The sequence below is a fragment of the Ambystoma mexicanum genome, chromosome 9, assembly GCF_040938575.1.
Source record: "Ambystoma mexicanum isolate Mex_15411 chromosome 9, UKY_AmexF1_1, whole genome shotgun sequence".
Taxonomy (NCBI): Eukaryota; Metazoa; Chordata; class Amphibia; order Caudata; family Ambystomatidae; genus Ambystoma; species Ambystoma mexicanum.
Window position 1 is genome coordinate 1,495,046,298 of NC_090931.1, and position 72,089 is coordinate 1,495,118,386.

Consider the following 72,089-nt stretch of genomic DNA (forward strand, 5'->3'; position numbering starts at 1 on the left):
TTCGAGAGACACTGACTGGCTGGTTGCAGAGTTGTGCATAGAGGAGAGACTTGACACAGACAGAGCTGGAGAGGGGAGAGAGGCACATACAAATGGAAGTATGGTTTATGGCCTAAACTGATTGATTAGAACAGACACTCATACGAAGAGCTTTGCATTTGGGAAAGGGGAAATCAGACAAGGATTGTCTTGGATAGAGAGAGTGAAGTATGGTGTGGATTGGAGAGGATTGGTGGATGCTGACGCTTGCATTAGACTGCATTAGAATCACAGGCTTGCATTAGAAACCTGTAAGGCTTATAGTTATTGCATGGTAGATTTGCACCAGAAGCATAAAAAGTACAAAGTTGAGATTTGCATAGTTTTGGTAGTGCTTGCATCATGCCTTGTTATGCATAAATAAATGTATTCTATTGTTATAATTGAATTGATTCATGTGTTTTCTTTGTGTCTTATGTTATTGTGTCCATAGGAGTATGATAGGGGTATGTTGTTAGAAGTAATCTAGGAGTAACACAGTGCATATAGGCCCTGAGATACAAAAGCCGGGGGGTGTAGTGATCCACACCCCCCTGGAAGATTGTCTAGGGTTGGCTAGAGTTGTCTAAGACCGGTGCATGGTTGCCCAAGGGGGGGCAAGATCATGGTAGGATTTGTTTTAGGACTAACAAAATGGGCCAGGGCAGTGCACATCAAATTAAAAGAAGTAGCTCTATTGCCATGAGTAAAGCAGGACCCCCTTTCTCGGGAAGCAGATGAGGAGATGTATGAGACACTGCACGCCTTATGGCAGCAAGGCATAATACAGGAGAGCACATCACCTTGCAACACGGCTATCTATCGATCAAAAAAGCAAAAGGAGGGGTGTGGCATTTTATACAGGATTTATGCCCTCTTAACAATATTATTGAACAGACTATCCATTGGTCCCAAATCCTGCATCCATATTTTGGAGCATTCCAGCGGAGGCACACTTTTCTACTGTGGTAGATTTGAAGAAAGCATTTTTCTCCATTGCACTACATCCAGACTCCGGGTATCTCACCATTTTTGCTTATCGCGAGACCAGATTCAAACACTGTAAAATGCCACAAGGGTACTTTGAGGGACCTAGCCTTTTTTAACAGAGTTATACAAATGGATTGGGCAACTTGCAGGTTGTGAGCACAGTTATACAGTACGTTGATGACTTATTGGTGTGCAGCTTGACAGAAGAGGAGTGCATAAAGGACTCAGCGACACTGCTGATTCTGCTAGCTGACAAAGGATACAAAGTGGACAAAGAGAAATTGCAGAACTGTCAAGAGGAAGTAGTGTACCGGTGGCAGATTGTGTTCGCGGATGGGAGAAACATAATTCCAGAAAGAGTAGAGGCCATACATAGAACCCCACGACCAAAAACAGTGAAAGAAATGCTGCAGTTCTGGGGCCTTTGCAACTACTGCAGGGCATTGGTCTTTGATTGCTTCACTTACACCAGACAGTTGCTACATGCATTAAATGAAGCTCAGGAAAAACGAAACAAACATAAAATGCACAGTTGAAACGGGTGAGATCGTTGATGAATTAAAACATAAGTTGGCAAATGCACCAGTACTGTCCACATTCAATGACAAAGAGATGTTTCATCTATTTTACCATTCAGATGGAAAAGTAATGACAGCTGTGCTCAAACAGAACAAAGGACAGGGACACACACCACTTGCATATTACAGTGTATCCCTAGATGCACTGATGCACGGACATGTCCAATGTGAGCATGCACTTACTGCTGCTGCATTTCCAATTGAGAAGGCTTCTACCATAACCATGGTGTGCCACGTAATTTTATATGTGGAGCAAGCATTATTTGCAATACTGGAAAAAACAAAGTCAACATTGACAACTCAGAGGTCTTCAGGTTATGAGGTAATACTGACTAACCCAGCAAAATAAGTGGTGAGATGTAGGGCTATAAATCCAGCAGAGTTCATTGCAGAAAAAATTGAGGAGGGGGATTATATACATGGCTGCATAGTAACCCCCCTAGTTAAGGAAGAGGTCATTGAAGGGGTACCTGATTTTCATGAATGGAAGCTCCAGTATTGATCAGATGACAGGACAGCAGCATTCAGGTTCCTCCAGTGGTGGGGCACAGACATGGAGTACACACAGGAGAAGAGTTGACAGTGTACTTGCAGATGCAACTATTGGACCACTACTCTGCACAGAAAGCAGAACTGGTGGCCTTGATTGAGGCACTGAATCTGTCAGAGGACCAGGTAGCTAAACATTTTTCTGATTCGGCCTTTGATACTTCCTCGGCGCACTCAGGACTAGCAAGATGGGGAAGGAGAGGATTCAAAAGAAGTGATAGTACACCTGTTCAGCATGCCGGATTACTCAGTAAATTATTGGAAATGTTACCACTCCCAGTGGAACAAGATTTAATAAAAAATGCAAAGCCCACACAGGAGGGCAAGATTTGATATCATTAGGAAACTAAAGAGCAGACAGAGCAGCAAAAGAAGCCACATATCTACCAGAAGGAACACGTGTCCTGTTCTCTGGTGAAAAGGAAAGAGTACCCCTAATGGCAATGCTAAAAGTAAGCAAAGAAAAGGATGCACTACCAGAAAACTTTAATGCAACCCCAATCATGCAGATAATAGAGTTGCAGGGAGAAGCATCAGAGAAAGATTTATGAAAGAGGAGAGGATGGTCTTTACTCCCAACTGATTTGGGATGGTGACAGGAGCACAGGAAAAGAGGTTATGCCAAAGAAATTATTGCGGGTGGCATTGGACAGCTTCACTACCCTGCCCATGTGTCGCAAGAGCATGTGGCTGCATGGATAAGTGAAGACTGATTTGTGCCAAATTTGCATGTGAATGTTGTGGAGTTTGTAAATAACTGCATGATATGCCAAAGTATCTGCTGCCAGGTCACACATTGAGAGTTGTGCAGGGAGTATTGCCGCGACTGGAAAGCCCCTTCCGGCACTTGCATATAAATATGCTGATATGCATAGCTACCTGCTTGTAGTGGTGTGTCCATTCTCACGTTGGCTTGAGGCCGGTCCCTATGCCCATAATAACTCCCTCTCTGTGGCTAGATTCCTTGTGAGGGAGGCGTTCCCAAGGTGGGGGATTCAGATGAAAACCGTTTTGACAATGGTCAGCACTTTGCTAATGATTTAATAAAAGAAATAACAACACTCCTGGGGAGGAAGCATAAACTATGCACAGTTTACCATCCACAAGCCAATGGTTTGGTAGAAAAGATTAATCGACTGCTCAAAATCTGATTGGCAAAGCTTATGCAAACGCTTGGAAAATCCTGGGTACACTGCTTTCCTCTTGCTTTATTTGCTCTGTGCAATACGCCTGGAGGAAATCACCACTTGACACCTCATGAGATTGTTACAGGGCAAAGAATGCATGTGCCAATTCCGCCATTGCATACAATCTCAGATGTAAATTTTTCTTCTTGCATTTCTGGGGGAATTTCATACGGATCACAAAGAACTTACAAAATCCCTTCACAACATATCCTTGCAGACAAGGGCAAAAAGTCAAACTGGACAATCAGAAAAGTTTTCTCAAGCAGCACCTCTTTACCCAGTGGAGAAGATATTTGTCTAGAAACACATCTGTAAATGAAAGGATGAGCACTTCACCGGCCCACATACCGTGATCTATTCAACACCCTCAGCCGGGAAGATCGACGGGGGGAGAGGATGGATCCACATCACCGACGTACGCAAAGACAAGACCTCAGTCTCCCCGAGCAGAACATGATGGGAAGCATATGGGAGATTTCAAAACTTTTTCTCTGCTTTCAGACTTTATCGAAAACTAGCAAAAGAAAATTCTGAAAATGTGTTTAAAAAAGTTTTCAATGAAAAGGAAACTGAGGTTTTCAATGTTTTGGAGAGTGATGGCATTAATATGTCTTAGTGTATGATTAATGCTTTTGATATATCTGATTTTAAGAGAAAAAAGAAAACACAATTGAATGAGAAAATAAATATGGAAAAAGGGGTTGAATGAATTGGGAGGGGTTCCATCATGGCACTGCAGGAGAGCCAAATTCATCAACTGGAAATGTTTTGTACGACGAGATGATGCGTGTGGGGAGAGAAAGAACAAATGGCACTTGCTACATCTGCTCTCTCATCCCATACATAATAGGAGCACCAAAGCTTTTTCTGCAACAAGCTGTGTCCTATGAGGAAGCAGCATGCCTAATGCACCTGTCACTCTGCAAAACTAGAGGTTTATTCAGTTTTATGAGGATAGAATGGTTAACTGTATCGAAGGCAGAGGAGAGAACGAGTAGATGAGGATGAGGACAGCTGGAGAGTTAGAGTCTAGAGATGTGAGCAGTTCTTCACGGGTGTTCAGAAGAGCAGTTTCCGTGCCTCTGGATGCTCGGAATCCACATTGATGGTCATGGAGACCACCAACAAGTTTATTGTGTGAGGTGAGTTGTGGGAAGGTCAGTTTCTCTGCTTCTCTAACTTGGTGGGAGTTGATTATGTTCCCGAAGGAGCATGTTCATATTTCAGAGCCACATATTTTTGAGAGGGTAAAAGAAATTAGAGAGAGCAGTGAATTTGGGATACATTTTAACAGGAAACATGCCATTATTTCTATCCCTGGCAAAATACAGCCATATCTGGTTTTCAGCAATTCTCCTGCCGATAGATGGCTGATAACTAGGGCCAGGTTTGATGTGTTGAATTTAAAGGGAAGTATTGGTAAATACACTCCCCTTCGGAAGACACTAGTTGTCCAGCCTGTCCAATGCAGAGGGAAGATTTACTCCATTTTATTGTATTTTGTCCTGCCCATAATGCAATCCGTAGGCAAACACTTATACCTGTGTTAAGGCATTTTGTGTTTACGCATTGCCACCCTGCATTGTACTTCTTGCTAAAGGCAGACTCGCATTTTATTGCTGGGGCGTTGTTATCTTTTCTTAAGCAAGAATGTCTCCCTTCCCCTGGCCTTTCTCAGGCTTTCTCAGCAGGCAGTTCACAGTGTCAGGGGGAATGACTCCCTTCCCCGGGCCTTTTCAGACTCTCCTATGCGGTTTACAGCATTAGGGGGCATGTCTTGCTTCCCCTGGCCTTTTTCAGGCTTTCCTACGCAGTTCACAGTGCCGGGGGAATGTTTCCCTTCCCCTGGCCTTTTTCAGGCTTTTGTACGCGGTTCATAGTGCCGTGGGAATGTCTACCTTCCCCTGGCATTTTTCAGGCTTTCTCAGGGAGTTGACAGCATCAGGGTGAATGTCTCCTTTTCTCTGGCCTTTCTCAGGATTAATGCAGTTTGCAGTCCCAGGGGGAATTTCTCCCTTCCCCTGGCCTTTTCTCAGATTTAGGAAGTTCTCAATGCCAGGGGGACTGTTTCCCTTCCCCTGACCTTTTCCTAGATTAAATCAGTTTGCAGTGCCGGGGGAATTTCGCCCTTCCCCCAGCCTTTTCTCAAATGACTAATTAGACAATTAGTAATGCCAGGTGTAATGTCCCCTGTGCCCTGGCCTTTTGCAGGATTAGGAAGTTCGCAATGCCAGGTGGAATGATTCCCTTCTCCTGGTCTTTTCTCAGATTTAGGCAGTTTGCAATGCCAGGGGTAATGTCTCCCTTCCCCTGGCCTTTTCACAGATTTAGGTAGTTTGCAATTCCATGGGTCATGTCTCCCTTCCCCTGGCCTTTTCTCAGATGTAGGCAGTTTGCAATGCCAGGGGTAATGTCTCCCTTCCCCAGGCCTTTTCACAGATTTAGGCAGTTTGCAATGCCATGGGTCATGTCTCCCTTCCCCTGGCCTTTTCTCAGATGTAGGCAATTTGCAATGCCAGGGGTAATGTCTCCCTTCCCCTGGCCTTTTCTCAGATGTAGGCAGTTTGCAATGCCCAGGGTAATGGGTCCCTTCCCCTGGCCTTTTCTCAGATTTAGGCAGTTCGCAGGGTGCGTGGCCTGCAGCCATACAGTGAAGACACTGAACTCACAGTCTCCTACTTGTCACGACCAACGATATGGCTGTTAATGCATGAATCAAATACTGAAGACCTTTTGCCAAGGCTTTGTGCACCAGAATAGTGAGTGCACAAGATCATTGAAGAACCGCTGCATATAATCCCTGCCCGGAGCTGGTAATGCCCGCTTTGCAAAGTTAGCTGAGGAGCACAAGATGGCGGCCGTCATACGGAGACCAGCTGTGTGAAGCTTCGGAGTGGCCCGTGGGTGAGAGGACATATGGCCCCCGGAGGCTGCCAGGTCAGGCTGCCCCAAACTTGATTTCCCTGCCTCTGGCACATCTGATGCAATGGCACCCGGGACAGCTCTTGCCCCCGGTGAGGGCGATGCTTGGTGTGGCTGTGAACGCAGTGAGATATTGAGAATCGGGGTACAAGGGAACCGGAAAAATTATTTTTTTAAATCATTTACAGTGAAGTGAGTGTGTCCAGTGGGAATATTTCAATGGATGGTAGCAGGATTGGCACAACTTTAAACTCAGACTAAACAATATTATTCAAAGGGCACTAATCCTGTACCATCCTCCAACTAGATCCCTTTGCTTTCCTTACAGGGTATATGTCTTTGTTGCACAGGGACACTGATATTTGTATTATACCTTGCGGCTACAATGCCACAATTGTATCATGCATCCATTCATCCACCACCCTTGACATGGGGTAATGTCACACTCGGGGCAGTGTCGCATGTGGTTTTAACTTTATCTGTAGTGCCCCTGTGCTCTTTAATAACCCCACATCAAGGTATGATATGATAGTTTATTTATATAGCACGTATACACAATGTGTTTTAAAGCACCTCAAGGCAAGGGAGTGAACAAGGGAAAATACAATGACATTCTTACAGGCCATGAACAGTAAGGATGTGAAATTAACTATCGTACTCGGCTTGACGACATTTCAGATAGTGCAACAGCTAAGACATAGATAAGGAAGGGAAGGGGAGAGTGGGAAGGAAATGGAAACAGACAGGCGACTACCGTACTAGGCCTGACGACATTTCTGGTGGAGCCAGAGAAAAACAAAACGTGAGGGAGATGGGTACAGAAAGTGAGGGGAGGAACAAAACAAGCGACTATCGTACTAGGCCTGACAGCATTTCAGATAGTGCTGGAGGGGCGGGGAGGAAAATAAACAATTAAGGGGAGGGGGAGGAGACAGACAAGGTTGCTATCATACTAGATCCAGGGACAATTCCGATAGAGTAAATGCATAGAAGAAAGTAAGGGGAGGAGGAGATAGGAAAAGGCATAAAGGGAGAGGAGGAGAGAACAGAGAGTAAGCAGTCAAAAAGAGTAGAGAAGAACGAGGGGTGAGCGAATACAATTGCAGAAGTCAGTAGTAACACAGAATGTTGCAAGCCAGGATACAAGATGAAGATGGGAACAGCATGATTCAGGGCCACCATGAGTACAAGATGCAGGGAAAGTCCAGCATGAGAGTTGAGAGAGGTTGATGCACCATGAATCAATGAAGTCCATAAAAGTCAAATCCAGCATTGGCCACAAGACGGTGATGGTGAAACCAGAATGCATCAGGACAGACTCCTGCAGAAGTAGGCTGGAAGGGGGAGGGTGAGCAGGGTAGAGGAATTAAACAAAACAGACAACACCTGTATGCGTGAATGGTGGGAGGCACAAGGGAACATCACGGGGGGACCATAGGGAGTGTGGATGGCCTGTGGGTTCAGAGGGAGTAAACACATGTTGGTGCATGCTTACCTGCTGTCTGAGCATCGGGTCGGGCCGTGGGTCCTCCTAGTCCAAACAGGTCCTAACAGGAATTGCCCTTTTCTTTGTCTGCCCTTCGCTTCAGACGCCCGGCCGAGAAACTCCCTTGATCTAAGAGTTAAGAGCAGGAAGGAAGAGGCAGGGCTAAGAAGGTGGGCGGGGCATAGGCCAGGTGACCTAGATCTACTTGCACCTGCTCCCCATCTGCAAAGGAAAAGATGCTGGATGGCTCCTTAGGTACGGAATCGAGGCTCCCACATATACAAGAGCATTCGCAAGGTTCTCAAAAAAGTTTGCCCTTGCACCATGCTGAATACGCAATTTTGCAGGAAACATAAGGGCATATTGAACATTTCTAGCCCTCGGGAAACTCTTTACCGGATCGTAAGATCTCCTCATGATCTGTATCCCAGCTGCGAAATCAGGATAAATATGAATATTATTGGCTTCAAAGCGAAGGGTCCCACACTCCCTGGACAGCTTCAGGACATGATCCTTGTCTCTATAATTAAGCATATAATAGTGCGCGGAGGGGCTCCCGGACTGGGAATCAGAGCTAAATTATGGTGAGCACGCCCAACCAGAAAATGTACGGAGATGTGTTCTGCGCCGAATAAAGTTTTTAGGAGTTCTTCAAGGAATGGTTCCATTGGCCCTTTGCATGCCACTTCAGGAACACCAACTATGCGCAAGTTATTTCGCATTGATCATGATTCGAGGTCATCGCAGTTCCGTTGGGTCTTGGAAAGCTCCACCTTCATTGTCGCAATGTCACGATCATGCCGGCTCACATTGTCCTCTACTTCACTAATCCTGGTCTCTGCCTCATGAATGTGGCCGCTCTCCTTCTCTAGTTTGGATTTTAGAAACACAATGGTTGCAACAATGTCATCCAGCTTTGCGTTGACTACCATGAAGTCACTCTGCATTGCTACCAGCAGTTGGTATCTCGGGCTGCATTAGTTGTGGCATTCCGTGTTCCCCCTTGTTCTGGGCTTGCCGTCCAAGCAGTCAAGGCCTGATTGCTGGTGAAAGAGTCCATGGGGCCCCGCTTCTTTCCGGCTCCTTTAGTCATATTTCTCCCCTGACCACTACCCCTTAATGACCAGTGGGGCTGTGGGATGTTTCGTTATTCACCAGGGGCTCCCACTATGTCCGCCTACACCAATGAAGTTTTCATATATTGCAGGGCTTGGGCACACAGTGTTATGTACTTAAATAAATAGCGATATCAGGGAGGTGTTGTATGATGGGTCTCTGCTTCCCCCAACGGATATCAGTCTTCTTATATCCAGCCACTGTGCCTCAGATGGTGTCGCTTATTCAGCCTCCTCGGTGCTCAGGACCATCTAGTCTTGTTCAGACCACTAATTGCCTCCAGTGCCAGGCACCGCCACTGTGATGTGAGCAGGTTGCATCAGACCCATGCCAGTTGCCCAGTCCACAAGCAGGCCGGCCAGTACCAAGGGGCGCAAAGCAGTGCCGCTTAATTTGGTTTCTCCCCATTTGGGACTGTTTGTCCACCCGCAGCACTTTATTCCCAGAGTCCTAATTCAGAATGGAAGCCCAACTGGGTCAGGCCAGTTGGCTGGTTGCCAGCACACACCCGCTCTGTGATTTATACCAGCAAGTGTGGGGTGCCAGCTCATGTTGGGGGCCTCCGATGTCAGGTCTTCTAGCCTCAGTTAAGGGAGCAAGTCTCCCAACGCAAGGACCAGAAATCTCTACCGGTGCCTCCTCGGTCTGCTCCCGGCAGCACCATCACGATACAAATCTTTGGTCGGGTCCGCTCACCCAGCAGGCCCCTCCCCCTGCGGGCCGCAAGAGCACCAGAGCACAGCAGATGTTACGCTGCACCTTGCTGGATCCGGCAGCCAGCGCCCTCTCCGGTCTGCTCCATTCCTTCCTCAATTCGCTCGTTGTTTCAATCCCAGGAGGTCACTATCCATGGGCCGCTAGTGCCATGCAGTATAGTTCCAAAAATGCAGCACCAGTCCTCGGGGAGCGCGATTAATCATTGGGTCCACTCATTAAGCAGGCTCCTCCCCCAGTGGGGCGCAAGATCATCGGAGCATAGTAGGTGGTTCACTGTGCATCGCTGGAGCCGGCAAACAGCGCTTTCTTTCACTCCACCCTGCTACTACCTAACCTTGCCAGATCTCACTGCCCCTTCCTCGTAGAGCCTCAGTCTTTGGACCGTCAGTGCCCCAGAGCTTCCAACACCTTAATATTCAGTAATGTTCCAGAACGCAGGCACGGAACAGGATTTACGGTAAGCAGGATTATGTCGGGCCAGAGTTCACTCTCAGGCGGCTATTCTTCGCTGCTCGGCAGCGCCCCCTATAGCCCTTCCTCTTTGGACCCCCCTCACATTATCAGGAAATATCCCCCCTGTGGGGCTAACCCTTCTGGTGGTATGGGTACTCTCTGTGGTGCAAATATTCCCTGTGGTGCAAACCCTCCCTGTGGTGCAAACCACCCTGCTGGACAAAACCTTGTAGTGCAAAGACTCTTTGTGGCATGAGTCTCCCTTGTAGCAAGGCAGTAAGGACAGCTCCTTCCATGCTTATTTTAGCCAATGTCTTCTGTACTAATATCGCCTCTTCCTTTCCTTTCCTCATCTATCTTCTTTCTGTCCTTGTCCTGTTTTGCTTCACAGTGATGTGCTATGTTGGTCTGTAGCTCTGACCATCCCTTACCTTCTGCTCCTACTACCTTCCCTAGCTCTGTATGAACCTCCACTGGGATGCCCCTCAATAGGATGTGTTTAAAAACAGGTATGTTATGGCTCCAACCGCCACTTTTATTTAATCTCTTGAATGTAGTGTGCCGCGTCCTCATCTGGACCCATTGTGCAACCGAGGATTGGCTGCATGTCTTTCGAATATGTGTACATTTCCCTTAGTGCCTTCCATACATTTGTCCTGCAATTATTGAATGGCACGCCATGATGGGCATCGCTATTTATTGTTACGCCATCATACCCCACCTTCTGCCGTAAGTCATTATCAATAGGGTGGCTGGCAAACTCTTCATGTCGCCTATTGCTAATGTTATCCATACTGTTTCCTTTTCTAGGGCATTAATCCATTTACCTGCACCCGCAGTGAAGGCTGGTAGGCAATTCATGAAATTTTCCTTGTCCGTATATGGCCAAGGCACATACTGCTTAACCCCACAGCCTTTCTATTATAGGGGGACCTGTGTCCTTATTTCTCTAATCTTTCCCTGCTCCCCGCCCCCTGTGGGCGTTGCCAACACTATACGGGTCGGTCTTCTCCTGTGTCTCTCCGCCCATAGCTTATCGTCCCGTTTCTCCCCATCTTCAGGTGATCATATCTCCCTCATCTGATCCTCCTCCATGACTCCGCAATCGGAATAATTTTTAATTTCCCATGGGGTTGCAAATTGATGTCTGCAACAGACTGCTGTCCAATTTAAACATTATCTATCCTGACCACCATTGCTGCAGGGGTGAGTTCTCACATCACCGCCCCTCCTCTTGCTCCCTTGCTGCGTCCTCCTCTGCCTCTTTCAACACTTTGTCTATCTGTCTCTGCACACTCCTCACTATTACTGTAACAAGGCTAGTACAACCTGAGACCCTTGATGTACTTCTGCCATGCATGGTAGTATTTTTTACTATATCTCTTTGTCTGTTGGAAGCATATCGGTGGTTTGTATGCATTGCCACATCTGCTGTGCTTGTTGTGGTAGCAGGGGCATCCTCGGCCTGGCTGCTCACAACCCCTTCATAATCTCCCCCTTGTTCATGGGCTTCCCCTCCTCTTCAGAAAACTTCCATAATTCTATAACGCCCTGTATTTTCTTCACCTTCTGGCCCTTATATTTCGCTGTGAGATAGGCATACATGTGCCCATGATAGCTTGCTCGTGGGTGCCCTCTCCGGGTCAGGGTGTAAATAGATGCCTTGCTGTGTTCCTCACCCACTCAAAGTGCTACTTCACTATCTTGTCTCTATGCTGTGGCAATGTTTCAAGTGTCAGTGGAGTAACCATGGTGCTGACACGTCTCTATCTCCCTGAACCCTTTTTAACTTTGTGCCAGCAGAGCCCAATACCTCTTCCTTTCATGAGTTTTTCCTTCCTCCCCCTTGTGGCAATGTCTCAAGTGTCAGTGGAGTAACCATGGTGCTGACACGTCTCTATCTCCCTGAACCCTTTTTTAAATTTGTGCCAACAGTGCGCAATACCTCTTCCCTTCATGAGTTTTTCCTTCCTCCCCCTTGTCAATATGAATATAATAACATACAAAAATACTTTTTCAACCCCAAAAGCCAATGAAACGTTCCCCAAGTCCACAATACAAATTGTCAATCGGTTATTCTTCTGAGCTTTTTAACTCACTCCACACCTATCACTTTTCACAACACATACGATTACACCTTACACACACACACACACACACCCCTCCCTCAAATCTGCCGTAACACAAAAAAAGTCTATCCTCTAAACTCACCAATTTTCAAAACCCCTAATCACAACAATAAACTGTTAAATAAAACACCCCTAAATACCACAATTACTACTTTCTTCCACACTTCGCTTCTCGTAGACCTGCACTCCCTGTCCCCACTTTTTCTCTCGCATTTCTTGTTACTGCACTTCCACAATCTGAATGTCACAAGGCGTAGTAGGACTGTTATTGTTATCTTTCTCTCTTGTCCCCCCAAGCCCCTTTTTGTCTTGTGGTGCCTTGAAACACCATTTGTTGTATAGGCGCCTTACAAATAACCAATAAATAAAAAGGGCTTCACTTCAATTGGGCCATATTACCTCAGATGATTGGGGCTGCAACGTCTCACAGAACCTGGACAATAGGCATCAAAGCAAAATGACACACACCTCCTCTATTCATTCCTTGTTCCCACCATCTGCTTCTACTCCCATGTAGCTCCCTGTCCTGTTGCATGTTGCCATCCCTGATACACTGCCTTCCAGTACCCTTCCTGCAATGCATGGACTTCTAGAAAAAGCGTGACTGGTCCACTGCTGATCACTGCTCCTGGACCATAATTTCTGCTATTTTCTCCATATTATTCAACACATTTCTCATTGTGGCTGCTTGGAAATGCTCACTCTGTCTGGCCTTCACAAACTCTGTATATTCTTTTCCCAATCTTATGATCCAGTATTTGATGCCTGGGACCAGGCATTCATCCCTTGAGAAAAGCGTCCCTTGCAATAAAGAGCTGGCCATTACCCCACACCCAGTGTTCCAGATAAGATTTTGAAGTGACCAATACTCTCACCTACTCTCAGTGCGTTTGTTAAATAGAGCCAAAGCCAGCGGCTCCAGCTTCGAAGTACTAGCCCCAAAAGCTTGGAACGGCCTTCCACTCATACTAAGAAAGGAAAACTCTCTCATGGCATTCAGAAAGGCACTAAAAACCAAGTTATTCAACTAGACTGTACTTGAATGATGTTCCCCTTGGAACATTCCTACCATATTACTGTTGAACCCCTCAATATTGTTCTGTCTAATCTGTTTTAAGATGCATATAAGTGAATGTACTGTAACGCTTTATAAATCTAAATAAATAAATAAATAGGCCTCCCCTCACAGCAGCCCATGCCAACAGCACACACCCTCTCCAGTGCAGCCATCACCTACACTCAGCATGCAGCTGCAGAGGATAGGGGACATGGAGCAGAGACAGAGGGAGGTGGAGGCCATTGGGCATACACACTCAGGACATCTGCAGGCCATACGCGACAGTATACCTGGGGACACACGCAGGATTGCGTGGGACAACGCAAGGTCCTGCAGAGCAACAGATGGCAGTACGGCAGCACTGACAGCATTTGGCCAGAGGGTCAGGGAAATTACGGAAGGTGTCTCAGCACTTGCAGAGGACATCCGTCAAAGCAATGAGTTGGTACGCCAACACCTCCTGGGGCCTGGCTCCATCCCTTCAAGTTCCACAACACCAACAGGGGATTCTCAGTAGAGCACATTGAGGTGTCAGTCCCTGCGCTATCTCACTCAAGATCACTGGGTGTTGTGAGTGGGGGGAAGAGGCCATAGACATAGTGAATGACGTGACACAAATTGCCCTGAGTGGTAGGAGGGGGGTTTTATTGGGCACAATCATTCGTTAAAAATGTTTAACTTCATAAATGCGAGGACATTACTGATTGTGTTCATCTGCAATTTATTTACAGTGTTGGAAGTGGCTTGTGACAAGGTAGTGCTCTAGAAGAAATTGTCTATTAGTTCCTGCTGTGCAAGTCTCCCTTCCCTGGTCTGGCACCTGCCTCATGCAGTTCGTCTGCATTTTTCCTCCAGGGTGTGGCATGTCCGCGTCTGGGGGTAGTGCCACATTCCTCCTCAAGCAAATATTATGAAGCACTGCGCACACGAGCACAATTCTCCCCACCTTGTTCGGGGCGTACATTAGGGCTCCACCTAGCATGATCTAGGCACTGGAATCATGTCTTGAGGAGTCTGAAGGTGCGCGAAATGCAGACCATGGAGACCATGGAGTCATGGTTGGAACGTGGGTAGCGTGCACAGCAGTGGGTTATGATAAGGTCAGGGTCGCAGGTCACCTGCACGTTCAGAGAGTGGTTGTGCTTCCTGTTTCTGTATACGGCCTAATGGGCATGGGGTGCCACCAACGCCACATGGGTGCAGTCAATGGTTGCAATGGCATTGGGCAGTTGGGCGGTGGAATAAAACCTTGCCTTCATGTCATTGAGCTGGGCTGGAGTGGTGGGCAGGGCAATATGGTTGTTGACATGCCGCAGGAGGGCATCCAGCATCTGGGCCAGGACTGCACAGAATGTGGGCTGTGCTCAAGTTCCAGTCCCAGCATGATCAGTTCCTCAAGGTTCCAAGGATGATTCCTCATGGCTGCACACCTCTTCCTCATCACAGTAGTGGATAGTCCTGATGTCACCAATTTAACCCTACTCTTACTCGTCCCAGTACTTATTGCAGGATGAGTCATGCAATATCACATATGAGAGGGAAATAGGGTTGGGGAATGTGGGTGTGAAGGAGATGTATGACAAAAACATATAAGAACATCAGGGATGCTACTGAAGAGTGTTGGTGCGGAAGGTAGGTTAGGGTAAGGTGGGCTATAGGGATACCGTGTTCTCCCCAGGTCATCATTTATCCCATAGGGGGCTTCCTTCCCCATGAGATCCACCTGCTGAGTACCTCCCCTTGGAGACTATCGGGCAGCGGCCTCACCTCCCTGGCCTCATGGGAAGAGCTCCCCCTGGGGGAGAAGTGACGACATCTGGGGATTTGTCACATGTTATACAATTATTTAAACTATTAAAAATAAAGGTAGATCAAAGTGGATTTTGCTTGTCGTCATTTGATTCAGTGGGAAGAATGAATTATGTTATTGTTTAAAGGAGGATCTATATTATGCCCTTTAATTGTGGTGAGCTATGTACATTTACCAAATATGCAAATTATTTTGAAAGGGTATAAGGGGGAGGCGATAGAATGCACAAGTGACCCTCAAGCTCACTATGAAAAGTTGGTATCTATGTATTTGTGTGATGGAGAGGAAGGGGGAGACAGAATTGTAACTTACGATCCGCGCCTCCTCTTTGCAAAAGAAATAATGAAAATGAGATGTATTGTAAATTAAATGCACAAAAGTCTAACACATGACTTTTGCGCTTTACATAATTTTTTATTATTATTATTTTTTATTTATTGTATATGGTTCAAAGCATACATCGTTAGAACCTTTACAATTCTTACTCTTACAAAACAATTACATTTATGTAACACCTTCCGCAGGGGACGCAAGGCGCAAGTAAATTTTGCCTTCTCCACCTTCTTCCTGCCCACCCCCACCCACGCCTGGCCACTGCATTCGCACGGTGTCTTGACCTCACTGTGTTCCACAGTTGTGGTAACTAGGGTTTTTCTCTCCTCGCAGGATTCTCAAACTTAAGTGGCCTCTCCACTGTGTCCCTAAAACACAATACTGTTGTTGTTCTGAAATGTGGTAACCTGTCTTGCCGTTCCTTCCTGTCTGTGGGCTCTCGCATCATCTGTCTCCCCCCCCCTCCCACTCCATGGTGCTCTCTATCTCGCCTATCTTCTCTAACTGCTTCTCTATTGACTATCCTGCTCTCCTCACTAAATCTGGTAGGAAAAAGTTTAAAAAGGACATCCTGGTCTCCAATCCAGGCCTCCCTATCGCTGACACCTACACTAGTGCCTGCTATAAGGAAACTCTCACTGACATCCTCTTTTTCGTGCCTTCACCTGACCTATGGACCCTTCATATGGTCTCTGTGCTCTCTCCTTTTTCCTCTTCTCCCATTAATGGTGGCACCCGTTGGGATGTCCTCTTGGCCCCCTTCCGCTCCTCTAAGGCCATCATTAATGTCTACGCTAATGGGACCGTCTTGGTCCAAGGCCCTCAGGCCAACCTTCACCTCTTTGATAGACGCTTCCCTCGCCTCGTCAACTTACTTTCATCCCCTGCTGTCCCCCCCCTGTCTTCGGCTACCTTGCCTCTACCCTCCCTCCCTGCCCCCTCTCGCACTCCCTCTTCACCTCCTTCTTCTACACCTCCGCAGGGCGTACCTCTGATCTGTACCCCTCCCCGGAAGTCCTTCAAGGATGGCAACCTTCTCCACTTTGCCATTCTTAACTCTCGCTCTGCCATCAAGCATTCCTCCGATATCTGTCGTCTTCTTGAGGAACTGGACCTTGACGTCCTCGGTCTCACTGAGGCATGGTTCACAGCCAGCTCTGTCACGATCTTTGACACACTCCTACCTGAAGGTTACAAGATCCTCTCTGTGCCCAGGCCCAACCGTGCAGGGGGGGTGTTGCCCTTATCTTCCCTGAGTGGATTCCTGCCACTGTCACTCCTACGCAGACCTACTCCTCTTTTGAATGTCTTGTCTGCCGACTCTCTCTCTCTCCTAGCCATTCCCTTACCGTGTCTACTATCTATCGGCCACCTGGTCAAATTTCCTCCTTCCTCTCTGAGTGGGCTGACCTCTCCTCCTCACTCCTGTCCTCTACCACTCAACTCCTCTTTCTTGGTGACTTCAACATCCACCTAGATGCCTCCTGTCCCCCCACTGGACTCTTTCGTGACCTCTGCGACTCTCTCTCACTCTCTATTCTCCCGTCTGGGCCTACTCATTCTGCAGGGCACACTCTTGATGCTCTGATCTCTTCTGACCTTCCCCTCTCTGTCCCTCTCTCCACTCCTCTCTCCTGGAGTGATCACTTTCTCCTATCCTCCCACCTCACCCTCCCTACCACACAGGCAAAGCCACCCTCATCATTGCCACCCACCTTCTCGGTCATCCGACCCATGAAGCGCGTGTCATTTGCGGCTTTCGCTGCCACCTTCTCGCCCCCCTCTTCCCCTTCGGCTGACTCCCACCCTGACACAGCCCTCTCCTTGCTCCACTCTGCTATATCTGATACTCTTGATATCCTTGCCCCTGTCATGAAAATCCGCCTGAAGCCCAAAGCCAAATGTAACTCCTGGTATGATTCGGATCTCGTCACCCTAAAACGCAAGTGCAGGGTGGCAGAGAGGAAATGGCGTGCTTCATGTTCATCCTCTGACAAACTGGCCTGCAGCCTGCTCCAAAGGCAATACCGTCTCTCTGTTCTCACCAAGAAGAGAGCCCTTATCCAAGCCCGCATCTCTGCGGCATCTAACAACTCGGCTGAACTCTTTAAAATCTGCAAGGAGCTTGCCAACCCTGCTGCAGTCTCTACCTCTCCTGTCCCCTCCCAGGCCCTCTGCACTGCACTGGCCTCCCACTTCATCTCTAAAACTCAGGACATCCTGTCCTCACTCTCCTCCTATGACCTCCCCCCCTCTCTTCCCTGCTCTTCCTCTGGCCCTTCTGCAGCCACCCCTCCTCCCTCCTTCTCTGCCTTTCCCCTTTTTTCTGCTGACGAGGTTTCCAGACAAGTCTGATCTATGAAAGTCTTGTTTAAACAGATTCACCCCTGTTCCTCCAAAATTATCAAGGACCACATGGACTCCCTGGCTCCTGCCCTGGCTGACTTTTGCAACAACTCCTTCGCATCTGGAGTCTTCCCATCCCCCCTCAAGCACTCCCTTGTGCACCCTCTCCTTAAGAAACCCTCTGCCGACCCCTCCTGTCCGGCTAACTATCGCCCAATCTCCATCACTCCCTTCCTGGGCAAGCTCCTGGAGAAACTGGCCATCTCCCAGCTTAACCTCCATGCTGAAGCTGTTGATAGTCTCCATGACCATCAATCTGGCTTCAGAGCAGCCAGAAGCACGGAAACTGCTCTCCTGAACATCCGTGAGGACCTGCTCTTGAACCTCGACTCCAACACTCCGTGTGTTTTCATTCTGCTCGATCTCTCTTCTGCCTTTGACACTGTCAACCATGCCATCCTGCTCAACCGTCTCCGTGATAACCTGGGTATCACTGGTCAGGCTCTGGCGTGGCTGACCTCTTTCCTTTCCAATCGACCCTCCCAGGTCCAACTTGGGTCCTTCCTCTCTGACACCTTTTCTCCACCTATGGCGTTCCCCAGGGATCTAATCTCTCTCCCTGGCTGTTCAACTAGTATCTGGCACTCCTTGCCCACCGCATCGCCGCCCTCTGCCCCAACTTTCAGTGCTATGCGGACGATACCCAGCTCATTTTCAGGCTACCCTCGGCCTCCTCCTCTCCCTCCCTCATCTCTGACTGTCTGTCTGCTATCCAGGAATGGTGTGCTGCCAATGACCTCTGCCTTAATGCTAGTAAGACTGAGATCCTACTCATCTGCACACCCACTCCCTCCTTCCCTGGAGCTCTTTGGCCGGCCTCTCTTGGCCCTCTTCCTGCTCCTACCTGCAAGGCAAAAAACCTTGGGGTCATCTTTGACTCCACACTCTCCTTCTCTCCTCATATATCTGACGTCTCTAAGAAGTCACATTACCAGCTGCACCTCCTCAGAGGTATTCTTCCCTTCCTCTCCTTCCCCCAGAAACTCACTGTCTCCCGAGCCCTGGTTCTCTCGAAGCTGGACTACTGTAACAGCCTCTATCTTAATCTGCCTTCCTCCACTCTCCGCCCGCTGCAACTCATCCAGAACAGAACTGCGAGACTTGTCCTTGGCCTCAAGCCCAGGGACCGTATCTCTCCAGGACTGAAATCTCTACACTGGCTCCCAGTGGCTGCGAGGATTAAGTTCAAAACCCTCTGCATTGTCCACAAGGCCTTCTGGGGCCTGGGGCCTAAATACCTTCAACTCTCTCTTCCTAAATATCTTCCTTCCCGAGCCCTACGCTCATCCGTCTCCAACTCCCTCAGGGTCAGCCGCTTCTCGAAGCAACGAGCTGGGGGTAGATCTCTCTCCGCGGCAGGGGCCTCCCTCTGGAACAGCCTTCCTGCCTCCCTGAAACTTGAGGAGAACCATCTCCGGTTCCGGAAGCACCTCAAAACCTTCCTCTTCACTTCTGCTTTCTCTCTCCCTCTCCCCTGCTAAATTCTTCACCAAAACTGCACTGATTCTGCAACTGGGCCACTCTCACCGACCTCGGTCATGGGCCCAGTCACTCTTCACTTGCACTGCCTCCCTGGCAACAGCTGCACTGCGGGACTGTCTCTGTATCACTACAGCCCCCCCCCCCAGCACTTGTCTGCACTTACCTTGCACTTGCCACCAGCTGGCCCTATTTATTTATTATTTTATTTCTATTCTACTTATTTGTACTGCACTCCCCCGCCCCTCCCCCTTCCCCTTGCACTTTTTCCCTTCCCCCTACCCCTGCACTTGCGCGGTCTGAATGACACCTGGCCTAGTAGGATCGTTGTCTGTCTTCCCCTTGTTCCCCCCTCCCTGCCTCGTCGCGCCTTGAAACACTTGTGTATAGGCGTGTTACAAATGCCATGCCATATCATAACTTTTGGAAAATGAGATCCATAGTATTTAAGGAGAGAAAGCAAACAACAATACCCAATGTGAGCCGACCAACGACTGGCCTGTAAAAGGTCCCTTAAATCACTGTACATGGCTTTAAAAGAATGTCCTCGTACGTCAGGGTGTTCATAATATAAAAGGGCATCACGTGACGTGTGCCAGTTAGAGCATGAGCAGATGCTGATACTGAAACACATCGGTTTCCAGTGTCTTTTTTGACCCCTTATATTATTGCGCAGAGACATGTGCCTGGGGCTGTGAACCACAGACCCCCATGTTTATGCAACATTGGCGATGAGGGGGAAGACTTCTGTCACCTGCTGAGGTACTGAGGCCGGGTGACACACACACACGACGAGCCCAAAGCCCAGCGGTGTCTGATTCAGACATAGCTCTCAACCTTTTATGTCGCAAAGGCGGGTGAAAACACCCGATTTTATTTTTGGCGGGTGAGAGGCCCATTGAAACGAATGGCCGTGAAGTTGGCTTGGCGGGTGAGTCAGCTGTTTACAAGGCGGGTGACACCCGCCAAAAGCGTGTGAGTTGAGAGCTATGGATTCAGATCTGGAGGCATGCCATTACAGCCTTGCATCCTAGATGCTTTGTACAATAAGACTCCTTGTACTGCGCTCAGACAGGGCAGATCTCTGTGACTGCTCTGAGGTTGTGGCTCCTCAAGGGAGTGCTTGTGTGCCTTGCAGGGGTTGTATGAAAGGAAAAAGGAAAGAAAAACTCAGGATACCCGAGCAATTCCTAAAGGAGAGCCTCGCTGGTCACACACCACAAACTCGTTAGTCTCCGGGTCATTACCCTTAATTGGTTAACGCCCACTGTGTGTCTACGAAGAATGTGGCGATCGTGCAGCACTACAAGAGCATAGTGTGTCGAGATGGATGACGATGAAGGGGGTGCTGCTGGCAAAGCTATGGTACCCAGATAACAGCGCTCTTTGGCCCCTTTGATGGAGTTTGACATTCTGGGTGCACCACCCAGGCAAGGGCCAAAATGGGCTGTATGGGTTGAGCGCCGAGTGATGTATTTTTATGCCACGGAAGAGATGAATGATAGTGGTAAGAATCACCCCCCCTTTCGTATTCAGCATGTCCTGCTGTGCACTGGATCTTCAAGACATTTGAACCCACAACAACTCATATCAAGCTGCGAAAGTGGGCCTGAGTAACTAATTCAGTCTAATGGTTAATGTGGACTATGAATGTTTTCTCTTGTGAGATGCCAAGCAGGAAGAAGAAGAGATGTTGGATGTGTTCTATGCACACTTGAGACAACTTGTGTTCCTCAGGAAGAAGAGGATGAAATATGTGCGCAAGTAATTCAAGGCTACTTCTCAGTAAAATGACGCCTACAAATCTTACGTGAACCAGGAATCAGTCTAATAAGAATACTTGAGATTGGCAGAACCCAAGAATTGGGAGGTTAATTCCAGGACTGTTCCCTGATGTTCCAGCTCATTAAAGATGGCATTTAAGAAGAGATGGTAGACACTAGACACATGTGCCCAGTATGAGGTGACCAATAGCCAGCTTCTAAAAGCGGCATTTAACTGATATCTGGCCAATGAGATTACTCTCACTCTTTCTCAAAGTGGTTCCTGAGAGGACAAAGGGGCGTGGAGGGCTCTAGAAACCAATTAACACGCACTTGCTGGAGGTACACTAGTGGGCATCTCTGCGTATGCTCAGGAGAGTAGTGTCTCTTGTTCTTGGTGATTAGTATCTCCAGTTCTGCGCAGCCTCAGTGCAGTCCTGGGACCTTACACATCACCCAGCCATCGAGGACCTTCCTCTCTTCCTTAGTGGGTTCATTCAGGATCTCGAAGCAGAAATCCATCCAAGATCAGTGGAGAGGAGACCATCCCAGATCACTGGAGAGAAATGGCTGGGCAAGAGCCAGATGAGGTGAGGTGCCTCCTGGGTTATTTATTTGGGACAGGAGTCATTGCTGCCAACTGGACCCATGTCATGGGGCTCATCTTCAGCCATCCCTGGCATTTTAGCTAACAATGTATTGTATTATGGGAGTTTTAGTTTCACGTGTCCCGTTAAATATGGCCCTTTAAGTGTTAGAATTCTCAGTATGCAGCGTGCTATTGTCTAGATACAATGCACTGGCTAAAGGGGTCCTTTTTCCAGGTGTGCAGCACGTATAATTGTATTTATTGGAGAGGAAGCTGAGTGATTCTATCAGAAACACTGTGCATAAGTTATAAGGTTGCTGAGTGGACCAATGGCCTAACAGGGAACTTTACAAGGGCAGAGAATAGTGAGCAGGACATGATGAGGGCGGCAGACGTGGAAAATACAAGTGGAAAACCTGGGGGCAAAGGGCATTATAGATACGTACTTAAAATCCCCAGTAAAGAAAGGTGAAGTTAGGGATTAATAGGGAGGGATGATAGCACCATAGTCTCCTGCAACTCAGGCGAGTCTCCAGGAAAAAAAGGCTGTCTCCCAGCCTCTGCTATTGCCTTTAATAATGGCTTGAATAATGACAATGCATGCACTGTCTGACAACCACTCCCTCAGGCATTCTGCAGAGCAGCACCAAGGCGATGGGTGGGGTGTTTTGCAGAGCACTGCACATGCCACGCTTCTCTGCTGGCTACACTGTGACCCTCATATGTGTCGCTCCTTGATCCCTCTTGTACTTGGTACTTGCCTAGGGTTCTACTAAAGTAAGTTTAACATTACCAATAATACCAGAACATGAGCGTCTATTGTCTAGCAGTATTGTAACGCATTCACTGTTTGTGTATTCTCTATCATTTTAAGTGTATCATTCTCTGAGGGTTTCTGTGCATGTACAGATCCACAAATTGCACACACATCAATAGCCTGAGACCCGGCCTATCCTCTTCTAAAATTCTGTGGGTCTCCCAAACATAGCAAGGCCCTCTTTACATGGGGGAAGAAACATGAGGAGAAGGATGACTACCCCAACAGAGTAGCAGATGTTACTTGCAACTGTCATCAAAGCCAAACTCTGAGGCTGTCTGAATGAGAGTATATGGCTCAGGGCTACAAACTCCTACATGTATAGGTAATCCTTGTGAAAAATGAAATGTGCATTAAGTCCATTTTGGCTTATGTATTTGTATATATTTCTTCTATAAGCACAACACGCCCATAGGGCTCAGTGTGCTGACAAAACATACAATAACACATAACATAAAATACACCGAACAACCAAAGGTTAAAACCCACAAAGAAGGGCCATGATTCCTACAAATGAAACAGGATATCAGTTCAGAATAATTCTGTGCTTGGTATGGGTTGACATGTTACACAGGTGTTAACATCGGCTCTAAATCAATGATACGTTACTTTGACCGCATCCTATAACAATACAATCTGTAGTGCCCATATAACCCCAATTATTAATGTGCACCCTACGGAGGACTCTCGTGTCCTATGTTCTGATACAACTTTCTCCCCCTCTTTGATGAAGCCAAGCCAGGAATTTATTTCTGAGCACCTCCCTTGTCTCGAGGTCCCTAGGCTTATCAACGTTGGCAAGTATAATGTTCCTCAGGTCCATAATACACCCCCTTAGGGTCGGCTCGGAAATCTTCTGCATTTGGGACTTTCTGATGTGAATATTCTTTGATATTGAAGCGTAAGGTATAATGTTAGAGCTAGCCACAGACTCAGCAATCTTTAAAGATGATGATATAACACCATGGGACGGTCTACCACTGTTCAGAGGACGGGACAGGCTTGTACTGCCCGATGGACCACGGTTTCAACAGTTTCCCTGATAAGTGTTTCCAGGTCACAGGTTTAATTTAGATCTGGTTGGCAATGTTGGTTAACCTTGTCATAACTCTGGTCTGTTTGACAGGACTTTTCCGCCCTCAGGATATGTACCCGAGGGAAACTTGTATCCAGTGAGTCTCCCCAGGAGCCAGATTCTGTAACATGCATTGAGATTCCTTAATACGCTGCCATCTCCCTGTATTCGCTAATTCATCGTCCAGCCACCTCTTAACCAAGGAGGACTGCACCAAAGCTTCCGATATCACGTCGTCCATCATTTTCATAGGAGACTGCCTTGCCAATGTCAAAGAGGACACTGAACTATCCGAACTGCCAGCTCCATTTCCCGTTGACGTTTCCCCAGTGTGACACAGATGGGCAGCCTGATTAGTCGTTGCCTGCTTCACCAGCTCTGTACCATAGCGGCAATACCCCAATTTGAACCTGGGTCAGCATCATCATCATCTTCATTATCGGAAATTCGACTCATCTTGCCCTGAAGTCGTTGTCTCCTCCGGGCACTCAGTGCTATGACTTCGGCAGCCGACTTCTACTCACACAAGGGCTGGGGACTCCAAAGGAGTACCAGGCCTCATAGAAACGTGTACCCCTTTCTTACCCCATAACTGGGGGAATTAGGCTGTGGTGATATCTCAAAAGCAGGTTTGGACAACTTATTGAGAGCATGCACTCTAGTAAAAGGCATTTTTTATAGTCACAAATCCACACAGGTCTGAATACTTTGGTCCGAAACTGGACTCCCCACCAGGGCCCACCAATGCCCACACAGTGATGGGGGATGAAATAGGGGCCTGCCCAAGGCAAAAAAAACAATGGCCCCCCTGCCTCCTTGCCCCCTACAAGGCAATGTATCAATGTGTCAGCTTATCACCTCGCTACACCCCACCATAATTTACCTCCCTCCCAGCAGCGTCCATGAGCTCTGAGCACAGAGCTCTGACCCCGTTGATCTGTAGCCTGTCACAGTCCAAAATTGAGGTCGTAGGAAAGGAGCAGGAGAAAAAACAGGGACCAGCTGCAGAGAGCCAATAAGCAACCACCACCAACCAGCAGGGAACCACGAGAGCCCGGCAGGCCTTGGTTAGCCCCGGGGAGAAGCAGCAACAGTGCTGTAGAAAAGAGATGAACACCAACGCGGCTGCCAAGCCGACAAAGCTGAAAACGGTTGTGCTCGAAGAAGGGACCCTACAGGCATCACACCTCTGGCGTCAAGCTGCATTGCCAGTAGACGGCCGCTTCTGACACATGGCGGTACAGCATGTAGTTAGTGGCTCAAGCATACAACCCTTATATCACAGATATACTTGTCAAAGCTAAACCTCTGTAGTCATTCATATGTTCTCGAAATGCTATTTATTTTTTATGTAAAATGGCGAGGATCCCTCAGTGCTATTTGCCCCATTACCCATTCTAAGATGGGTATTTACAGTACAATGGGAGTGTGCAGGACGGTGCATCTTAGAGTGAAATTCTCATATCAGAAAATATTTTTGTGTTTGTTTTGGTTTTCATCAAACCTCACACAGATTACAAAAAGAAAAATGGCAACATATATACACAATTAATTGCAATCCATCAAAGCATATATATTTATAATTGATTTAGGAAGAGAAATCATCTATATATTATTAAAATACACCAGGTAGCTATCATCATAATTAACAAGAATCATCAGAATATATTTCAAACATCTAATATCAGAAAATAATAGATCTGGTTATTCTAGATTTTAATAATGCTACTATATTTACTGGAATTGAGCATAATTAATTAATATTTTGAACTGCTTCTTTTTTATATTTATTAATGGCAACTCAATAAAATGATTTAATTATGTTTTAGTATCACCTTTTACGAAACATACACACCATTTTGTCTTTCAAAATGTACTTACTTCCGGGAATGGGATGTGATGTAAGGCAATGCTTAATTTTGCGTGTGGGACACTGGTTGCCAGTGCGGATAAAATATCACATTTATTACAGTATGCAAAGACACTAATAATTAACAAATAATGGGTCATACAGGCACATTTAGCGAGCCTATAGCCAGGTGCTCTGTCGACTTACAAGGTCTCTTATAACCCCAGCACTTCCCAAGCGGGTGGAGCCTATCCGCGTCCCCTTCATATCCTCCATACGGACAATGCATCTTCCGTGTAATGCTAGCTTTCCTGCAGGGCAACCACAATCACCATGTATGCCTTCAAATACTAGGCTGCTCCCCTCCTATGGGGGTGCTGCTGTTCTCATATTACCATTAACCACACAAAATCTCCCCTGTAGCGTCCTGACATCCGGTGGGGCGCCTAGGGCAGGATGCGAAATGCCAAAGAAAGACACGTCCACACATGTCTGTGTTCACAGGTAACTAACTTTATTGGCGTGCTGAATGGGTCTACATTGGCACAGGTCAGCTGACTCTTGTGTGCATCACTGTGTCTACCATGTGACTGCCGGTGATGCTACAACCCTCAATCCTCCAAGACAGTGTTCTCTGGCTGTCGTCCTGTCAGCAGCAATGGGGGTGAATCTAGCAAATATGCACCTAACAACGCAAATATCTCGCACAGAGTGACAGAGCCGTTCTGCATGAACACAGTCGTTAGCAGAGCCACCCTGCATGAAGGTGGTGGGTAGCAGAGCCATCCTGCATGAAGGCTGTGAGTAGCGGAACCATCCTGCATGAAGGTTGTGGGTAGCAGTAGGAAAGGAACATGCAGGGTTTTAATAGTGCAAGTCCAAAGTTTGGTATCCTGTTGAGTGGCAACATAGTAGTAAGAAAGGCCTAGAGGAAGGCTAAATCAGTCATCAAATGTCATGAGAACAAGAGTGGGAATTATGGTTTTATTAGAGTGATAGGTCAGGTGGGTTCGGATTTGGCATCTGTTCAGTGGGATGCTCCTGGCGGCCGCCACTGTAGAGGTAATGCATTATTAAAGCTTTGGCTCATTCTCAAAGAGGACCCCAAACTTGTGAGCCTTGGGGCCTGTGGTGAGGAGTTTGGAGAGAAAAGATATTGGGGTTGTGGGGGGCTGCAAGCTGTGAGACACCTTTTGGTTTTATATCTCTTGAGCATTCGGTACTGGAGTGCCACCCAGTGACAGTTTTATATATAGGGATGCATCGCTCAGAGGTGAATAATGCGAAAGGGTGAAAGGTCTGGGTGTTGGTGAGTAGGATACCTGGTTTGAGAAGTGAAAAGAAGAGATTGGTTTGTGGAGGGAGGAGGTGTACAGTGTGAAGAGAAGTGAGCTAATACCAGGTTCCTGTGTCACACACCCACTGAGAGAGGGATGGCGTGGAAGGACCAGTCATTTAGGTCTGAATAGATCCACTGCTGGGCAGTGAGCGGATGACCATGTTAGAGAGGGTGTGTGTAGGAGGGTACGATGGCAGATAGTGTCAAAGGCACCACAGAGATCACGGGATTAGAATCAAGGAGACCTTGGAAAAGTGAACAGTTGTGAGCAATATGGAGATGTAAGTGGCAGCTGGTTCCATGGATGGAGATGTAAGTGGGAGCTGGTCCCATGGATGGAGATGGAAGTGGGAGCTGGTCCCATGGATGGAGATGTAAGTGGGAGCTGGCCTTATAAATGGAGATGTAAGTGGGTGCTGGTCCTGTAGATGGAGATGTAGGTGGGAGGTGGTTACATGGATGGAGATGTAGGTGGGAGCTGTGCCCATGGATGGAGATGTACGTGGGAGCGGGTCCCATGGATAGAGATGTAAGCGGGAGCTGGTCCCATGCATGTAGATGTAAGTGGGTGCTGGTCCTGTGGATGGAGATGTAGGTGGGAGCTGGTTACATGGATGGAGATGTAGGTGGGAGCTGGTCCCATGGATGGAGATGTAAGTGGGAGCTGTGCCCATGGATGGAGATGTACATGGGAGCGGGTCCCATGGATGGAGATGTAAGCGGGAGCTGGTCCCATGCATGTAGATGTAAGTGGGTGCTGGTCCTGTGGATGGAGATGGAAGTGGGAGCTGGTCCTATGGATGGGATGTTAGTGGGAGCTTGGCCTGTGGATGGAGATTTAAGTGGGAGCTGGCTCGATGGATGGAGATGTAAGTGGCAGCTGGTTCCATGGTGGAGTTGTAGGTGGGTACTGGTACCATGGATGTATATGCAAGTGGGAGCTGGTCCTCATGGATGTAGATGTAAGTGGGAACTGGTTCCATGGATGGAGATGTAAGTGGGAGCTGGTCCTGTGGATGGAGATGTAGGTGGGAGCTGGTTACATGGATGTAGATGTAAGTGGGAGCTATTCCCATGGATGGAGATGTACGTGGGAGCGGGTCCCATGGATGGAGATGTAAACAGGAGCTGATCCCATGCATGTAGATGTAAGTGGGTGCTGGTCCTGTGGATGGAGATGTAGGTGGGAGCTGGTCCCGTGGATGGAGATGTAAGTGGGAGCTGTCTCCATGGATGCAGATGTAAATGGGAGCTTGTTCCATGGATGGACATGTAAGTCGGCGCTTGCTCCATGGATAGAGATGTAAGTGGGAACTGGTCCCATGGATGCAGATGTAAGTGGGAGCTGGTCCCATGGATGGAGATGTAAGTGGGAGCTGGTCCCATGGATGGACATTTAAGTGGGAGCTGGACCCATGGATGGAGATGTAACTGGGAGCTGGTCCCATGGATGGAGATGTAAGTGGGAGCTGGTCCCATGGATGGAGATGTAAGTGGGAGCTGGTCCCATGATGGAGATGTAAGTGGGAGCTGGTCCCATGGATGGAGATGTAAGTGGGAGTTGGTCCCATGGATGGAGATGTAAGTGGGAGCTGGTCCCATGGATGGAGATTTAAGTGGGAGCTGGTCCTACGGATGGAGGTGAACATTTGTGAATCATTGATGTGTCATATTGAGTTCTTTAGTTGCATAACATATATGGAAATGAAGGGTAATACTTCATGAAAAAGTGTTCTTTTGTATCATTCCTGTGACACATGGAGAGTATCCATTAAATGATTTGCCCTAAGAAATGCTTGCTAGGATCTCAAAACGCAGCAGGGATCCCCCACATACCAAATAAAGAGACCACCGTCCATTATATTCTATGAGGCTCCTATATCACATCTGGCTATGACACTTCATCCATACACCTTATTGAATCTATGGATTTATCTGTTCTTATTCAATATGCCACAAGTCATTACTTGTATATATAAAGATCGCTGCAGTATGGCAGCCCACATATCATTATGCATTCTTTTTTTGATAAACATTGACCACATAGGAAGCTATTTTTCATATACACCATTTGGAGTGTACAGCCTCCAGTGTATTTAAAATGTACTATATTTTCTTTGAACAAAAATAACACTTGCAGATGTAAACGCCGAAAGGTTGCTGCATTTTGGCAGCCCACATATTTGTCAGTTTTCTCATTATCTTCCTGAATACCACTCAGGAGGCCATTCTGCATGGACATCAGAAGGTGTGTTATCATCCTATATCTTCCTTTTAAAACACTTGTTTTGCGAACATCGCATGGTGCGCATGCGCATCATGATGTCACAGTGTTTACACTGTGACGTCTAAGCGCATCATCACGTGCTAATGCGGATCCACTTTTAAAATAAAAACACTTGCTTTCGTAACACCGCATGGTGCGCATGCACATAATGAGGTCACAGTGCTTACACTGTGACGTCCAAGCGCATCATCACACGCTAACGCTGATACTTATCAACGTAATGATGTTACCCAACAGTACTTAAGGCGGTGCATTCCTGTTGACCTCATCCAGGAAGCGGCTCGGAGTACGGACGGGGACTAAGGCGCGTACGCTCTTGCTAAAACCAAGTACGTTTCTTGAGAGACTACCATTCTACCTTGCCCTTGATATTTATCTCGGTTAAACTTGACACTAGTCATTTGTATTTGATATAGGTGACTCTTGACGTTGCGGTCCCTTATGAATTCTTCTGCTTTTTTGAGTACTATAACGGACTAGAAGCATCCTCGACTTCTTGGGCATCCTTACATTTCTTGGACATCTTAACGGCAGATAGCTACTCTTCTGAGAGCTTATATCTGCATTTTACCTTTGGGTAATTGATGATCTTCATGGCATCTGGATTCTTTGATTTATCCTGAACTTTTTCATCCATCCATTTAGGGATATTTAATCCTTGCACCTGCCTGAACTTAATGAGCCATAACTATGGGAAATCATCTCCAGTAGCTTCACTTTTGGAAAACCCCTTGGGGAACCTGGGTAAGCAGATATTGTGTCATTAAATTTAGAAATACCTAAAATAATTGTTGAGCTGTCAGGATGTATTGCACAATGTAGAGAACTAGGGTCTATTAAGAATGTTCTTTTTGAAACTGCAAATTATGAAGCTGTCAGGTAATAGACTGGCATTTGTGATATATTTGTCATTTTTTAGATAACAAGATGACGGTGTGTACAACAATGTAAAAACATAGGACCATTTGGCCATAAATTTTGTTGTTGACTAGAAAAAGATATTTTATTCAGCATATACTTCATGTTGCTTTTTGAAATATTGTATGAGTCAATACAATTGCATTCTAATGGGTATATATATATTTTTTTGAAAAATTCTCCTTGCAGATATGAATAAGAATAATAAATTGTAATTTGGCCCTGAAGAAGTGAATTCTCACGAAACACGTTGGGCCAACAATAAATGAATCAAGACTGATGCAACTATTTGTGTAATCTAAGTTCTTTGGATATGCATTACAACTTGTATGTGTATGTTCATATTTAACATTGCTTATTCAAAAGAAATGTCAAAATCCCTTTCTTTGTCAAAAAGAAAGTAAAAAACTATCTACCACACATTTCTTAAATGACTATGACTCTTATATGAGCCTTTAATAGAGTGCAGAGGACGGGAGTTCCCAAACACGGGAACTTTATTTTTCTGTCAAATAGTGGGGTGATGGCATAGGGGAAATTCTAGGTGTTGCAGGAGCATGGCCATGCTAGTGTGAGGAAGGTGCCTGGGCGTTTGGCCAGTACTACGTTAGTGTAAATGTAGCAAGGTAAGTAATAGGGATTAGGCTTACATACAATATGCTAGTGTAAAAAGAGAGGGTGCTTCTACGGAGTCACAAAGTCCTTGACCTCTCTTGAGGTTGGCTTCGCCTTCCAGTCCAGACGGAGAACGCAGAGCACATTACTCAAGATTTTCAGGGCCCTTCCAACAAATTTGGATCCTGCAACAGTGTGAGGACAGAGTGAAGCACGTTGTGTGCAGTTTTGGTCATGGGCTGGGCTCGTCCTGTCTCGGACAGGCTCAGCCAGGAGCCTTGGTAACGGAGCCTTGGGTGGGAGGGGCTGGCCTTCTGCCTGCTGGTGAACCTGATTGGTGTTAGTAGGCAGCAGCAGCCAATTGGAAGGCTTTGGTAGCTCTATGCTCCTTCAGATGCATTGTTGTGGCCATGTCAGCCATTTGTAAAGTGCCGTTACTCGGCTGGAATCCTTGGATGGGCACCGTCGGGTGGAACAAAGGCAGCAGGTGGGGGCACCAACTGAAGTCAGGGAGCTGCACAGTGCTGGAGTGCGGCTCTTCACTTGCCGGGAAGTGCTGGATTGCATCCAGGTCGATTTCCGAATGTATTAATTAGTTCCTGTTTCTCATGGAAACATGTGAGGCCCTCCGGGCTAGATTTGCTGAAGGTGGTGGTGTTCACGCTGCTCCAGCAGTGGGCGCTGGTGATGGGGGACGGGGCTCCTGCACCCACGAGGCTGGAGGATGTTATGTTTCAGTCTCAGACAGGAGCCTTGGTAACAGGGCCTTGGGTGCGAGGGGCCGGCCTTCTGCCTGCCTGTGAACCAGATTGCTGTAAGTAGGCAGCAGCAGCCAATCAGAAGGCTTTGGTAGCTATATGCTCCTTTGGATGCTTCTTGCGGCTGTGTCGGCCACTTGTAAAGTGCCTTTACTCCGCCGGAATCCTTGGATGTGCACCGTCCTGTGGAACAAATACAGCAGGTGGGGGTACCAACTCAAGTCAGGGAGCTGCACAATGCTGGAGTGCGGCTCCTCACTTGCCGGGAAGTGCCGGATTGCATCCAGGTCAATTTCCAATTATTTCCTTTTTTTTCACAGAAGTGAGTGAGGCCCTCCGGCCTAGATTTGCTGAAGCTGGTGGTGATCGCGCTGCTCCTGCAGCAGGTGCTGGTGATGGGGGGGGCTCCTGCACCCACGAGGCTAGAGGATGTTAAGATTCAATGAGCAGGAGCTAAAATTAGCTCCTGGGTGTCGGGCATAACCCAGTAGCAGGAGCTACTGCTGCGAAGTCAGGGGCGAGTACCCAGTGCACCACAAATCTCACTTCCACATGAGATGCACACTTTAACCATCCTGTATGATTCATTATGTTTAAATGTGGACTAGATGTGCCCCAATTCCTCTTTAACTTTCAGTATTTTAGAATTCTTATAATGTCATATATGTATGTTTCTAAGGCACCAACTGGCCTGGGGAGCCAAAAGTAGCTATTGGAAGCTGTTTGCAGTGTTATAAGTGGCCTAAAAACTTGAGCCAGGGCTATTAAGGGGTGTGGCCTAGCAGGGGGTCGCTGCCTCAAGTAGGAGGCAACACTTACCTCACCTAAATGCTGCCTGTTAGGCCATGCCCCATAAGAGCACCAGCCCCAATGTGCAAAAGGGCAGTGACCGTGGCCTAACAGGCACCAATCAGGTCAGGTAAGTGTTGCCTTGTCTTTTAATTGCAGTGCTAACCCCCTGCCAGGCTCCCCTTTCACTGGAGATGTGGGAATCATCACACTCTCACTAAAGTGATGATCCCTGCATCTCTAAAGAAAGGGTTACCTGGCAGGTGGTCGGAGAAGCAATGAAAAGCTTGCCTTTTTTTGTGTCTAAAGCCTGACATTCTCGCTTGCATGGAACATCTTCAGGCTTTACAAAAAAAAACCTTGCCTTTTGATTGTGTCGCTGACCCCCCACCACACACCCCTTTCATTAAAGATGCAGCGAGGTCGGCGACACAATGACAAGGCAAGGCTTTTTTCTAAAGCCTGAAGCTCTCGCTTACACGCGAGAGCTTCAGACTTTACAAAACAAGCATTGCCTATTACCAGCCTGGTGGGCTGGAGTTAGCAGGAGAACCAGCACTTGTGTAAAATCTACTTGTGGTTTAATGAATGTATCAGGATGTACACAGTTTAACATGAGTGGTAGCAGAGGGGAGAGAACACACATTCAGCACACCATCTGCCCAAGACATAATTATTATAACAGTGTTTTGCATAGCAATGGCAATTTCTCCCTTTCTCAGTGCCTTATCGTCCTGCTGTAATATCACAGCAGAGGATTATGGAATTCATTATTAATAGCTGTGATGTCACGGGCAAGGCTTCCAGCATTTTCTCTACCTCCCTCGTGTCCTATAAGAACTGAGGGAAGCAGGAAAAGCCTAGCACCCCGGCTACATACAATAGCTTCCCTGACAGTGCAGGAGCCATGATTCTGGCTGTTTGAGAAAGCGTTGGCTTTGGTGCTGCCACCGGCCACACTGCATTTGACCGCACAGGAGCTATGATTCTGGCTGTTTGTGAAAGCGTTGGCTTTGGTGCTGCCACAGGCCACACTGCATTTGACCACACAGGAGCTGTGATTCTGGCTGTTTATGAAGTCTTTGGCTCTGGTGCTGCCCAGGCCACACTGAATTTGACCACACAGGAGCTGTGATTCTGGCTGTTTGTGAAAGCTTTGGCTTTGGTGCTGCCCCACAGACCACACTGCATGTGACCACACCGGAGCTGTGATTCTGGCTGCTTGTGCAAGCTTTGGCTTTGGCTCTGGTGCTGCCACAGCCACACTGCATTTGACCGCACATGAGCTGTGATCCTGACTGTTTGTGAAAGCTTTGGCGCTGGCGCTGCCACAGGCCACGCTGTATTTGACAGTGCAGGAGCTGTGATCCTGGCTGTTTGTGAAAGCTTTGGCTCTGGTGCTGCCACGGCCACACTGCATTTGACTGCACAGGAGCTGTGATTCTGGCTGTTTGTGAAAGCTTTGCCTCTGGTGCTGCCACAACCACACTGCATTTGACTGCACAGGAGCTGTGGTCCTGGCTGTTTGTGAAAGCTTTGGTTCTGGTGCTGCCACAGGCCACACTGCATTTGACCGCACAGGAGCTGGGATTCTGGCTGTTTATGAAAGCTTTGGCTCTGGTGCTGCCCCACAGACCACACTGCATGTGACCACACAGGAGCTGTGATTCTGGCTGTTTGTGAAAGCTGTGGCTCTGGTGCTGCCACAGACTACACTGCATTTGACCACACAGGAGCTGTGATTCTGGCTGTTTGTGAAAGCTTTGGCTCTGGTGCTGCCACAAACCACACTGCATTTGACTGCACAGGAGCCATGATTCTGTTAGGGAATTCTTATGGCGATGGTCAGGGGGTATTGGTTGGTGGTGCACTTGTTTCCCCTTGGGGTGTGGTTAACTCTCTTTTTTTGCTGTAGTATATATTTCCGTTATGCCTTCCCCTGCTGCCCCCCCACTTTGCACTGCTGGTGCTGGGGGCAGCTCATGGAGTGTGAGAAAGACATGGGGACCATAGACACAGTGGCGTATTTACACTAAGGCCGACTAGGCCTTGGCCAAAGCAGCAAATTATTAGAAGGCTGCAATATTTTTATGTGCATTCAGTATTTAATTTTGGTGGCTACAAAAAGTAAAATCAATTTTGAATGCACAATTAATGCTTCACATTTTAAAATCGGATTTTTTAAAACACAATGGACATGGATTTCGGGCTGCTTACCCAAACGAGAATGCAGCCACATGACATCCTGTGACGTCACAGCGCATGACACATGTCAAGCACGCGGCAAGTCGCTTTAGAAACACACCCGTCATGATGCACCGACTGTCCCGTGCCCCGGACCGAGGTAAGTAGCTGTTATCACCCCATATATGATGCTAGCACTTAACCCACTGAGCTATCGAACCCTGCCTATACTTTCTCACTCTTGCACATGTCCCCTAGTGACAGTTTTGCTGCCAACAACGCTCCGTCACAGCAAGCCCTCAGGATTTCCATGCGCTCCACACACCTCCAAAACTAGTCACCAGACCGGATTTGAGGTCGCCAGCATCTTTCCAGTGACCCCTTAAAATTGAAATGGAATTGTTCACTATGGGCAGAGCGTAAGGGAATCAGGTTTCAGCACCTTGTTGTTACTGCATCAAGGGAGGTTCCCTGGCACTTGTCTGGCTTGAGAGACCCTCTCTGCTGGCTGCTCCGAGAAGCTCACTTGAGGGACCCTCACTGCTCTGGAGTTGACGTGCCTGAATTTAACGGTCACTGAGGATGTGCAAAGGAATCATTACACTCACTGTTAAAGGCATGATCCGGTAAAAAATGTTATTGTCCCTACGGGTCGGCCATGTTTTTTTAAGCCTAATTAGCTCGATTTTAGAAAAATTTCCTATGGACCTTACCCGAGTTTTCGTCCATTAAACGCACGCGAAAACAGGCACCTGGGCGCTGCCATTTTTTGATAATCCTATCATTTCCCCCATTGCCCTGGCTGACCTGCTTTTGCGGCACTAAATCAAATCCCCCGCCCCTGAGCCTGTCATCAGCAGACGCGTACCGGCCATTTCCCAACGCCAAAGCATGTCTCGTGTCAACAATCGCTGCGCCTCACCTAATGACGTGTCGCCATGGAAATGGCAGGAGGCCTCTTTCCTCAATAAGTATAAACAGACCGTTTCACAACATACAGCAGCAGATTTTCGATTCCATTCCTCTCTCTGTGTTACTTTGAGTATTTTGTGACCCGTTTCTGTGCTCTGGTCAGCTACCTTCGCCGCTTGTAGCCCGTGTGAACACCTGTACCATCTCTATAAATTATTGTACTTTGTTTACCACACAATGGCTACAATAATGCCCTACATGTACGAGCCTGAGTATACCGAGGAGGAACTACTGGAAAGGGAAGCACGCAAAAACGATGGGGATTCGGACAACAGTTGGGAGGACGATTCAACAGATGAAGCTTCTGGGCCTAGTCGCATGGACGGCTTCTCCACCTGGTGCACATGCAATCGGTGCGAGCTAATGCCAACCGAGGACGAGAACTGCTGCTGCCGAGAAAACTTGGGATGCCTGGCCTACATTTCGGAAGGCGAGCCACGACCGCAATGCATCACCGAGCTGCCAGACTTCAGGGCAGCCTGCCTCACACAGGCCGTTTTGAGAATAATGATGGTGCTTATGCACGAACTTCGCGCAACTGTTCGTCCTCGTAATCCGAGTAACGAGTAAGTATACTCTGCTTGTCATGCCACTCCTATTTCATGGTCTTCTACTATATCCAAAATTATATATTCATCTCATAGTAATGCATGAAAGTCGTTCAATAGTGTGCATTGTCTAGATAGCATTTGTCCGTGCTGAATGCCATTAGTTACAAGAATTGTCATTGACAACAAACACTTATTAACCTTTTAAGTGCCAAGGACGAGATATCTCGTCCTTGGGATTACCTCCACAGTGCCAAGGACGAGATAGCTCGTCCTTGGCACGGAAGGGGTTAATTAAGGAGAAAATGTTAGAAAGTATTGAGTGTTGCAATACCGAAATCACCAAAAAGGGCTTGGCACTGGGGGGGGGAAAAACTTATCTTGGTCATTTAAAAACAGTTTGTTTCATTCCTTTTCACAGGTGGTACAGGCTGGTGGCCTATCGTTCCTTTACATGGTGGCTCCACGGGAGGCTTGGACACCGCGTTCGAAGAGTGATACCCGCCTGTGCCGTTCGTGCCATAAGAGAAACGTTCCCGAGTGACAGCGGTCAGTACAGGGGATTTTCTCTCGCTGTGCTGCAACCTGACCTGTATAATCTTTAAAGTCTTGTATTTTTGTGTCATGAAAATAAGTTACAAAATAAAACACCACATATATTTTAACAACGGTTGTTCCAATTTTTTAAATGAATCAAGTGGGTCTCCATTCAAGGATGGACGTCAGACATCTGTGCGCCGAATTGGTGAAGGTTATGGTCGCTGTGAAGCATGGTGGTCACTATCTATCTAAGCTAAAATAAAATATTCTCGATAATGCATGCACTAAATAACACTTGTTCAAAGTCTTTCAGTAGGTTATGTCTCTATAAAAGCCACACATATATCTATAATATCAATTAACATTGGATTATACAGGCCTTAGGTCAAGGGTCTTGACCACTATAATACACTGGTTGAAGTGTGGGTCTGTGCTCACAAGAATCTCCGGTATGTGGCATTTGTTATTGATAGGCAACGATATACTGCAGTAGAGGGCAAGGGTTCTCCATTCAGCAGTCTTCCTGTGCCTTATCTGCACACCCCAGGCCCCTCCATCCCACCCACACTCTATCAAAGGAGGTGCGCGCCAGTGGATGCGCGCTGTCAGGGGCGCGAAAGGCAAAGGTGCTAAACTACATGTACACTTGAAAAGGTATCCCACGCCAAGGGGCCATCGGTCACATGGCCTCCTCAGACACTGTGTCTCCATGCAGGCCTCCCCTTGATGCAGGCTGCCCCCCTGCAATCCACATAAGTGTGTCACCATTCGGCAGTCTTCCTGTGCCTTATCTGCACGCCCCAGGCCCCTCGATCCCACCCACCCTCTATCAAAGGAGGTGCGCACCAGTGGATGCGCGCTGTCAGGGGCCTGAAAGGCAAAGGTGCTAAACTACATGTACACTTGAAAAGGTATCCCACGGCAAGGGCCATCGGTCACATGGCCTCCTCAGACACCGTGTCTCCATGCAGGCCTCCCCTTGATGCAGGCCGCCCCCCTGCAATCCACATAAGTGTGTCACATTCGGCAGTCTTCCTGTGCCTTATCTGCACGCCCCAGGCCCCTCCATCGCACCCACCCTCTATCAAAGGAGGTGCGTGCCAGTGGATGCACGCTGTGAGGGGCGCAAAAGGCAAAGGTGCTAAACTACATGTACACTTGAAAAGGTATCCCACGCCAAGGGGCCATCGGTCACATGGCCTCCTCAGACACCGTGTCTCCATGCAGGCCTCCCCTTGATGCAGGCCGCCCCCCTGCAATCCACATAAGTGTGTCACCATTCGGCAGTCTTCCTGTGCCTTATCTGCACGCCCCAGGCCCCTCGATCCCACCCACCCTCTATCAAAGGAGGTGCGCGCCAGTGGATGCGCGCTGTCAGGGGCGCGAAAGGCAAAGGTGCTAAACTACATGTACACTTGAAAAGGTATCCCACGCCAAGGGGCCATCGGTCACATGGCCTCCTCAGAAACCGTGTCTCCATGCAGGCCTCCCCTTGATGCAGGCTGCCCCCCTGCAATCCACATAAGTGTGTCACCATTCGGCAGTCTTCCTGTGCCTTATCTGCACGCCCCAGGCCCCTCGATCCCACCCACCCTCTATCAAAGGAGGTGCGCACCAGTGGATGCGCGCTGTCAGGGGCCTGAAAGGCAAAGGTGCTAAACTACATGTACACTTGAAAAGGTATCCCACGGCAAGGGCCATCGGTCACATGGCCTCCTCAGACACCGTGTCTCCATGCAGGCCTCCCCTTGATGCAGGCCGCCCCCCTGCAATCCACATAAGTGTGTCACATTCGGCAGTCTTCCTGTGCCTTATCTGCACGCCCCAGGCCCCTCCATCCCACCCACCCTCTATCAAAGGAGGTGCGTGCCAGTGGATGCACGCTGTGAGGGGCGCAAAAGGCAAAGGTGCTAAACTACATGTACACTTGAAAAGGTATCCCACGCCAAGGGGCCATCGGTCACATGGCCTCCTCAGACACCGTGTCTCCATGCAGGCCTCCCCTTGATGCAGGCCGCCCCCCTGCAATCCACATAAGTGTGTCACCATTCGGCAGTCTTCCTGTGCCTTATCTGCACGCCCCAGGCCCCTCGATCCCACCCACCCTCTATCAAAGGAGGTGCGCGCCAGTGGATGCGCGCTGTCAGGGGCGCGAAAGGCAAAGGTGCTAAACTACATGTACACTTGAAAAGGTATCCCACGCCAAGGGGCCATCGGTCACATGGCCTCCTCAGAAACCGTGTCTCCATGCAGGCCTCCCCTTGATGCAGGCTGCCCCCTGCAATCCACATAAGTGTGTCACCATTCGGCAGTCTTCCTGTGCCTTATCTGCACGCCCCAGGCCCCTCCATCCTACCCACCCTCTATCAAAGGAGGTGCGCGCCAGTGGATGCGCGCTGTCAGGGGCGTGAAAGGCAAAGGTGCTAAACTACATGTACACTTGAAAAGGTATCCCATGCCAAGGGGCCATCGGTCACATGGCCTCCTCAGACACTGTGTCTCCATGCAGGCCTCCCCTTGATGCAGGCCGCCCCCCTGCAATCCACATAAGTGTGTCACCATTCGGCAGTCTTCCTGTGCCTTATCTGCATGCCCCAGGCCCCTCCATCCCACCCACCCTCTATCGAAGGAGGTGCGTGCCAGTGGATGCACGCTGTCAGGGGCGCGAAAGGCAAAGGTGCTAAACTACATGTACACTTGAAAAGGTATCCCACGCCAAGGGGCCATCGGTCACATGGCCTCCTCAGACACCGTGTCTCCATGCAGGCCTCCCCTTCAAGCAGGACGCCCCCTAATACCACGACATACATACGTCATTCATTCACAAACACACCCCAGTTTCTAATACTTTAAAAACCACTCGATATGTCTCATGAGAACATCTTTGTGCTTTGCAAGTGAACTCCTGAACGTGCTACCTGGGAACCACTGAGATCTATGCTAATCTGCTTGTCGACGTGCTATCCGTGAACTTCTGTGACCGCTTCGAGCATACACATCAGTGCGCTACCTGTGGCCATCCACCTATTCTCCCGCAACATACTGCTCTGCTTGCTGAATCCAACTGCTTGTTGGTCAAGGTAAGGCCATGTATCCTGGTCATATTTCGCAGATTTTTAAATTTCTATCTATTTGCGAGTAGAGTACCCAATAGTGCTATGTTCATTGGTCTCATTGCTATTGACTTGAATTTCCATTGCTATGCTATCAATAGATCTATTTATTTTCATCTTTGTCAATTGTCATCGAATTGCATCCTTCGGGGGTCCAGTCTATAATGTAAGCATGTTTCCTTCTCGTGCAAGACAGAACATCCAAGGGACGAGTCACATGTTCAGAGTTTAGTATAGAGCTGTCATGATCTCTGCTTCCAAAAGGTCAGGGTTTTCCCAACTCCCTTGGAAGCAGATCCATAACCCAGGTTCCGAGTGCCAACCAGTCCCAATTGGGACCTTTTGGACCCAGTCCTGGCGCCAGTGGCACCAGGCTCATAAATATGCCCAGTCCCAGCGCTGGAAGCGCCGGGCTCATAATGCTTGGGTGGACTTACCTGCAGCAGACCATGCTGCTTACTTGCCTGCCAGTTGAGCCTCTGATCCTCTTCTGTTTGGAACTACTTTTCCTGTTGGGTGGGGCAGGAGCCACTCCCTAGATTCAGAACACTGGAACTCTTCTGGAAAGCAGGAACTCTCTTCTTACATAGGCGTGGCTGTGGAAGGAGACACCTAAGCACTACAGGAGGCTATTTAAACCACACCCGATGGATGAATCTTGCTTTGCGTTATTCTGCATCCTCTGCAGCAGAACGCTCATCGTGTCTTCTGCATCTGATCCTGGGCCTAAGGAAAAAGGCTTACCATCCTGAATCCAGTCTTCAGCAACACCTATAAAGACAAGAAAGAACAGGTTAGCATTACGGTCTTCAGTGACAGCTCTTCACTTACCTGGTCCATCGGCTGTCACCAACGCCTCGCGCTGCATTCCGGCATCTGAAAGACAAAGGCTTACCTACTCTTCGTGCGCTCCGGAGGTCTTCACACTGCATTCTGGCATCTGAAAGACAAAAGCTTACCAAGTCTTTGCACGCTCCGGAGGCCTTCGGCGCTGCATCCCGCATCTGAAAGACAAAACAAGGTGCGTTTAAAGACATTGGGGAACTTTAATACTCACGTGCCATTACTCCTTTCCACATCTAACCCAGTGGGTATTCCGGCACCCTGCAGCCGCTCCGAACTTGTACCTGCAAAATAAAAAGACAGTTAGAGCGCATCGTGAAGCAGGCAACAAGCGCTTACTTACGTGCTTCCAGGCGCTTCTATTCATCACACGGGCTCCATCTTCAACTCACTTCAGCCCGTCATCCGCCATCGCCGGAACCCTGCAAAACAAGAAACATCATTACTAAAGACTTTAAAAACATTAGAATTACTCGAAACTTACCGTTCGTGCAGTAAACGACGGACAGCAGTCCTCTGAAGTCAAGAGGCCTGCTCCCCTTATCCAGTGAAGAAACTGGTTACAGCACCCTGCCCCGAGGCAGATGGAGAGCACGGCGTTCACTTACCTAAGGTGAGAGCGTTAACCTTTGGGGTTCTACAGGAGAAGAGAAAGGGAAGAAGAGAGAGACATTCAATAACCCAGTTCCTTAATCCCATATTTTCTATCTGCAGACATCTTACCCTTCGAGTCAGACATACAGTGCACAGAGGTCCAGCCCAAAGAGCCAGCCGTGTGTTACACATCACCTTTGAAGATACGGTATACGCCCAGTCAAGACCGGCACCTCTACGGGAATCAGGTGAGCGTTACAAGAGCTTTGCATCAAATCTTTATTCATGAATATTGTATAATAATGTCAATATTTACTTTTCAGATTTGTCAACAATGCCTGCCTGTTCGATTAGCGGTTGCCCTTCGAAGACCCATGCGAAATCTGAAGGCACTACAATGCATGTGTTCCCGAAAACTGTTGATCGAATCAGAGAATGGGTCAGACATTGCGGATATCCACTGGATGAGCTTGAAAGTAGAGATCAACAATTCTTACAGGACAAGAGGGGTGATCGATACTGCATCTGCAGCCTGCACTTTTCCTCTGACATGTACGCCACATCTTGGGTAACAAAGAAGAATAAACAGCGAACGACACGGAAATTGCTCGCCAATGATATTCCCACTCTATTCGTCCACATTCTGCCTCTGGTGAGACAAGTGTCCGGATTTAGCTTTAGGCCTTGCGGCAGTGTGTAGGTAGCCTAATGGATTCATTGATATTTTAGGTGTTGTATCCCTTGTAATACTTTCGATATTGATATGAGTGTATAGCTTTTTGAATAATGACATTTTTCAATAAATTCTTTTTCGATTTCATAACCCACAAACGAAATGTATATATATGGAACAGGGAACTGCGCTATATTGCGCATTTTTCAAGTATTCTGTCGCCTTACATGGCTATTTTTAATATTGGCATTTCATTATCAATCAATAATTTACCTTTACAACTTCTTGACTCTCTCTTCAATCTGAAGCAAGAACATTCTACATCCTTGACGTGCTCGCAGTTATCAACCACTTCTAGCGCGTATCAGGTAATCTTGCTACACTACTCCGCTACATACTTGTTTTATGCGTGTCAAGTAATAGTTTTATTCTATCGTGTAACTATTTTTTCGAATGTTTGGTTAGTGCTTTCCAATTGATATTCACCTTAGTTACCGTCCACTGGTGTTTGTTTTCAGTTATAATTAGTGTTATCCATACTAATGCAAGTACTGTCTTTCAGGGAGATGCTGAAGCGTCTGCCACATCTACAACATTTCTAGATGTTCCTCACCAGCAGGAGGTATGGATACTGACAGCTCCATCGAGCGTCATCATCAGAGCTGTAATACTTGTTGTTTGATTGTTCTACGCAATGTTTCATTCGTGGTTAGCCATTGATATGTACCAGTGCTGTCGACCCCAAGTGTGTGTTATGTTTTCAATATTGTAATCCTTACTAATGCGAGTACTATGTTTCAGGCAGTTGATGGAGCGTCAACCCCTGCACTTGATGCAGAGCCTAACATTCAAGTAATTCTAGGGGAAGTGGAAGCGGGACCTTGTGTATACGAATCGGCGCAACAGCTTTCGGAAGTGCGCACTACATTTGCAACATCCATAGATATTCTTCAGCAGCACGATGTATGGATACTGACAGCTCCATCATGCGTGATCATATAACGTTAATACATTTGCTAGACTTTCTTCCCTATTAACGCAAGTGCTGTGTTTCAGGGAGACGACGGAGCTTCCACTACAATCACAACATCCCATTTAGATGCAGATGTAAAGGAATCGGTGAAATCAGTCGTTGAAATCTGCATATTTTGAGTTTTCTTTATTGTTTTTGACAATGCATCATTTGTGGTTATCTCTTTATATGTACCTGTGCCGTCGACGCCAAGTGTGTGTTATGTTGCAAATATTGAAAACCATACTAATGCAAGTACTGTGTTTCTGGGAGATGCTGATGCCTCCGCTCCAATATAACCATTCATGGCAGTCCATGCGGAGCCAGAGGTATGGATACTGACAGTTCCATCAAACTACATCAATACTGATCGAATACTTGTCGTTTGATTGTTCCAAACAATGTTTAAATCGTGTTTGGCTATTGAGATGTACCTGTGTGTTCGTCCTCACGTGTGTTTTATGCTAACAATATTTTGATACATAGTAATGAAAGTACTATGTTTCAGGGAGTCGATGGAGCCTCATTCCGTGCTGTCTATGCGGATACAGAAAATATAGTCGTTGCAGCGCAAGAGGAAGGGAGGACATACGGAAACGAATCGGAGCTACAGCGTGCAGATGTTGAAGGTCGAGTCAAAAAAGTAGCAAAGAAAAGAAACCAAAAAAAGGTTAGTTACAAACAGTTCATAACTTTAAAAAAAATGTTTGTGCTGCGGACTATTATATGTTTTTTTCCAGTCAATTGGACTACACTTTATCTTGTGTTTAAACTGAACATCCCTTTTCCAATCTGTCCTCTAGTTACCCGTGGGTGTCAGAACTATACACACACAGACAGTGAAGCGAATGAGAGATGTGGCTTGCCAGACCGTGTACACTATGGAGGAACTATTAATTGAGGCGAGGCGTGTTCAGGCCGCGAGCTGAAAATCAAAGCAGCTGTCCTTCGCATTCTTTATTTGCAACATCCCGTAGTAAAGGAATCTGTGAGAACTTGAAGTTTCGAATCCAAATGTAGTGCGCCTCAATGTGAAAATGCGAACGACACGGAATTTGCTCAAAAACGCTATTCCCACTCTATTCGTCCACATTCCGCCACCAGTGAGTCAAGTGTCCGGATTTAGCTTTAGGCCTTGCGGTAGTGTGTAGGTATCCGAACGGATTAATTGATATTGTAGGTGTTCTATCCCTTGTAATAATTTCGATATTGATATGATTGTATAGTTTTTTGAATAATGACATTTACCAATATATTCTTTGTCGATTTCATAACCCACAAACGCAATGTATATATATGGGAACAGGGAACTGTGCTGTATTGAGCATTTTACAAGTATTCTGTCGCCTTACATGGTTATTTTTAACATTGGCATTTCATTATCAATCATTAATTTACCTTTACAACTTCTTGACTATCCCTTGAATCTGAAGCAAGAACATTCTACACCCTTGACGTGGTCGCAGTTATCAACCACTTCTAGCGCGTATCAGGTAATCTTACTTGGCTATTCCGCTACAGACTTGTTTTATGCATGTCAAGTAATAATTTTTATGTATCGTGTGATTATTTTACCAATTGTTTGGTTAGTGCTTTCCAATTGATATACACCTTAGTTGTCGTCCCCTGGTGTTTGTTTTCAATTATAATTAGTGTTATCCATACTAATGCAAGTACTGTCTTTCAGGGAGATGCTGAAGCGTCCACCACATTGACAACAGCCCTAGATGTTCTTCAGCAGCACGAGGTATGGATACTGACAGCTCCATCGACCGTGATCATCAGGACTGGAACACTTGCTGTTTGTTCTACACCATGTTTCATTCGTGGTTAGCCATTGATATGTACCTGTGTGGTCGACCCCAAGTGTGTGTGTTATGTTTTCAATATTGTAATCCTTACTAATGCAAATACTACGTTTCAGGCAGTTGTTGAAGCGTCAACCCCCGCACTTGATGCGGAGCCTGACATTCAAGTAATTTCAGGGGAAGTGGAAGCGGGACCATGCGGATACGAATTGGCGCAACAGCTTTCGGAAGTGCTCACTACATTTACAACATCCCTAGATATTCTTCAGCAGCACGAGGTATGGATACTGACAGCTCCATCGAGCGTGATCATATAACGTGATTCCATTTGCTATACTTTCTTCCCTATTAACGCAAGTACTGTGTTTCAGGGAGACGATGGAGCTTCCACTACAATCACAACATCCCATTTAGATGATGCAGATGTAAAGAAATTGGAGAAATAAATCGATTAAATCTGACAAAGCATCATTTGTGGTTATCTCTTTATATGTACCTGTGCCGTCGACCCCAAGTGTGTGTATGTTTACAATATTGAAAACCATACTAACGCAAGTACTGTGTTTCAGGGAGTTGCTGATGCATCCTCTGCAATACAATCATTCATGGCAGTCCATGCAGAGCCAGAGGTATGGATACTGACAGTTCCATCGAACTAGGTCATCAGAACTCGAATACTTGTCGTTTGATGGTTCTACACAATGTTTAAATCGTGTTTAGCTATTGAGATGTACCTGTGTGTTCGTCCTCACGTGTGTTTTATGCTAACAATATTGTGATACATAGTAATGAAAGTACTGTGTTTCAGGGAGTCAATGGAGCCTCATTCCGTGCTGTCTATGCGGATACAGAAAATATAGTTGTTGCAGCGCAACAGGAAGGGAAGAGATGTGGAAACGAATCGGAGCTACAGCGTGCAGATGTTGAAGGTCGAGTCAAAAAAGTTGCAAAGAAAAGAAACAAAAATAAGATTAGTTACAAACAGTTCATAACTTTAGAAATTTTTTGTGCTGGGGACTATTTTATGTTTTTTTTCCAGTCAATTGTACTATACTTTATCTTGTGTTTAAACTAAACATCCCTTTTCCAATCTGTCCTCTAGTTACCCGTGGGTGTACGAACTATACATACACAGACAGTGAAGCGAATGAGAGATGTTGCTTGCCAGACCATATACACTATGGAGGAACTATTCATTGAGGCGCAGCGTGTTCAGGCTCGAGATGCTCCTGTCCAATGGCCAGAAACTGAATTTGCTGAGTTTGGAGAATACAGCAAAGTTGCATTGGACCATTGCTACAGTGAGACTGCACCACCGCATATTGAAGATCAATTCACACAATCTACACCCGCCCAAAAATTGCCACCCAAAAACCTGCCGACAATGTTGTGTTCTCCCATTCATGCTGAAGTAACAGATGTTGAAATGACTGAGAATGAACCAGCAGCATCCATCGACGCATCAGAACTTGATATCAGCGATATTGCTTTCCAATGTGTTGAAATCTCCACAACGTCACAGGCCGAAACAACGTTGACGCCGGATGACAATCTAATGAAAGAGAGCAAATACATTGTATTCGACAGTTGTTTGATGGATATTATAAGTATGCTGAAATGTGGGCATTCCGTTAGAGGGAAATTATGTGGGAAGCCATTGAATAATGTGACTCGTCAAATAAAAGGCAGTAGCTTCAAAATAAAGGCCGCCTGTAGATTAAATCATATGTTCTCATAGTCTGCACAACCGATGCTGGTCAAAATGCCAGCAGGCAATCTACTGTGTGCAGCTGCATCACTTTTTAGTGGCTCCAGTTTTAGAAAGTTAGAGGCTTTCTTTCAGTTTGTGGGACTCCATTTCATTTCTAAAACGCAGTACTACAAATACCAACATGATTATCTGTTTCCGGCCATTAGTGATGCTTGGAAAATTGAACAATTGTCTCTAGCAAGTACATTCGAAGGGAAACGATTCAGGCTAGCCGGCATTGGACAGTGCGACAGCCCTGGATTTTCTGCCAAGTACTGCACCTACCACTTTCAGGACATGGATAGTAAGAAAATTGTGAGTTCGTTGGTCGTGCAGGTGTCACAATGTACATCCTCAGTGGCCATGGAGAAACTAGGATTTATAAAATCAGTGCACGATCTACAATCAAGGGGAATGGACATCGAACTCATAGCCACGGACAGACACGTTTCAATTGCCAAGACAATGAGAGAGCAGTTCCCAAATATTAATCATCAATTTGACGTATGGCATCTTGCTAAATCAATCAGTAAGAAAATCTCGGCTGCAGGAAAAAAGAAAGGTTTTGAAAGTATTTTGCAGTGGTCCCAGTCTATCACAAACCATCTTTGTGGAACTTGTGAAGGGTCAGTGGAAATACTACTTGAAAAATGGCGGTCACTGATGCACCACTGTACCAACGTTCACCGCTGGTCAGAAAACCAACATTTCAACCAATGTGAACATGGGCCATTGTCCCCAGAGGAGGCACGGAAGAAGAAGTGGTTGATTCCATCTTCACCGACACACAAAGCCATTGAGAAGATTGTTTTCGACAAAACTCTATCAAACGATTTGAGAGGACTGACAGAATTCTGTCACACAGGAGGTTTGGAGGGGTTCCACAATATGTGCCTCAAGTACAGACCAAAGCGCTTGCATTTTAGCTATCGGGGCATGAAACATCGCACTCTAGCGGTCTTGGCCCATAACAGCAATGTCGGACGTGAACAATCTAGGACTAGGGGTAAAGTAAGGATGCCTCGCTACAATAAGCGCTTTTCAAAACGAACGAAGCAATGGGTGATCCAACCAGTCTATGATGAAATGCAGTTCGACTTTGTGAAAGACCTTATTGTTGCTGTGTTAGAGAAGCACAGATATGGAATTTTGGACTTTTCTGTGCAGAGCAGTGATGCGTTGCCACCGAACATTGCAACTGCGCCATGTCCACCCAAAGGGGAGCTGGTTGTGAGGTACAAATCCCTGTTTAAATAATCTCAAATGTTACTGTACAGTGTACCTGGAACCCTAACCCCTACCTTCACCATCATGGGTGGCGAACAAGCTGACCATTGTCTGAATATTGCTGACCATGTCTATATGTCTATAATTGCAATACGATTGTCTTTTTGTAAATAAATGTTATTGTACAGTGTACCTGGAACCCTAACCCCTACCTTCACCATCATGGGTGGCGAACAAGCTGACCATTGTCTGAATATTGCTGACCATGTCTATATGTCTATAATTGCAATACGATTGTCTTTTTGTAAATAAATGTTATTGTACAGTGTACCTGGAACCCTAACCCCTACCTTCACCATCATGGGTGGCGAACAAGCTGGGTGTCATCTTTGAATTCTCTATATTCACCTCATATATGTGTATGTATATATTTTTCTCATGTCTCATCTCATGTAAATGCTGAGCACTGTTGCGCACCGTTATTGGAGGGGAGGCTTGTGTATTGCAAACAATAAAACAAACAAACAATAAATCTCACTTTTAACTGAACTCCTCTGGTACTTTATACTTTCTCTGACCTTCATCCAAAAATTAAATGTCTCCATAGTTATGATTCTTTGGGGCTGCAAAGCTCCCAGACAACGGGGACAAAATTGGGGGCCTTAGAACGCGCCAAGCGGGCCGTGGCATTTGGGAGAGAAGCCAGTTCGCATTTTCACATTGAGGCGCACTACATTTGGATTCGAAACTTCAAGTTCTCACAGATTCCTTTACTACGGGATGTTGCAAATAAAGAATGCGAAGGACAGCTGCTTTGATTTTCAGCTCGCGGCCAGAAGAGGCCCGCAAGTCGCACTGGAAGTATAAGGTTGTATTGTTTTTTGACCTTGAGACAGGGACCATGCCGAAAGAACTTCATTTGAAGGTGGTGTGCAATAACGTAAGAGACAATAAGGCAGAACATTCTGAAACTAGACCGAGTTTCATGTTAGTTCAGTATACGAAAAATCGTTGTCAAGAGCACAGTCGGATTTACACATTGCATTACGCAGAGACAAAATGGAAATTTCAAATATAATGTGAGTAAATCTTTAGACGCTTTTATACCGGAATGAAGAATTAATGAATGGATGCATGAATAAATGAATGAATGAAGAGCTAGGAAAAGAAAGGGAAACGTGTTCGTAGTGGGCACATGGGCATGCAGGTCCACAGGTCTCAACTATCTCGTTCCTTGGCCCAGCCACTCTTCGCTGCACTGCCTACCTGCACTGCGGGACTGTCTCTGTATCCTTCAGCCCCTTCTCCCGGCACTTAACTTGCACTTGCCACCAGCTGGCCCTATTATTTATCTTGTATTCTACTAACCATGTACAGCACTTTTGCCCCCCTCTCCCCTTCCCCTTGCGCGATCTGAATGACACCTGGCCTAGTAGTATCATTGTCTGTCTCCCCTTGTTCCCCCCCTGCCTCGTCGCGCCTTGAAACACTTGTGTATAGGCGCGTTACACATACCATATCATATATCATATCATTACACAGGCATGTAGACAAACAGTTGTTTCTCATTGTGTGTTGGCCTCGATTTATCTCGTTACTTTTCGCATTGATTTTAGAGACGAACATACTCCATTGAACTATTCTTGCAAGCAAATAGTTTCTGAACGGCCGTAATAAATAAAATGAGTAATATTAATGAAGTTCGGCTAGCGAGACTAATTATAATTTTTTTGTTTTCATAACAGGTATTTGATCCCATTCTGCCACTACCATCTGTTTGAGACACCGGCGGATGGATTCTTCAGCAGACACCTGCAGCTTTGTGTCAACAACTGGAGCACGATCACCATATTATGGGACGATCGCCAAGGGCCCACATGCCGTTACGCTGTACTCGTGGCTAGAAGCAACATATCAACCTTTACGCTGGACTAGTGCCTAGTTGATGGAACAGCCTTGTGGGTCACCGTGCTTCCAAAGTGATTCTTTTTACGAAAATGAACACCCTGTGTACCATAAAGGAACAGCGCGTGACTCAAGATGAAACAGAACAGTTATTGCGGATACAGATAAAAGAAAATAAATGGCTTTGGGAGTTCGTATGGCAATTGCTGAATATTCTCTAAACATTTAATGTCAAATAAATGTACTTTACCAAATGTACCGTGTTGCTGTTTCATTTTAAAGTACAGTTTCATATTCCGAATTGTGGCGCGCTGTGTTGTGAGTTGATCTTTGTTGGTTTCTGGGTTCTGTGTGGAGTCGCGCAGAAGACGACTGGGCGCGTTTGCCTACGCAGCACAGTAACGTCACGGAGAGAGGCAGGGAATATGAATGTTTTGATAATGTCAGGCTCAGGGGCGGGGGATTTAATTTAGTGCCGCAAAAGCAGGTCAGCCAGGGCGATGAGGGAAATGATAGGATTATCACAAAATGTCAGCGCCCAGGTGCCTGTTATCGCGTGCGTTTAATGGACGAAAACTCGGGTAAGGTCCATAGGAAATTTTTCTAAAATCGAGCCACTTAGGCTTAAAAAAAACATGGCCGAACCGTAGGGACAATAACATTTTTTACCAGATCATGCCTTTAAATGGCTGCTGGAGGCCTCCGTCTACTCGCTGCCAAAGTAATGGTGCTGCCACTGTGCTCTGTCAGGCAGTGTGGGCCATCAGCCCGGGAGATTCGCTCAGCGGCAACGTGCTCGCCTTGGAAGCAAGACGACACGAAGCAAAACAGGTTCGATCCCCGGGTCCGCTCTTAGAAACCTCTGGGTATTTAAGCGTGTTTTAAATACGCAAATAAGACATACAACTATGCAACTAAAACAAACCATTCCTGTAACAGCGCTTCAATGCCCGCAGGCTGTGTGAGCGCTTTAAAAATGCAAATAAATAAATACAATAAAATAAATAGTGTCTGGCCAGCAAAAGGACTGATGCTTAATGCTTAGACTGGAGTGCTGACGTTTGGCAGCTTAGGCCATGTTCTACATGTTAAGATTTTCAAGCACAAGCTGGCAATAATGTCTATCAAACATGCTCCAAAATAACAACAACAAAATTCCTGCAAATTGGTGCTACATACTGTGCTTCTGAATGACCCTTAGCAAGGGATGAAATCCATACAGAAACATACAGGCAAAGCCTGTAACATGTCCGTGACTTGCTATTTACTACTTAAAAATTGACATATGATAGATACTGATGCATGCAACGCTTCCCACACATTAGATCACAGATTGCGGTGTCCTCAATAAGCGTGGGTGGGCATTGTAGGTTTCAAGATTATTGTCATGTTTTTCTGTTAACACGCAAAATAAAATGCATTCCATCCACCTGTTTTGCAAAGGCACAGGATGTCCTGTACTTGTTATTTGCTGCAGAAATGTTTGGTTTGCATTGTCAAATATCTGAACAGGTTGTAGGCAGTGGCAGTGCATAATGGGTCTTGGGGATCAGCACCGCCTATTATGCAGAGGCCATCACTACTTCTGTCATGCACAGCACTCCATTTCAGAAATGATTACTGCCTGGAAGGACAGACATCCTGCAAACTCTCATACTGCAGTGGGCATGTAAGCACGCCCTATAGGAATCTATGTGCTCTTGAATTCTAGGTAACAAACGTTAGGACTCGGGCACTGCGGGCAACATCACACTTGACGTGCCCAGGATCACACAATGAAGTGGTTGCTGAAGAAGTGGCCAACCTGGGGTTAAAGACTCTCGAGGCGAAGCAACAATTTAGCCACAGTGGCCTACTTTTCTTCAGCACCAACCAGTCTTGTGCATCCCCCGATTTCTCCAGAGGCCAGTCCGACTCCACACAACCGGTTCCAGCATTAGGTATATTCCATCTGCGGGTACCTAATGGCATCACAAACTCGATCTCTGCTTTCATTGTCTATCAGATTTCACTCAGAACCTCTAGATGGAATATAGTCCCATAGTCAATAGCTACTCATTGATAATTCTATTGTTCCCCAGTGAATGTCTTCTTTTTGAAAAATACTGCATCAAACAGTGAAAGTGAAATTCCTGCCCAGGTCTCATCTGTTCATGTATGGGGGGCCAATACAACTAGATTTGTACTCAATATTGTACATGTAAGTCCGCGTAGGATTCTCCCAACAAGTACATTTTTTCCATATCTCTCTCCTGATTGGTGAGCGGGGGGTAAAACGATGATTATCAGCTCTGTGGTAGAGCTATTGTTTTTTAGGATGTACGATGACATCAAATAATAAAGTGTACCTCTGTGTCTTTCAACAGAGAATAAGCAGTCATCAGACGATGCTTGCTGGGGAAAAGTCCTACAAGTGCACGGAATGTGAAATGCACTATAATTGGGCGTCAAACCTGAGAAGACATCAGAGAACCCACACGGGGGTAAGACCTTTCAAGTGCTCGGAGTGTGAGAAAAGCTTCACTAACGGCTCACATCTGCACCTGCATCAGAGGGTCCATACTGGGGAGCGACCCTACCAGTGCTCAGAGTGTCTGAAAAGCTTCACTCAGATATCAAACCTGCAGAAACATCAGAAGATCCATACTGGTAAGCGACCCTATCAGTGCTCAGAGTGTCTGAAAAGCTTCGCTCACAGATCAAGTCTGCACCTGCATCAGAGGATCCATACTGGGGTGCGACCCTACCAGTGCTCAGAGTGTGTGAAAAGCTTCACTCAGAGCTCAGAGCTGCAGCAGCATCAGAGGATCCATACTGGGGTTCGACCATACCAGTGCTCAGAGTGTGTGAAAAGCTTCACTAAGAGCTCAGATCTGCAACAGCATCAGAGGATCCATACTGGGGAGCGACCCTACCAGTGTACAGGGTGTGCGAAAAGCTTCACTCAGGACTCACATCTGCAGCTTCATCAGAGGATCCATACTGGGGAGCGACCCTACCAGTGTACAGAGTGTGTGAAAAGCTTCACTCAGAGCTCAGATCTGCAGCAGCATCAGAGGATCCATACTGGGGTGCGACCATACCAGTGCTCAGAGTGTGTGAAAAGCTTCACTCACAGATCAAGTCTGCACGTGCATCAGAGGATCCATACTGGGGTACGACCCTACCAGTGTACAGAGTGTGTGAAAAGCTTCACTCAAAGATCAAGTCTGCACCTGCATCAGAGGATCCATAGTGGGGAGCGACCGTACCAGTGCACAGAGTGTGTTAAAAGCTTCACTCAGAGCTCACATCTGCAGAGTCATCAGAGGATCCATACTGGGGTGCGACCCTACCAGTGCACGGAGTGTGAGAAAAGCTTTACTCAGAGAACAAATCTGCAGAAGCATCAGAGGATCCATACTAGGGTGAGACCATAGCAGTGTCAAAAACTACAGTCAGAGATCACATCTGCAGAATCATCAGAAGATTCATACAGGAGAAAGCCCTATCAATGCACATAATGCAAGAAAAGCTTCAGTGACCCCTCAGCCTCAAGCAACCATGAGAGGGCATGAAAAGCTTCAATTATAGCACGTATCTGGTCAAGCATCAGAGGATCCATGCAGGGGTGAAGCCCTATGGGTGTACATAATGTGGTAAACACTTTAATCGAGCATCAAGCCTGATGACTCATGAGGGATCCCAAACTGGCGAGAAACCCTTCCAGTGTACAGAGTGTGAGAAAAGCTTCACTCGGAGAACATGTCTTTACAGGCATCAGAGGTGCCATTCTGGAGAGCGACCACACTAGTGTACAGAGTGTAAGAAAAGCTTCACTCAGAGTTCACATCTGTATAGGCATCTAAGGTGCTATACTAGAGACTTTCCATACTAGTGTACAGAGCGAGAGAATCTTCATATAATTAAAAGCCATGTGTATATTGGACAAGGACTTCCATTACAACGGTGCATTATTTATTGTAAATAAAATCAAAAGATATTTTGCAAAGAGAAAAATGCATATTCCTAACAGTTCCACAAGTGTTCCATCTGAAGGCTAGAGGGTGATATAGGGGCCAAAAAGTGGAATTCCCTTCCAACCACTGTTCCATTTCCTGATCATTAGCTGATCTTTTGGGAATCTTGAAAGTCCTGCATAAGCATCCCTGCTGCACTCTCCTGTGGCCCAAGCACTCGTCGCAAGGATGTCTTTTGGGTGAATGTTGCATGCTATAAATGGTAAATAGGAACAGTTCAAAGCTTAAGCACCCACAGCGAATGTCTACTTATAACCTGCATGGCTCATGCACCATTCCAAGTGTGATAGCTAAGCAGGTTGGCCAACTGCTGCAGAAATTTAGAGGCCGGATATCCAGCCCCCTGCGAAGGCCGAGGACAAGGACAGTCTGCGGGAGTCAGCCACCTCAACAGCATCTTGTATTGCTGCCGGAGATAGGGGTAAGGTAGTCCGCCTCCTCCACAGGTCCCTGTCCTGACGCTTTGCTGTTCTGTTGGCCCGGACCACCCTGCTCAAAAAGACACTGGATATCAAGCCCTCAGCAAAACCAGATGATAAGGGTGAAGCAGTGCATGGCACTATGTGAAGGGCTGTGAGCTTGTATGTTTTCTGTATAGTCTCTGCTTTCCTGCCTTACTTCGCTTGCTAACGGCTCTTTGGACCACTAACGTTAAACATACTCAGAAGTCCATTTGTTTTCTAAAGCTATTTTTCTTGCCATCTTGACCCAGCTACAGATGTATAGTGTGATCTGAGACGTGCCCCTTCAATCACAACTGACTTTTAACTTGTGATACATCTGTGAATTTGCACTACAGTCACCTTATCATATCTTTTCCATCCCTACTTGAGCAGGACCGGCCTATGGTGTGCATCTGCTTTTATTTTATCAAAGAATGAATGTCGTTTGGGGCGGCATGGGGGAAGACTAAAGATGCCCCTTGAGCAAGTCAGGCATGCCCCGCTGACCATATTTTATGATACATAAATTTTACTTCATAGAGGATGTTGAAGCATCAAGCTATGCCACACATTTCACCTGTCAATGGATCAAAGAATGTGGCCTGCCTGGTTGCACTCTTAAATGGGGGGAATGCAATGATGTCCTTCCAGTTGAGATGCATTGCACCATGCAGGGGCCAGAGAGTGTCCAAAGAGTGTCCAAACTGTCAACAGGCCAATCGGAGGTGGAAGTCTCCTTGCAAGTCCCTTTTGTTATCTCGGAAGGAATCGAAATGTCCAATTGCTTTGATCCACTAATGAATTTGGTAACGGAGCAGTGAACTGGTATTGCGGTCTCTAATCCAGATAATACCGTTGCCACCCCCATATTGAACCATAATGAGCAAAATGGAGATCAAGTCCCAGACCCCTCGCGTTGAGCACACAGTGGGTAGGCCACCACCTAGGATCGCTGTGTCTGCCCATTTACTGCTAACTAATCAAATACCTGCTAACGGAATCCCATTTTCCAGGTGATTGAAAATCATGTTAAAAGCCATCCATCCCCAAACATGAGCCATATTCCACCTAGAAATTATGCAGTAAAAGACCCCAAAGCCTCAGATGATGCACCTCATACTGTCGTGGGGAATGGTTATTGGCCCTGTGAAGATTAGGTACCAAGTTTAGAAAAGACATACATCCCTATTGATACCGCCTGGTAATAACCATAGAGGAGGAGTATTATACGTGAATAATGTAGTGAAATAAATATCAGGATAACAGGAGGAGAAAGACAGTCTTATCAATAAATGTATCTGTCGGATACGCCATCAGAAACACTGCTTGTCAACCGTGGGAGATGATACTATTGAAGCTCTGAGTTTTCACGCTCCATGGAAAGGTGGCCAAGATTATATCACAATTACCTTCCGTAATGCGGATCTTGCATAGGTTCTTCGATCAATTGACGTGCACATTATTCCTCCAGCAGGCATTCCCATTGAGAGGAGAGGTTGATCCCGAGTTGATTTAATACATGCAGAAGCCGCTCACAACCCTTGCCCAACTCATAACCGATACTCTTCAACATTGCATGAATCAGTGTTTGGCATCCGCCTCCCCGCTTGCGCTACCCAGAACCGATACTCTTCAACATCACATGAGTCAGTGTTTGACATTTCCTTCCCTACTTAACAGTTTTTTGTAATACTGTTGAATGAACACAAGACAGGGACCTTATGCAGGAGCTGAATCTGGTGTCTTGGAACACAGCTGGCCTATGCAAACATCAGGACAACCTCGATTGGGTTGATTTCATTAGATCTTTAGACTTAATATGTTTCCAGGAAATATAGACCTGTAGCCTATATATTTGGGGGGTTATATGTGTTTCACGGTTCTGTAGTCTGTCCCTCTCATAAGATAGGATCGCCAAGTGGGGGCTATGTATGTGGGTTAGTGTAAAATTGAATGCACACATAAAATGTATTGATACAGGTTCACCGGATATACAAAGCCTAAATCGAAACCCCAGGAGGTGATACTCTTTTGCTATTTAGCATCTATAACTGTAAAAGACCCTGTGGCTTAAATGGTATGAGGACATTATAACTTGGTAGCCAATAGGGTGGGTGATAAATTAAACAAACATATTTTGATAATTGTGGGAGATCTTAACCTTCAGTAAACCCTTACATGAAATGTTTGTTCCTAGTGAGAAGGTCTTGATTTGGGACTCTCCTCCCCCAACTCCACCAAACCTCAGGAAAACCCTATAAATTTGCCTTACAGACTGCCCAGATTTTTTATAATTTTGTATTAGGGCATGTAATGGGAGACTAAACAGTGATATACCACCAGAACCTACTTATCATAACGTCAGAACCTATAGTGATTATTAGTGATTATATACTAATTGGTGTTAGAAACTGGAAGCCTGCAAAGTCATCATAAGTTTTCCAAAGAGGTGAAAACGTGCATTACCCCCTTACTATAACCCTAGGCACAGACTTGTCAAATTGGTATTGTTTGACATGGCCCACGTGTTACATCCCTCAATGAATAATAGGCATTTGAGATTGCAACACTGACCTCAAGAATATTATTCCGTTGATTTATTATAAATTGATCCCTGTTTTTTAAATTATTTCTAACGCTTAACATCCTGGTCCTAGTGCAGTGGAGTAACTTTGCTGAAAATGTTGGGGGGGACATGACATTTAAATGAAAGGGGTCCCTGCTAAATGAGTGGGACAAAATGGTTTGAAACAAAAGTTGGGAGGGACAAACACCCTTGACCCCTAAAATTACACCCATGCCCTAGTGTCATATGGTGATCATATGAAAGGGTAACTTCTAGTCTTTAACCCTTTTTTACCAAAAATCATAAAGCTGTGTCCTCAATCCAACTGAAGAGGGAGTCCTGGTTTGACAAGGATTGCATGAAGAAAACAAATGAACTAGTTGCAGCACTAGAAATCCAAAGTCACATGGATACTGAGGCAGTACCTCTTTTCTGTTGGTAAGGGTGTTAGACAAGTTGGCATTCTATTCTCCACCTCGTTTAATGTGTTCTTTAATTGGGGTGCTGGGTAATATACCATCACACACACACATCTGACATTCCCTGCCAAGGTTGAAAACATTCCATTGCAAATGGATGAGGTGATGGTGTCCTCATTTCCTACACCCCAAGTGGCCTAATTAAACTTAAAGAGCATTTTGTCAACTAACACAATTAACACAGATGAGACCAAATTGCTGAGGTGTGGGGAAAAGTCTACATCTCGTTCCCATATCCAACTATGTATAAGGGAAAGGAGAATTGAGGATGTCCCTTTCTTTGTTTACCTCGGAATCAGGTTTGGGTGAAACATGAATTATCAAAACCATATTGCTAAAGCCAACCTGATCCTAAGGGAAAGGAGCAGTGCAATCTTCACCTATTTCGGATCTTATGGTAACAATATTCTCCTCTTGGCTTTGATGATCTATGAAATGCAGACCCTACCAGTGGTGATGTACGGTGCAGAATTGTGGGGACACTGAAACATCTCTAGACTGAGTGTGATTGAAAACTGTCTTATAAAAAAGCTGTTCACAGTCATCCAGCATGCTAAATATCCTGCTACATCTAGAACATGGGCTACCATCTATTGGCGTTCATATACTATTGAAACCAGTACTCCATTGGTTATGCATTTGGTCCAGAAATACACTTTTGATTAACTATAGGGAAGCCCTGTTAGATCTGCTGGGGCACCAACATGCAAGTTCCCTCCCATGGTGTAAACACCTACGCAATCACTTACACCGGGTTCATCTGGGGGAGCTCTGGTTAAGTCCCACTGGGATCACCATGAAAAGTAGACAAACTGTCATCCAAGCACATGTAGAGTGGTCCATGGGGAAGAACATCAACAAGTATTTGGCACTGGCAACAGACTATTCTCACTTAAATATCACACAAGCACATCTGTGCTTCATTAACAATCTATTCAAAAGGTCCTTATACAGAAAATCGTGATTGGCCACTTTGCCAAAGGCCCTGTTTAAGTCTTCTTGGAATAAGGACCAGTCAGATCGATGTCCATCTTCTTCTGAAGTGCTTGAAAGCTTACAACATTTTCTCCTTCTGTGCTCTTGGCATAAAGGCAGCACGCAACAAAAATGTAAACTTATATGAAAGTAATAGAGGAATACAATCTCTCAATGCGGCAGAAGCTCTGTGCAGGAAATAGAAAGACCTAGATGTCATCTTTGTGATTTCCACCTATGTGTCCCAGGCCTGGTGGATAAGATGTAGGATCTTGGCATTGCCATGAGCCATTATGGACTCATCCAAGAAAGAATGAATTATAGATCCAGGTTGCAGCGTGATAGTAGACTATTATATGATTAGAGTTTACTCTCCACTGCTGTTCCTAATCCTTTTGCTTCTATTTAAATGTACTTTGAAAACCGCAATCTGATGTTACTATGCAGTTTTCTAGTAATGAAATATAATAATTGGTGATTGATTGTGTATTACGCTAGTTTTAATGTTGGTTTAATTATTAATCTATTTAAATGTATTGTGAATACTGCAATTTTATGTTGGTTCGCTTTATAGCCACTTATGAATACTGATACTCAATTAGATTACCTGTTCTATTAGCCATGGGACCATAGGGGACCTCATCATGAGTTTGGCGATGTGGCCCAAAACGGTGGTAATGCAGTGTAACAGAGTTACCATTGCATTACCGCACCGCCGAACTATGGGTGTGCAGGTAAGTTGGAGTAACAACCTCCAGCAAAATGTTGGAGAAAATTCAGGCACTTTTCTGCCAAAAAACAGCTCTTTTGGCGGCATTAGCACCGGTGGAATTAGCATCGATGGTGTGCAGTCTTTATAAGAAACATTTTATGTAGAAGGCACACATAACGAAAATCTTATAACGAAAAACATAACGAAAATGTATGTGGGGTGGGGTAAAGAGTTAAATCTTGTGGGGAAACGGTTGGGGTGGGTTTTTAGGGGTGGGAAACAGGGGTTTGGTGGGGGGAACCCCCCAAAAAAAAATATTCAACAAAAATTCAAAATAAATTCCTTATGTTTTGTCGTTATAAAATGTTCGTTATTTGTGCATTCGTTATAATTTATTTGTTATAAAGACATATAACCAGCGTTGATGGTAATTCCAGTGAAATCCCTACGGAGTCATATGGACTCCATAAATTGGGACTAACACCGGCATAACACCACTTGTAATCCAGTGGTAATTCCGCCAGACCAAGTGGTGGCAACAGTAACTGTGTTTGGTGGTATCTCAGCAGATTTACCAAGATACCACCAAACTCATAATGAGGCCCATGTCTTATGACTCTTATTCTGCCTTATAAATGTATCGGTAAGTTCAGATTTTACAGTCTTTTAGAAAATGCATTATATTTTGTGACTTAAAACCAAAATCAAGTTTAAAGAAGAAGATCTATGCTTTTCAGGAAGAGAAACGTGCTGTAGCCCTCCAGAGGCGCTGTTGAACCTCTCATTTACCACTGGCCCATGTGATGCTCCTTTACCTTTGAAATATCACAATGTGAGTGTGATGTTGCTTAATAGAGATCAGTCACAATCCGCATCCTGGGCTCCCAACAATGACTGAACAGACTTGACCCAGCCTTCAAAACTTTCAACATTGATGGTAACACTATTAAAGTCTCTTCCGATACCAAAACATTAGGAATTTACCTCGACTCCACCCTATCACTTAATAGACAAACTAATGCAGGTGTCTCGGCATCTGCCTACACATGTAAGCTTATTACAGCATGTCGCCCCTTCCTCACCACACAGAACTGCACTATCCTAGCCAGGACATTGGTCATGTCTAAACTAGACTACTTTAATGCCCTACATCTTGGGACTAGCCAACGTAACCTGAACAAGCTACAGGTTACGCAAAATAATGCAATTAGATCTGCCCTCAACATCTCCAGATCCTCACACATTTCCTAGACTAGGAGAAGTTTACACTGGCTATCAGTGACACAAAGAATTTCTCTGAAATCTCTTACCCTCACACATAAATGTTTGAACTATCAGGCCCCACCTATCTCGCCTCTCGCTCCTCGCACTACACGGCTACCCAACTACTTAGATCGGCTCAAGCACGCTGTCTGACCATCCTTAGATACAAACTGCAGAAAGCCGGGGAATCAGCTTCCCCGTCCTTGCCTCCAAGCTATGGAACTCGACCCCCCTACATATTAGAACTGAACATTCTCCTACCCTTTTTCAAACAAAGCACCAAATTATGGCTAGCTACCAATGTTGCCTAAATGACCAAACGTTTTTCAGAACTCTCCCCCGGATCTTCAATTCCCTTCACCTGTATGTACGCTTGCCAATTGTATATTCCTGCACATTACTTTGTATACTATGTATAACCTAATTGTATGTATATGTTTGCGCTAACCTTCCACTTTAAATTGTAACCAGTACTGTATTATACTCCCTTTGTCAAGATATGCGCCCAGTTGCCCTTGGCCCTGGCTGCGCTATATAAATAAAATAAATACAAATAAATAAAAATGAATTATGTGCCACTTTTTACATGCTATTACTGTTGCGTAATGGACTCTGCCAGGGGCTTCACATATCAGGTAATGTCACACTAGTCTGCGCTATCAGTTTGTTGATGATGGCTCCATTATTATTAGTCCCCTGCTGTTTCTGGAAAACCTGCTTGATATGTTGTAGTGATGTTATCAGTCTTAGCCCAGCTAACTGGCTCCTTTAGTATAAGTGATGCAAGATCTCACATCTAGAAAGGCTATTGGCCTGTAACTACTATCCTGTAGTACAAGTCCAGGTAGAATTAAGGAAGATATAATCTTACAAAACATAATTGCAAGGCCCCCTGCCCATTCCATAGCATATCTTCATGATGATGTTTGCCACTTCTTAGGTCCTGGCGCTCTGGAATTCTTTAACTTCTCAGTCACCTCTGCTATATTGAAGGATGAGAAGAACCCCTCCTACTTGGTTAGCTTTCAACATGGGTATTGCTTTTTAACCCTTTTTAAAATAAAGAGGTTTACTAGCGAAAAGCAAAGTACAACATTATTTCGAGTCCATTTTGAATAATTTCAAGCATGCACCTCCAATTGTCCCAAAGCTCATCTGTTTATACCATGTAACCCAGTTTCTCTAGGTCTGCTTTTGCCTTGCATTGCAGTGATCACAGCAAGGATTTGTTGAGCAGGAGCTGAAAGCAGCTCCTGGGTATCGGCATCACGGAGTAAGAAGGAGCTACCTCAGGGGAACGAGGAGTTAATACATAGTGCACTGATAATCTAATTTCCACTTGAGAGGCAAACTATAACCTTTTGTCCATTAAATATCACCCAGTACGGTTAAAAGTTCTTGTAGATGTTTCACAAAGTCCCCTTAGACAAATCCACAAACACACAGAGTTAATGTCCCATAGGACACTTGTTTTGGGTAGCTCCTGGTAGCTGTTGTTGTCAAGCTGACCAGGCTCTTTTAGGCTACAAGCAGGAACTAAATAGTGACCTACTTCTGGCAGTTTCAAACCCTGCGCTCTCCCTCTTCTTCCCATTTGATCTCAGTAGAGTTACGTACAGCCCTTAAAGTTGTATAGATTCATCCAACTTCCTTGACTCGCAACAAGCCTCCTGTCAGTCCGGGATGATCCCAGGTTTATTATCGATGGGGCAGTGTTGTCCTGCTGCTGCTGTAAGAACTTTTGGCAGCCTTCGACACATCAGCCATGGTATCCAGGGATGCTGACTGCAGGAGGCCGGAATTGGTGGCAAAGCACTGACTTGGATAATCTTTCTCACTGACCAACAGAAGTCAGTGATGTTGAGTACTTGCACCTCTAGCCCCACTGTGCTTAACTATGGTGTTCTTCAGGGCTCATCTCTATCGCCCATTTTATTTAACATTTACATACAGCATCTGGCTGAACTTATAAGGAGGGGTGGGCCGGAGGTTCTACTCCATATTGACACTTACCCGGGGCCTCGGCTGAGACACTGCACCACAGTTTAGAGGCAATGAGCAAATAATGGCTTAAACTCAACTCTGAGAAGAGGGGTATGGATCATAGGTGGCCCCCGAAGATGAATGGAACCAGTCTTACTGGCCAATCTCCACAGGGAAAGCCCTTGTCCAGCCTCTTGTGTAAATAATGTAGACTTTTAAGTTGAAAAGTCTTTGGGCCTCATCACGAGTTGGGCGGTAGCCCTTAAATGCAGCGGTAACGCTATTATCACTGCATTTAAGGGCTGGCCCTATTATGAGTTGGGTCGTAAGTGGGAGTTTTACCTCCAGCTTTTTGCTGGAGGTTAAAATATCCCCTTACCACCCATTTTGGGCGCTTTTAGAGCAGCGCTTATTGGGCTGGTGCTAATAGCGCCATGAAACCCCCATTGAGTTCTATGGACCCAATGGGCAATGGGGCTTAACTGCCCAACCGCTACTCATGATCCAGCACTAATAGTGCCAGACCAAGTAGTGGTAACGCTATTTGCGTTGGCGGTATCCTGGCGGTATTATCGCCAGGATACCGCCAACCTTGTGATGAGGCCCCTTATATTTCCTCAAGTCCTGCAGAAGGATTCAGATATCCCCTGTAAATAGACAGCCCGACTTGCTCTAGTAAGAGAGTGGATTATCTTCAAGGCGCTTTGCATCACTCCCAAAGTTTGTTTTGGAAAGGATCCTGCATTTATCATTGAGAAATTGAAGAACTACATTCCATTCCTCTCTCTATGTTCCAGAACTTTCCTTACGCTCCATATTCCCGGCTTTGCCAGGGAGGGAATGAGTGGAATCACTTTCTTGTGGAGCCCTCTCCCAGTATTTTGATGTCTCTTCCTTTTGCCAATCCGAAGTATCAAGAACCACTTTCCTTTTGAGAAGGCCTTCAGGGCTTGGCTTTTCCCTCCTAATGGACGTATTCAAATGATTTTCCTTAAGTGTCCAGTGCTGAGAGGCCTATGGGTATTAGAGCCATCTATTAAACCCCTCTGAAATAAATGACATATGATGCTCCTACTACTAGTCAGTAATTGCAAGCATACCTAACAGCAGCTGGCCAGATGTGTATCCCAAAAGCATGGACGCAGGACTTGTGAGTGACGGCTGCCAAGAGGTGACTCCAGGTACAGACCATGCTTCAGAAACTGAAAATACATATCGTAGAACATCTTGATTGGCAAGAAAATGCTGATGTTAATTGTGTCATTACCACTGGCACCAAAAATGAAAACCCGGAGTAGAGACAGAGCTGGATGAACAGAGAGAAGGCGAAACAAGGACTGTGAGTTAGAAAGGAGACAGGGTAACAGAGAAGAGCAGAGGAGTGTCAGGGAAGTGGGAGGGCATAGTGAAAGGAGGATTGAGAGCAAAATTAGCCCCAAATGAGACACAACCACCTACCTCTTTACATGTTCTGACAATACTTCTATTGCCTGCAACGTGTTGGTCACACTACTCCTGTACATCATTGTAAGTGACCTCGCTGCTTGGCTCTGTACCTCGAACACTGGGGAGGGGCATGGATGGATGAAGATCTTCTGTATATGGATTGCTGTACACGCCATTGCTTAATTGGGCTCCATACCCTGATCTGCAAATGCTACAGATTGCTCAAGTAATACGATGTCACGTGTGAGCACTGAGAATACCATTCAGTCCATATACACGTAGAGTGGCATGTATGTTAACTAGACAGGAGACCAGCCAACATAAGGTTCAGGTGATGAACAGGCAAGGTTTTATTCCATCTCTTGCAAAAGAGTGGACAGCATCACATCCAGACGCAATACACTCGTTTTACCCACTCGGCCCAAAGTCAGCTCCCCTTATACTCATCCAGACCCTCAACCCTGCTATCTCTATTGGCCAACCGGTGCATCACTTCCCACTTCCCAAAACAATAGATCCCTTTGTTACGTAGCTGTAGTCTGCTCTCTTTTTCTAGCATTTTCCATGTAACACATGACATAGTACTTCCTGTTGAGGACAGTGCTCACATCTACTTCCAGTCGTGTCCTCCTGAGGCGACTGGCGTACCACCCTCTGACGCATATCCGCCCTGAAAGAGAGCCTTGTTGTTGGAGCTGGATGGAACGAGCAGAGTCCACACATGGTGGCTCGTTGTCCCATTCCCAGGCCCTCTAAACATCTGAAAAGTTCTGAGTGCAGCAAAGTCATTGCGCATGATACAATAGCGTGTTTGTGCAAGTATTGCCTGTGATGTCTACACCCGCCGGGACACGGGCGGGTGTAGGAGGCACAAGTAAGGCCTCGGGCAGAGGCTTGCGCTGATTGCGATGCGCGGGGGCGGCGCTGAACAAAGGACACGACTACTCGCTTGGCTGCTTAAACCCGGACTGGCGTAACCCCGCCAGTTCCGGTGATACCTTTATTTCCACTACTCCCCGCTGTGTCACGTGACTCCGTCCGTCAGGACACGTGACACCACATTCCTCCTCAACTTGGAGGCAAATTCACTGTGGCTAACAACAACACTTATCTTAAGTCTTACTTCTGAACAGGCTGGTATCTCTGCTTCAGTCTTTGACGATGTATTCCGTCCACAACATATCCCGGGAGGCGGGATGACGGCTTGGGTCTTTCTCTCAGACTGTATCGGGTGTTTCTTTCCCGGGGTGGATCTTCGGTGGCGGCCTCCGCTTCAATCTCTTCTTCTTGCGGGGCCTCTGTGTTCCGCTGTGGTGTGGGTCTTTGGGGTGTGCGTGTCACTTCTCCTCTCTGGGGTGACGGGTACTCTTCCCACATGTCTTGGGGCACTTTCCTGAAGTGGGATACATTCCTGGTTACGGTTTCTTCTCCTCGGGTTGCGGTGACCATGCTATGGTTGGTGGTCTTAACAGTCCATGGGCGAACTTCGAAGTTGAGGGACATTTTCTTCGGCGGTGCCCGGTTTCTGACAAGGACTGTGTCACCTGGGTTCAGTTCTCTGTGGTAGGCCCGTCTGGCGATGCTTTCTCGTTCATTGTGTCTTTCCCGCTTTGCATCCATTTCGAGGATGTCCGGATCTGGCGCTGTCCAGTTGGGGTGCACAGGTAGCTCCGCCTGTATGGGTACTCCAAACATGAGGGCGGCCGGGCAGACTCCAGTGGCTGAGTGTGGGGTTTGCCGGTGTGTTCTCAGAAACCGATACACTGTGTTCAACCAGGGGTGTCCTTGTTCTTTGGCAATCCTGATGACTTTGTTCAGTGACCCCATGAAGCGTTCAGCGTCACCATTTGCTTGAGGCCATCTTGGAGTAATTCGTTGATGTTTGACGTTTACTTCTTTGAAAAACTCACGCAGCTCTTGACTGGTGAACGATGGCCCGTTGTCACTTTTTACTTTCCTCGGGATGCCATGCGTGGCGAACATTTTCTCCAGTGTGAGGATGGTGGTTTCGGCGTTGGTCGAAGCTACATGTTCCACTTCGGGGTATCTGCTAAATTCATCGATTACTACTAGCAGGTATCCTTCCCCTGCGATGGTGCAGTGGTCCATGCTGACGGCGTCCCACCGTTTTCGGCTTCGGGGGGCGCTGCTGATTGGTTCTGGGTTTGCTGGTCTCTGTGACGCTTGGCAAACTGCGCAGGACTCTACGAGCTCGGTTATCCTCTGGTGCATGTTTGGCATCCACATTCGGGATTTTAGGTAGGCCGTTGACTTGACGATCCCTTGATGTCCACTGTGGGCCTGCTTGAGCGCTCTCTCTTCAAGGGATTCGGGTAATATGATTCGGTGTCCTTTCAATATTACTCTTTCTGGGGCTACTGAGAGCTCGTGTCTGATGCCGAACAGGGCCCTGAGTTTGGCTTGGGCTGTGGCTGTTCGGTGAGTCATTGACATGAGGTAGTTTTTCCAATTTCCCGATTGGATGGCAGCGGTCGTGTGTTGCAGGACTGTGTCTTCTTCTGTTTCTTGCACTATTTCCTGTAGCGTCAGGGCTCGCGGTCGGGCACACGCTACCACATGACAGACGTGCTCGTCTGTTTCTGTCGCATGGTGTTGCTCTTTGTCTGTGGCTGGCCGCGGGTGGCGGGACAGGTAGTCTGCCGGGTTGTCCGATCCTGGGCGGTATTCTACCTCGATGTTATATGGTTGCAGTTGCAGCATCCACTTCTCTATGCGGGCTGGAGGGTGCGGGGCGGAGCCTCGGAATATCGGGACTAGGGGCTTATGGTCGGAGAAGACTTTTGCTTGTTTTCCTAGCAGGTATACCTTGAAATGGCGACACCCCCACAGAATGGCCAGGGCTTCCTTTTCGATGTGCGCGTAGTTCAGTTCGGGTTTTGTGAGAGCTCTGCTGGCAAATGCGATTGGGAATACTCTGCCATCTCTGTCTGTTTGGGTCAGCACTGCTCCTAGGCCAACCGGGCTGGCGTCGACAAGAAGCTCGGTCTGTCGATCTATGTTAAAAAATGCCATGGTGGTGGAAGCGGACAGGGTGTCTTTGATTAGTTGGAATGCCTGCTGGTGTGCCTCCGTCCACTCCCATTTTTGGTCCTTCTTGGTTAGTTCCCTGAGTGGGCTCGCAATGCTTGCGAGGTCGGGAATGAACCGTGAACAGTAGGTGGCCATCCCCATGAAACTACTCACTTCAGAGGCGGATTGTGGTGGTTCAAATTCTTTTATGTCCTGTACCTTGGAAGGGTCAGGGGACACACCTGCTGCGCTGAATATGTATCCGAAAAACCATAGTTCCTTTTTGTTGAACTCGCATTTTTCTGCATTGAGGGTCAGGCCTGCGTCTTCGAGCCTCTTTAGAACCGCTGCTAAGCGTCGATGGTGTTCGTCCTTGTTCGATGCGTATACTAGGATATCGTCGCTGATGTTGGTGGTCCCTTCGAGCCCTGTGATGACTTTGCGGATTTCGTGCTGGAATACTTCCGCAGCAGACGATATCCCAAAGTTGAGTCTCTTGTACCTCATCAGGCCAAGGTGGGACGAAAATGTTGTAATGTATCTGGATTCTTTGGATAGTTTCAGCTGGTGATAGCCAGACCGGAGGTCGAGTTTGCTGAAGATCGTCGCTCCCGTGAGGTCTACGATGAGTTCGTCAATGGTGGGAGTGACGTGGCGTTCTCGGCCGATGGCTATGTTGGGGAGCCTCATGTCGATGCATATTCTAACCGCGCCTGGTTGTTTCGGTTTCTGAGCTACTACCATCGGTGAAACCCACGGGGTTGGTCCTGACGTCCTCTCGATGATCCCTGCGTTTTCGAGCTTGAGTAGTTCCTTTTCTACGGCATCCCTCAGGTGGAATGGGATTCGTCTATGTCGTACTGCCTTGGGTTCGATAGTGGGGTCTATGTGGAGCTTGATGGTTCTCCCTTTGCCCTGGAACAGCTTCTTATGTCGTCCTAAGAGGTTGTGTAGTTCATCGTGTTGCACACTGAATGCGAAGTGTATCAGCTTCAACTTTTTGGCCGTTTTGCCGCTTAGGAGGGTCTCGCAACCAGCATCTACCACGTATATTCGTGCACGGCAGTTGGCGTTATTGTGAGCAAAATCCGATTTAAACGACCCTTGCACTGGCAGGGGTTTCTTGGATCCATAGGCGTATAGCCTGACTTTCCTCTTGAGGAGCTCTGGTCTTGGGTTGAGTCTGTTGAACGCTGTCACGGGCATGACGTTTACTGTAGCGCCTGTGTCAATGATTACTTTCAGTGGGTCTCCGTTGGAGAGGACTGTGCATGATGGTCTCCTCTTCCGGCGTGATTTGCGTGGGTCAACTGCTGATATTAGGTGTACTCGGTGTACTCGCTTTTTTCCTTTTTTCTTCCTCTCTTTGCCTTGCTTTTCGGGAGAGGAGTCGCTGTCACTTTCGTCGCTGTCGCTCGTGGCTGGGGATCTTTGTGATTCATCGACTGCTCTGGCTTTTCCTTTTCGCGTTTGTTGGCGGGATCCTCTGGGCGCGAATCTCCTTCGCGGTTCCTGTGTTGGCCGCGGGTCTGGGTCCTTGTCACTCCTGTTCGGCGGGTTCAGGCAGACTGCGGCATAGTGATTCAAACGGTTACATTTCCTGCACATGGATCCCCACGCCGGGCAGGATTCGCCTTTGTGCCATGGGCCTCCACACCATTTGCAGGTTTGATCTCGTCCTTGTGATGGGTGAGGTCTCTGGTTCTGTTTTGGGCGAGTGCTTTGTTGTCGGGAGATGGCTGCCACGTCTTCCGCGGGTCCGGGGTTGTCCAGCGGTAGTCTCTGGATGGCTGCTTCCATTACTGCCACCTGGTCTTCTGTTTGTTCGCGGAGTCGCGCCATCTCGAGGATGCGGGATAATCGTACATTTTTCTCTGAGAGTATCGCCCTCCTCAGTTTCTCAGAGGAAATTCCATTGATGATTTGGAGGCGGATAGCGAACTCCTCGTCGGGGAATTCACAGCCTATGGCCATTTCGCGAAGGCGAGCGTGAAATTTGTCCACTGTCTCTTTCTCTCGTTGTCTCGCCATGCAGAAATGGAAGCGCTCGTAGTCCGGGTTGAGGTCCGGTTTAAACATGTTGGTGAGCGCGGCTTTTGCTGCAGCGTAGTTGCCGTCGCTTCCGCGGTTTGGTGTGGCGTTGAATAAGCGCAGGGCAGCAGATCCTATGTTGAGTAGGAGAAAGGTGCTCATCTTTTTGGGTACGGTGATGTCTCTTGCATCTAGGTGCATCTCAAACTGCTGTAGCCATATTTCCCACCTGATGGCCGCTCCATTGGTGAAAGGGTCGAATGGCGGCATGAAAGTTGTTAGCGTGGGGTCAGTGCGCTCGTCGGTGAGGCTCCTCCTTGACGAAGACCAAGTGCCGGTCCCTGTTGGGCTAGAGGTCGGGTCTGACATGTTATGCCGCGCAGTGTTGCAGCGCTGTGCTGCTGTTTGCTGTATTGCTGCTGTTGGGCCCTGTGTTATGCAAGGGCGCGTGATCCCACGTGGGGTGTTGTCGGCAGGGCAGGCCGCGTATGATGCGCGGGCTTCGCAACTCACATGTGGCGTGGGTGCTGCTGATGGCTTGTTTCAGCTGCCGGAGCTTTGAAACGCTGCTCCGTGCACAGCTGATGCGGGTGGATTCCGATGAAAAAAAGCGGGGCCGGCGTCGGTGCTTACCGGCCTCTTAATTTTTTTTTTTTTTTTTTTTTTTTTTTTTGAACGCGGGTCCGTGGATGCGATGGCTCCCTTTGATGTCGGGGCTCGCGAACCACTTACTGCCTCGTCGCCAGTGTGATGTCTACACCCGCCGGGACACGGGCGGGTGTAGGAGGCACAATCAAGGCCTCGGGCAGAGGCTTGCGCTGATGTGCGATGCGCGGGGGCGGCGCTGAACAAAGGACACGACTACTCGCTTGGCTGCTTAAACCCGGACTGGCGTAACCCCACCAGTTCCGGTGATACCTTTATCTCCACTACTCCCCGCTGTGTCACGTGACTCCGTCCGTCAGGACACGTGACACCACATTGCCAAAGCCAACTCACCCAGGTTACATCCGTCAACCACAGACCGCTTGGATTTAATATAAAGTAACAAACACTCAGGCAGGAAATATATGGGCTTGGTGAAAACATCCAAAGAGGGATATATCTCGGTCACTCAACACCCCTCCCTCTATATTCATGTGCTCTCCCTGCACCCATTTAGGCATTCATAATTTTGCCATATCATGCCTCTATACCGTTAAAGGAGGGTGACATGTTGACATACGTAATTGATTCAAGAATGCAAAGAAACAAACAATGCACAGAATTTGTAAGTTTGCTTGACAGCCATCATGCATGGAAAGTATGCTTTGGTGGAAAAATAGTGGTCAATTTGCCAGTAGTTGTTTTTTAGCCAATAGCAATTTGTAGTTCATGATTTCTAGGCCCAAACCCATGGGAAAAGCAAAACCGGATGGAGGTTTTCATGTATGTCATGTGACCAACCAGTACGTAAAGTTTTGTTGATACATAGTCTCCTGTCTGTAGATCTTTCAGGCTAATGTGAGGAGTGATCGACTTTACCAGTCTAGGGGCCTCATCACAAGTTGGCCGGTATCCTGGCTGTAATACCACCCAAATGTAATTGCGTTAATGCCAACCAGACCAGCGCTATTAGCGCCGGATTACTGGTTGGGCGTTAACTGTAAATCCCCTTTGGGTCCATTGGACCCAATGGGGCATTTTCAGCACAAATACAGCATGCTAATACAGTCAACTGTAATTGCGCCGAAAACAGGGCAATACAAATTTGAGTTTTCACCTCCAGAGAAGAGTTTGAGGTAAAACAGCCCATTTAGCACCCAAATCGTTATAGGGCCAGCCCTTAAATGTTGTGCTAATACCATTACCGCCACATTGAAGGGCTACCGCCAACTCGTGATGAGGCTCTAGGCCTCTGCCACCTTGGAAATCTGGTTAAAAAAAAATCTGCATTCAAGATGGGAAAACGAAACTTCACTTTTGAGTAAGAAACCAAAAGTGCTTGGGCTTAAATACCAGGGTGCCTATATAATAAACACAAGCTTTGCGGGGTGCACTTTTAGTCTGTGCTGCGTTTTAGCCCCCAAATGCCCAGTATTTTATGAAGGGCAAGATCAGAAACAAAGCGCAGAGAAGACCATGACATTTGAATTTTAATGGGCCGCACTTCAGGGGAGGGTCATAATGGGGGGCAAAGATGCAATTGGCTGAGGCTGGATAGAGCATACTAGCTGATTGACAGCTAACGCATGCCAGACTTTTTCCCTTTATAAAGTGAAACAGGTAATACAAAATATAATTACATTCAAATTGGACCCGCATAGAGGTTCAAATACAATTTAAAAAAAACAATGTTCACTTTGTTAAAAATGGTATGAGTTTTATACCCATGCTGAAAGCAACAGCACCTTTTCATTTTTGTTTTTTACACACAGGTGACTGTTTTCTTAAATGTTTGCCATTCATGAAGTGTTTTACAGTGTCTTTTTTTTTGCACCATCTAAACAGTGGCGTAGGCGCACGTCGCCGTTATTTATATTGTAAATAATATGCTGCAACACTCCTTGCTGTCATTCCAGCGCCCAAGAAGTGCATACCTTTAGAGCTCTGCAAAGTGGGGCGCTAATGGCATGTACTCTCATTTTATTTAGTTCACAAAAAAATCTCTAGACCCTGTGGTACTGAACGTGGGGAAAGGATTTGTTATTTAAAACCTATTCTGACATTTCTTTTGAGACACTATTTTTTTCTTTTGCATTTCCTGGACCCATTTGTCATTTGTAGAAGGAGTTCAAGGTTAGGTTTTCTTAGTATAGGCCTTTTATGGTGACTAGACTAACTGGGACTGTTTGTTATTTGTTTAATGGTTGAGATTACTCCCATTCTAGAGTTAGGACCATTTCGGAATTCTACCAACCCAACCAAATTACCCAATAAAGGTTTTTGGAACTTGTATCCATTGTGTCTGTGTCTACTATTGATACCATGCCTTCCTTATATATGGTGTCAGTGGTGGGATACCATTCAATTGATAAAAGTTGAAGACCCCATTTTAATTATCATTTTACCACCAGTCGGAGAGAAACTAATTGTTGATATTGAAGCCTCAGAAAGAAGGCCCTTTTCTTACAAGCTCACATCCCCATTAGAGGCAAGACCTATTTTTTCAATCCGAACTGCTACTTGATATTTTACCCATTATCATGTACAACAATGGGACCGCCTAGTCCGGAAGATCAGATAATCCCATACTTTTATTAGACCTAGTGCCCTGGAATCTGTCCTTAAGGGAAGTCCTTCCTCGCAGGTAGTTCCCCTTCCACCTCTGCCTTACCAATAACAGATCTAAACCTTCAATCTGCCATACTCCAATCTGGCTCACATACCAAAAAATTCACATATTTTTAAATTGATCCTGAAAAGGAAGAAGTTGAATCCATCTTTTTCCCCTGTGAGTCATGAGAAGAGTCAGACATACCTTAATACCCCATATAAATATGGCCTCTGTTGAAGATGCATTGGCCCAATTAGCAGCCCATCAGATGCAAGCAGAAACCCATCTCCAGTCAGGTTTGGAACAGTTGATGGCCATTCATGCCAGACCGCTGTTGCCTCAAGGTATTCTTCAACCATACCTAAACAGTGAGGACTTAAAGAATGTATTTCTCAACTTTCGAACGATTGGCAATACAGTTTGGGTGGGATGATAATTTTAAAATGTGTTACCTAGGCCCATTACTCAAGGGTGAATTACAAACATTGTATCAATTACTTAATCTCCAAGGGGATGCTACTTCTGCATATATGAAGGAAGGGGTCCTGCAAAGTGTAGGACAAACTAGCAATTACTATATACAAAAATGAAGGAGCATCATACTGAACCCTGGCAAAACTCCTTTAGAGTTGGGGGAACAAATCAAAAACACTGTTTCTTTATGGACTGCTAAAACAACTGTACCTCA

The 72,089-nt window shown here is 46.6% G+C and overlaps 1 protein-coding gene across 1 annotated transcript; it reads left to right on the forward strand.

Annotated features, from left to right (window-relative positions):
* Positions 1-21,441: 21,441 nt before the first annotated feature.
* Positions 21,442-58,611, forward strand: LOC138489291 (zinc finger protein 551-like). The gene is made up of 2 exons (XM_069616992.1): positions 21,442-21,583; positions 51,565-58,611. The coding sequence occupies exons 1-2, from the start codon at positions 21,560-21,562 to the stop codon at positions 52,615-52,617; spliced, it is 1,077 nt and encodes a 358-aa protein (XP_069473093.1). The 5' UTR covers positions 21,442-21,559; the 3' UTR covers positions 52,618-58,611.
* Positions 58,612-72,089: the final 13,478 nt, after the last annotated feature.

Coding starts and splice junctions, on each gene's coding strand:
- LOC138489291 (XM_069616992.1), top strand. CDS start 21,560: ATGGCTGGGCAAGAGCCAGATGAG. Junction 21,584..51,564: donor CTGGGCAAGAGCCAGATGAG/GTGAGGTGCCTC, acceptor GTCTTTCAACAG/AGAATAAGCAGTCATCAGAC.